The sequence below is a fragment of the Falco punctatus genome, assembly GCF_963210335.1.
Source record: "Falco punctatus genome assembly, contig: scaffold_23, whole genome shotgun sequence".
Lineage (NCBI taxonomy): Eukaryota > Metazoa > Chordata > Aves > Falconiformes > Falconidae > Falco > Falco punctatus.
This window is the reverse complement of record NW_027660078.1, coordinates 2,418,523-2,488,946: the sequence shown is the minus strand read 5'-3', so window position 1 is coordinate 2,488,946 and position 70,424 is coordinate 2,418,523. Positions and strand designations below refer to the sequence as shown.

Sequence of the window (70,424 nt, the reverse complement as noted above, 5' to 3'; positions counted from 1 at the left end):
AAGAGGTCAGGGATCCTGTTGAGGGTGGTGGTCAAGACAGGGACATCAGGGACACCACAGTCAGTGTTCTTGCTGTCCCCCAGCCCTGCCACCAGTGATTGCTCCTTGGAGCAGCCACCCTTTGCCACGTACTCTGAGAGCTCCGGGAGCTTGTTGAGGAGGGTGGTCAAGAAGGAGCCGCTGAAAACTTCAAGGAGCTCCAGGATGCTGTCGAGCCAGGTGAGCAGGTCACTGCTGTCCATGGTGGCCGAATGCTCATCCTGAAACTGCAGTTTGTCCTCTGCCAGCTCAGGAGAGGCCTCGTTGAAGGCATCTGGCCCCAGCTTGGGCAGGTCCAGGAGATTCTCTGGGCTTGGCGGGGTGGTCACCACTTCTGAAAAAGCAAACGAAGCCAAGCCACCCCCAGGGTGATGCAAGCCTTCCTTGGTGCAGGTCACCCCCTATGGGCTCTGCCACGCTGCAGACCTCACCTTGGTGCTTGGTCCTGCTTCTGCCAGAGAGCATATCCAGGGTGGGCTCGCAGGGGGTGGCAGCAGGGATGCCATCCTCATTGGCCACCACGTCGTTGTTAAAGGCCTCCAACAGCTTCTGGGCGCTGCCAGGATGGGTGCAGAGCACAGGGGGGACCTGCACGCAGTGCTGAGCCGCAGGGTGTTGGGGTGGCAGGGGCCCAGCATGGGCAGGGACGTTCAGCACAGTGCAGCCCGTAGGGTAGAGGGGCTGCCCCTGGCCCACGTCCCATGGGCCCAGCCCCACTGGCTGGTGGGGCACAAGTGTCCCATCACCACTTGCTGTCCCTGGCCATAGGCAGAGGGACAAGGAGCAGGCAGAGGGGGCAGCCGCACAGCGCTGGGGAGCTGCAGCACGTGTGGCAGCTGCACAACCTGCCCCGAGTCCCCCAGGGGCCCCTGCACCCCCTGCCAGGTTGCCTGGGTGGGCTGGTGGGTGATGGTGTGGAGCTGGGAAGGCCAAACGGTGATCAGCAGCCCTGGGACAGAGGGCAGCACACCAGCAGTGACCGATGGCGGCATGGTCAGAGTGGTGAAGCTTGTGCCGGGCACCTCTGATGCCGTCGGCAGCTGGAGGGGGAACCTCTCTGTTGGCAGAAGCGAAGGGGGGTGATGGGGTGAGATGCTGGCCGGCACAGCTGGTTGGGGGTTACCCGGAGGGCAGGAGCACCACGAGGAGCGTGCTGCTCTATGCCGTGGCAGTTGGCCAGCGTGGCGTTTGTTGGGGCAAACAGTGTTCTGGGGTTCCGTCTCCATGGCGATCATTCCGCCAGCACCTGGGTCAGCCAGCGTTGTGACAGTTTCACTTTTAATGACAGAACGACTTCCCATCTCAATGGTTTCCCATCCTGCTGATGCTTTCCTGCCCTCAGCGCTGATTTCCCACCCCCACCATAGTTTCCCATCACAACTGTTTTTTGGTTTGGGAGTCGAGTTTCATGTGAAAGGGGAGTTTTCACCTAAATTTCTGTTGATGTCAGTGGATCCCAAGACCTGGTCAGCTTGTATTCTCTTGCAGCCAGAACTTCCCTCATCTGAAGGCTTCCTTCTGCCTTCTTTCAGCCAGGGCAGGGCTGGGAGGGAGTTTGAGAGAGCCACTCCTCCACTGCCTTGCTTAGGGACCCTGTGGGGAAATTGCTTTGGGGTGGGGGCAATTTGAGAAAACTGGGACCTCAGAGAAGCATAGTATTACAGGAAGCTTTTTAGGGTAAGAGACAGCTGTCGCTTTCAGGATGGCTGGCATTCACCATCCTAAATGTGTGTTGCCACGGCTCCCTAAGCAACGCAGCCTGCAACCTCAGCACGTGCTGACAGGAGTAACGGGGGCTGGAGCGGAGTGGAGACCCCGCGGCCAGGCTCTGTTATGCTCCTGCAGGAAGGGGAACTTGACGGTACCACAGAGCTGATGAGATGTCCACTGCCATGATTTTCCCTTTTATAACAAATTCTACCAGGGACGAGCAATGACAGAAAAGGCAGGAATATGGTTACACCAGTACTTCACAGTCCCTTGAACTTGTTGTAGTTCCAGCGTACTGGATGGATTGTGCCCAGATTCTTTCTTTTCCAGTGAGTCTGGTGGAAGAGAGGCAGCTCCTGCAACCCACCAGACTCCTTGGAATTTAACTTCTCGTGCTGGCCCTTGGCACTTTGACTCTGGGACTTCCAGTCCCAACTTGATTAGTGTTGCCCAAATGTTTTTCATTGCATCTGTAACGCTTTCTGGCCCTTCTGCCCTGCTGAGGATGCCATCAATGTATCGATACACTGTGGGGCCAGGTGGAATGGTGATCTGTGCTAGGACTGTGGCCGGAGCATTGTGAGCGATAGTGGGGCAGTGTTTGTATCCTTGCAGAAAACTGTTTGAAAACATACTGAGTCCCGCTCCAGGCAAAGGCAAACTGGGCTTTTTCTTGTGCGTGGAGCAGAATCACGAGGAATGCATCCCTAACATGTAAAGCATCTAAAGCTAACCTAACATCTATGTTAACCCTAACGTCCCCCCAAAATCACTGGGTAGCTAGGTTACTGAAAACGAAAGGAGAGGAAACAGCACTGTGAGAATGAAAATACCCCACTAAATCTTTTTGTCTTTTTGTCCCAAATTTTTTTGTCTACCTATAAAACAGAAGTGTTCTTTCGTGTTAGTCAGAGTATGTTCTGATTTGCACTGCCCCACTAAATGGTTTTATGCTGTAAAGGTTTACTAAGAAATAATTGTTAGTGTTCTTCTTGGTTATGCACCCACATCTTATAATGAAAAAATTAGATGATAACGTCTTTGCTGTGCTACACTGGTCTATAACTGAGAGTTAGGTTGTGTTTTCATTTTAAGCATTCTCAAAAAAGTATGGATAATTACAGCTTTTACTAACAGCACTGCGGCAAATGTGAATTCACTGGTGGGCTTTTAAGCCTCACCTCGGCATGTTTGATGTAGGAACAAACATTACAAGTACTCTAGTATTTTTGCCAATGCTTTCCTGCACAAATTGTATTAAAAGCATAGATTCTTCCGGTCTTCCATGCAGAAAGTATGGTGAGAATAAATCTGATATTAAAATGACTTCTTCAGATGTCAGAGGTTTATTTAGAAATGTCCACTACCTGTATTTTTTCTTATTTACTTGCAGTGGGTCTTAACAACCTGCAGAGAAGATATGCAAAGTATGTCATCCCTATTATTTCCATTCCTGGGTTATGATAGCATTTGGCACAGAATTTTAAATCAGTTGCAAAAAGTAATGCTGGGCCACACATATACAGATTGATCCATGATCCCAGGTAGCTGTATGGGATTTGGTAATTTTCTTTAACGAGTAAAGGAAAACTGCATGTATTATGGAAATGAGAATTTAGTGAGACAAAGGGCAGGTCCAGTTCCTTTTTCACTAATACACAGAGATGTTCTAACATATCAAACGAAAAGAATTTCTAAAGAAGTAGACCTTTCTGAGCTGGAGAAGAGGTAGATGAAATAGAAAAGATAGATCTAAAATCTGCAGCAATATATTGCCTCTAAAGGAAGATGTGTTGGGGTTTTTTTCTTTCATGGAAACAAATGAACAATTACTGTGCGATTCTCCAAACTGGAAATTTGCAAAAAGCTGTGTAGCGTGGTTTTCAGTAGTATAAAAAGCAAAAGCTCTTTAGGGTTTCAAGTACCTCTTTGCAACAGCTGTTAAAAATATGCAAACATGCAGATTGTTCCATTGTATGAAAACACCTTCATTTACTACTTATTTGTTATACAGGGAGTAAACTAGCAGTGACAACCGTTGAAAAGTTTTAGATGAATAAAAAAATCCTCCAAACCAGGAAAAATACTGTGCTATCAGGTAGCTGCAGCTTTGCTGTGTGAGCTTATTATTCACGTAGAGACTTTTTCTAAATGTGTCACTTAAGGCAGGGATGGCTTCTAATTCTAAAAAGCCATTTGCCTAGAGCAGTCGCTCATGTGCCACATACAGGATTTTTATGCTAACACTATTAAAAAATTTCCCTAGAAAATTTTCCACCTCCTTCAAGTAAATACAACCGATGTCCCTAACTGTCTCAGTTTCCTATTCCACCATAGGTTGCTGTATTTCAAAGACAAAGTTAACCAACGGCTGGTTACTAACCAAGGGCTCAAACCAATTTTTGCAGCAGTCAGGTAGAGAGTTGCCATTTAGTCTGGACCCACTGAAGTGCCAATGTAAATATAAACAAAATAAGGTATATCAAACTTTAGGTTCTCTAGCAAAACAACGGAAAGGATATGAAGAGCTACGTCTTGTCTACTGTCTGTTCCCCATTTGTGTGGTGATCGGCTCCCTGGAAAACAAGAGGCTGGGCTGGTCCTGGCTGTGCCCATGAATATGCCAGCTGAGTGCTGGGTGGTAGCAAGGAGAGCACTAGAGAAAAGCACAGACCCATTGACCCAGCACCGCTGTTCTCATGTTCTTCATGCCTTTGAGGCCTGTTACCCTAAGGCTTAACCCTTAGACTTAATCCTATCTTAAGACTTAACCTTAAGACCCCTGAGACTTAAACTTAAGAAGTAAAGCTGAAACTTAAAGTTTTTAACACTAAGAATTGACCCTAGGTCTTAAATTTAAGACTTAACGTTAAGACGTAACCCTAAGACTTAACCTTAAAACTTAACCCTGAGACCTAACCCTAAGACTTAACATTAAGACTTAACCTTAAAACTTAACCCTAAGACTGAACCATAAGACTTAACCTTAAGACATAACCCTGAGACTTAACCCTAAGACTTAACCCTAAGACTTCACCTTAAGACTTAACTGTAAGTTTTAACCTTAAAAATCAACCCTAAGACTCAACATTAAGACTTAACCCTAAGACTTAACCCTAGGACTTAACACTAAGACTTAACCCTGAGACTTAGCCTTAAGAAGTAACCCTGAAACTTAACTTTAAAACTTTAACACTAAAACTTAAATTTAAGACTTAACCCTGAGATTTAACCTTATAAGACTTATCCCTAAGACTTTAACCCTAGGACTTAAATTTAAGACTTCACCCTAAGACTTAATCCTAAAAGTTAACCTTAAGACTTAACCCAAAGACATAACCCTGATACTTAACGTTTAGACTTCACCTTAAAACTTAACCCTAAGACTTAACCCTGAGACTTAATCTTAAAGATTTTAACCCTAAGAATTAACCCTAGGTCTTAAATTTAAGACTTAACCCTAAGACTTAAACTTAAAACTTAACCCTATGATTTAACCATAAGACTTAAAAATAAGACTTAACCCTAAGACTTAAACATAAGACTTAACCCTAAGACATAACCCTGAGACTTAACCCTAAGACTGAACCCTAAGACTAAACCCTAAGACTTAACCTTAAGACTTAGCCCTGAGATTAACCTTGAGACTTAACCCTAAGACTTATCCCCAAGACTTAAAATTAAGACTTAAACTTATTACTTAACCATAAGACTTAACCCTGAGATTAAATCTTAAGACTTTAACCCTAAGACTTAATATTAATACTTAACCTTAAGACAACACCCTAAGACATAAACCTAAGATGTAACCTTAAAGACTTAACTATAAGTCTTATCCTTAAGACTTAACCCTAAGACATAACTCTAAGACTTAATCTTGAGTCTTAACCGTAAGACTTAACCCTAAGACTTAAACTTAAGACTTAACCCTAAGAATTAACCCTAAGACTTAAATTTAATACTTAACCCTAAGACTTAACCTTAAAACTTAACCCTAAGACTGAACCCTAAGACTAAACCCTAAGACTTAACCTTAATACTTATCCCTAAGACTTAACCTTAAGACTTAACTCTAAGACTGAACCTTAAGACATATCCCTGAGGCTTAACATTGAGCCTTATACTTGAGACTTTACCCTAAGACTTAACCCTGAGATTTAATCTTAAGACTTTAACCTTAAGACATAACCCTAAGACTTAACCCTGTCTTAACCTTAAAACTTAACCCTAGGACTTCACCCTAAAACTTAACCCTAAGACTTATCCCTAAGACTTAAACCTTAAGATTTAAGTTAAATCTTAACCCTAAGACATATGCCCTATAGAATAGGTTTTGTATTTGATGTTTTTTATATAAGTATTGCACCAATGACATGAATGAGAGTGGTATAAAAGCAGGAACCGTCCAATACACGAGGGCTGAGAAATGAAGATGCAGACAAGTGAAGTGGTTGGGGTTGGATTTATATGAAGCTTCTACAGAGGGGAAAAAATAGTTTTCTTGTTGGAAGAAGGGTTCGCTGGGGTCAAGAAGACGCTCAATATGAGTTACGCATCTTGCTCAACTTTATTTCTTAGTAAACCTTTACAGCATAAAACTTTATTAGTTTCTAACACTACTTATACAGAACCGATACACATGCATATTCGTAAAGCAGAAATAGAATTGGTTAGTAGTCTCTAAACGCGCGTGGTTCTCACACCCCTAATTATCATGACTAAAATAAGCATTCTATCCATGTAGCTAATTGTGTTGCTGTGCTTCAGCCTTGTCGTTTGTTACTCCCTATTTTCCCATCCCGCTCCCTCTCTTTCTTGGCCCTGCACCTGCTTTCCCAGCAGCTGTAGCTTGTTACAGCCACGGCCTGTTGGCACAACATAATTACTTGGTCTCAGGATTCAAGAATAGCTCAAGGCTACCTTTCTTGTTAACTTCAGCACAGCAACTTCAGCACAATTCTGATTACAGGCCTATTCTAATACCAGGCCTGGATTGTGCAGATCTTCAGAGATTCTAAGGCCACGCTTCTGCAGCCATTCTTCTACAGTTTCTCTTTTAGTTGCTATCTAGATTGAAGAGTATTAGTAATGTCCAGCTGTTGATTTCTGTCTGTGTTTTGAGGATTCTGAGGGGCCTGCCTGTTCCTCAAAGTTCATGTCAGACGGTGACCTTAAGCTTTCCCTTCTCTTTTATGATATGTAGCCACACTCCAGCAGTACCGTCAATCATTTTAATCTGTGACTTGCTTTGTATTCTTACTACCAAAATAACAGGCTCCTTTTGAAGACTGTGTGTGTGTATATATATATATATATGAGCTATCCAGAATTTTGTAAACCTAATCTATCAGTATAAAGGCAGTTGTTATTCTAAAACGAGCTCAGTAAGAAGACTACAAGAGGATGTGATTCAACATACTCTTAAAGTGTATCTCAAAAGAGCTTTCAGATATTTGTATTCATTTAATTGTACTTGTATAGTGAAGAAACAGAAGAAAGAACAATCTAACACAAAGTCCTGCCTTCAGTCACCAGAGTAATATTTGCAGTCAAACTATGGCTCTTAGATCACAACAGATTCCTTTGGGTTTTGTTAGAAAAAAATACCCGATTGCAGTGTGTGCTTGTGTATTGTTCAAGGAAGAACAATACCTGAGCCTTTTTTATGTGTTAGGAAACAGAAATCCTCATGAACAGCTGCTGATAGTCGAAGGTGCTCAGCTGAGAAAGATGATGAGAGGTTCATCATCTGCGCAGATGCCTGCTGGTGGCAGGCAAAATTTCATACCTTTGGGTTCAATCTTAAGACAGGTCTAATTGTATAATAAAATAAGTTAAAGGTGTATTTCATGTTCTTAGAAATTTCTTCATGCTCATTTAACTGTTTTGTTAGGGCATGGTTGGACAACTGCAGCAGGAGCTTGCTGATGCACTTAAAAAGCAATCTATGCCAGAAGCTTCACTTGAAGTTACTACACACTACCACAGTGACCTGGAGAGAGACAAGCTGCACTTGCAAAAGGAGTTGGAAAGAAAGTTGAAAACTAATGTCCTTAATGTCTGTAACTATATGAAGAAATCTGACTGTAGCTGTTGAAAGTAGGAGCGAATGTTGTACTTTTGCACCACGTTTTGCAGTGTTCTTATGAAAACTGAAGTATAGAGGGAACCAGAGGAGCTTTGCAGGAAAGCTGTAGGGTGATTTTGTGTGTGCGTGGACACGTCATCTTGTTCCCCAAAGTTGCAACCTCATCCTGTCACTTCTAGAGTATTCCTTCTTCCCATCAGCTCCAGCTTCTGTTCTTGGTTATGGTTCCTAAGGTGTGTTTTACGCTCCACATCAACCTTGGCCATAGGTCTTGGATGGGTGGAGGAGAGCTTAGGCCTGTTTCTGTGTGAGTTACTGCATTCTCCTGCGCTCTTGTCTTTTCCGGCCACCTTACTTTTTCTTCTGCCACTGTTGCTTTCACAGATGCAGAAGCAGAACATGCTGGCTCTGACATCCAAGGACTTGCACAGCACGTGGGAGGAGCACTTGAAGTCACGATCCCACCTTGGAAGAGCGCGTTGCTCATCTTGACGAGGAAAAGGCTGAACTGTTGGAACAGGTGAGCCCAGAAAATTCTCCGGGCACCGAGGCAATACCCAGGAGAACCACATGCACCTTCTGGTCAGGTTCTTACATATCATTGCTTTCTGTTATCCCTGCCATTCAGGCTGCGAGTACCTTATCGTCTGGGGGTCACGGAGGAAGCAAATAAAAGCTAGATGGGTATCTTTGTGTAAGTTCTGGAGTGGCTCTGTTGGGAAGAGTTCCCAGTTACTCCCTCTCGGAAGAGAGGGGAGTAACGCCACCGTCACTCGGAACAACTCTGTGCAGTTGGCCTTGCCCAAGGTCACCCCCTGAAGCCTGTCTCGGGCACGAGTTGAGCAGGAGGCAGGTGGGGGTTTGCTTTTCGGAATGGTGTCTTTGCTTCCCAGGGCACAATGCAGTGTGAGGTGATGCAGAAAAAATGAATGCAGTAACTTATTGCTTACTAGTAGCTGACTCAGTCCATCTTTCCCTTGTCATGGAGACCCAGAAGCAGAGTTCCCAGAAGTGCTTTTGAGGTTGCTCTGGGTGATAGATTCTAGTTTTTAGTTTTGCATCCTTTCTGGCTAATAATAAACAAATAGTGGCCGTTGTGCCCATAACACTATATCCACAGGACCCATCAGCACCCTCTTACCTTCAAAGCCTGAAACTGAATTTCAGCCCAGCCAGCTACCAAGTCCCTGCCAACTAAAACTGGGTAATCACGGGGGGGTTTAATACCATTCTGAAACATTTAATATTGCACAGGAACTGTAGAGTCTCCTGGTCTTGGCTGGGGAGTGACCTGAAAAAAACCCAAGTTTTTGTGGCTGAGCATGCGTGCACTTGAAAAAACACTGGAGAGGAAATACTTCCTCCTGGAAAGAGCAGAGATTGATTGTGTTTACTGTGTATTGCCATCTTGTAAATAAAATCCTGCCTTTCTTCTAATGTCTGGAAAAAAACAAATACACTCAATTAAAAAATGCATTTTGCTCTCCATTCCCCCATTAAATGGTCCGACTGATTACAGAGCTACTCTTGAAATGGCTGCTGCTCATAGCCATTTCCCAAAACTCATAGAATTCGGGTTTTGCAACCTGAATGTACTTGGCTGTGTTTTCAGCAAAAGTCTTTTTTCTGTCTTTTTAAAATTATTATTATTATTATTATAGCTCTTCCTTCTAGAGATCATGTCTGCAATAACGGAATGCTGCTAATACACTGAGGATCAGCTAAGGAAAGTGACTGTACATCAGCCACTTTGGTCGGCGAGAACACTGCCAGAGCGAAGAGGCTTCATAAAGCTGTGAAGGCTCATTCCAGAAAGGAAAAGGAAGGTTCTAGGAGCTGTACCATTATTAGCGATGAAGAAAAAGAAGGTATTTCAAAGGGCTGAATCTCCTTCCTAAAAAGTGGTACCAGATTCCTGTCCTGTTGTAATCAGTATTTTCAGCGCTAATCACAGTGAAGTGTGTCCCTCTCTCTGATGGAGGTTTTCTTTGCCATCTCTCCCATGTTTCACAAATTCATTGGCAAGAGACAGTTTCTAATAGGAAGTAGTGTGCTGGCAAGGTGTTCCATGAGTCAAACCATCTAGGGTATACTGGACTGTGACATCACCCCACAACCATATGGTACTTATAGCAAGGTTTCACCACGCTGAACTACTTAGTGCCATCACCGCAGCAGTAGAATAGGAGGATGGTTCCCAACTTATCTATACCAAAGGCATGACCTGTCTTTTGATTTCTGGACGTTTCCATACCCTCAGTGCGCGTTTCTGTTCTTTTGTGGCAGTGCCAGCTCGGCCACGTTTACTGGAAAGTAACTTTCTGACCCTGTCCTGGCAAGGCAGGTAACTAGATGATGCCTACAGCCCTCCCCAGCCCCCCTCCCGCTATATTAACCCTTGCTGTTCGTTCCTTTGGCATCCATTTGCCCAGGGCTAACGATGGCACACAAGCAGGACTGCTCAACAAACTAGGAGGCGAATTGCTCGCAGAGCTGTTTTGGCCATAACTCCCTGACGAGATGCCCTTGCCCTGAACGACAAGCGCTTTCCCAGTTTGAGCCATTTTCTTTTAAAACCAACTCGCCCGAGCCGCCCCGCGAGCTCGCAGCGCGGGCCCCGCCGGGGCCAGCGGGGAGCTGCTGCTGCCCGGTACGCCGGCACCCCCCGGGCTTCCCGACAGCGGCCCGAGTGCTCTGCGGGGGGCGCAGCGCCGCCGCCACCCGCCGGGCCTCTCGCTGCCCCCGGCCCCGCTCGGCAGCGCCGCGGCCGGGCACCGCGCGGGAGCCGCCGGGCACCGCGGGGCAGGAAGTGACGTCACTCGCGCTGGACACGCGCCGGAGCAGACCCCGCCCCCGCCAGCAGAGCCCGCCGGCCGTTTAACCGCCGCGCTCGCCGCTGAGGGAGGCGCTGTCCGCCGCTGCCGCGCTGAGGAGCAGCCTGTGCGCTCGGCTTCCCGCCCTCTGGTGGTTCGCTCTGTAGACAGCCGTACCGGGCCGCTGCCCGGGGCCCCGATCCCCCGATCCCCCTGCCCCGGGGCCCCCCGATCCCCCGATCCCCCTGCCCGGGGGCCCCCCGATCCCCCGATCCCCCTGCCCCGGGGGCCCCCCGATCCCATTGCCCCGGGGGCTCCCCGATCCCCCGATCCCCCTGCCCCGGGGGGACCCCCGATCCCCCGGCCCTGCCCGGGGCCTGCCGCAGCCCGCCGCGTGCCTCCCGCCGTCTCTTCCCTGAGGCGGGACCGTGCCGCGGGATGAAGAGGTTTTTCGGGTTCGGGAGGAAGAAGAAGGGGCGGCCGGCAGCGTCCGGCAGCTCCGCCAAGCCCTTCCCCACCGGTGCCTACGAGCTCCGGCTGAAGGACCTGGGCAAGCTGCACCGTGCGGCCGCCCGTGGCGACCTGGGTCAGGTGCGGCAGAGACTGAAGAAATGCGGCATCGACGAGCGGGACGCGGCGGAGCGGTAAGCGGCGGGGGGCAGCAGCGCCGGGCGGTGCTGGGGCGGGGTGTGGGGGGGTTGCGGGCAGCGCCGGCACCCGCAGGTGCAGCTCAAGGGCGCTGGGAGCGAACGGCAGCATCGCTGCGGGGAGCCTCAGCCTGGGCGGGGAGCCAGGGCTGTGCTGCCAGGAGCCCTTGGAGTCGGCCGAGCATCCCCCGTCTTGCCCCGGCCCCCTCCGTGCCCTCGTTCCCGGGGGTGTTGCCTTGCCTGGGGGCGCAGGAGCGGCAGGGGGCCGGCAGCAGCCTGGCCAGGGCGGGTTGCAGAAGGAGCCTCAGGGCCATTCTCCAGGCAGGCTTGGAAGGCAGAGTGCATGCACCTCGGAGGCCTCAGCGTGCGGGGTTAGTAGTTGAGCTGAGCAAGCTGCACTGCCTCAGCTGGGAGTAAAAGAGGGGTAAGCACTGCGTTTAGGAAAGGGTGAATGTGCTGTGTATTGGTGCTGTGTGGACGGTTGCCCGATGTGCCTTTTGTGACTGTGATGTTGCAGCCAAAGCAACATCAGTCTGATTTTAGGTGGCAGTTACTTTGCTGTTTGCTCTGTGGCCTTGGTACAGCTAATTAGTGCCTTGGTTTGGAAGATCTGGGCAGTGCCATGCAGAGGAAGCTGCTGCTTCTGGCAGGTGTTAGGATGTGTGCTTTTGAGTCAAGCACAGCAAGTACTTGGCAGTTATATCTTAGGGAGAAGCCCTGGGCTGCAGCACAGCTCCTCATGGTCCGCTGTAAGCATAAGGGAATCAGCTGAAGGTTTTGGGTCTTGGATGTGTCGAGCTGTTAATGCCTTTTCTGAAAAGACTGAGTCAAAACATCCATGACATTCAGAGGAGATGCTGGTTTAATCAGAGTACTTCAGCATCCTGGGCTGTCTTTTCTGAAGACTGGACTTTTGCCAGCCAGCTAGCTTATTGCCCTGAAAACACCTGAAACTGTCTAGATTTGTAGGAAGGCAATGAAGAGTGCAGTCAGTCAGCATGTGGGCTGTGTGCCTGAGTGTTGCCAGCCAGTGTTTGTTTATGCAGCTGGAGGTGGGTGATGCCATTTAAGGTGGCTTGAGTGCACTTTTGTGCATAATTGAGCTGCCAGAGTCAAGGTGCCCGATGGCATTTATGGAAATAGTTCGGAACGTTTCTCTCTTTTTCTTCTTACTGCTTACTGATTCAGTCAGCAGTGAGTCACCAGCTCTTAGCAGACCCTGGTATGAAATTTCGCTAGTTTTTGCGTTTCAAGTTCATCTTGTCTAGAAAGCTTTTTTTCCTCTGAAGGGTTTCCTTCTGTGTGCCAGGCAATTATCAGTGTTATAACAGGACAAATACAGTCACAAACTGTAAAAAACAAGCCGGGGGCGGGGGGGGAGACGGAGGGAAGAAAGAAAAGGCAGCATACTATGATGAGCACTGTGGTGGTTTTGCCATGATAATGCCCAGTGCTGAACAGCGAGGCTGAGAGCAATTCGGTGGACAGAGCCTGCCTACTTGCTGCAGCCACTGCCCTCTGTACCAGCCATGGGGGTTGCAAGGCCACCTGTGCCCTCTTAGTGCTTGTGGGGGTGATGTGTGTTGTGAGTGACCACCAGATGCAGTTGTGTTTCAGGGCTTCGTGTTGGAAGACTTGGTATCATTGGAAACAGAGGTGAAGAATAGGAAATAATGCAAAGTAACGGCAAAAATGTGTGCATTGGTTGTATGAATATCTCAGTTTTGCTGCTCAGGATTTCCAAAAGCAAAATCCTGCACCAGGAACATGGCAAGGATCACACCAACAGGTTCCTTCCATAAAGTGGGTCCTGTAGCCCATACGACCTCCCGAAAGTGTGCTTGATACAGCATCAGTTAGGAGCAGGCAGCTTTCAGAGGTGGTCTAGCAAAACCTTCAGCCTCACTGACAGAGATGGGCAAAAGTCAGCACAGAGTTGGAAGCACTGTAGGCACAATGCCAGCTAGTCATCATCCTGGGTCAGAGCTCATCGCTAAGGGAGATTTACCCTGTCAGCTGCCTGTCAGACTGAACTCCAGCACTTTCATTGCTTGGCTTGTAGCTGCTGGGTTGTCGGCTCAAGGGCCATTCAAAGTGCGTACTGCCAACCTGCTGTTTCCCAGTGGGGTTGTTTCATGGCTGCTCAGCATCAGCAGTTCTCCTCTACTCTATAGGTGATCAGCGTAGCAGCAACAGGAGCAGGAACAGAATCTGGGCAGTGTCCCCAGGGCTGGGTGGCAGAAGAACTTCGGTGTTACTGGAGGCCTCTTGCAGGGACAGGCAACCCTGAACACTGATGTTCTCTGCCAGCCTGTTCCCCGAAGTGGATCTTCTGTGGAGCACAGCAGGCCTTGCTCCAAGCAGAGCCGTCTCCTGTTGACAGACTGAGAGGCTTGGTTGAGGAGGACAGCAACAAGTCCACAAGTTTTCTGAAGGCTTTTCTGTTTGCAGAGCTGATAGTGACTACTTCACGTCTGTCATGCTTCCTAGTGGTTGGTAGTAGCAGCTTTCAGAGGATTGTGGACTCCTTCATAACCAGTCCTGGTTAGCTTTCAGATAATCTCAGCCAGTCATTTCTTCAGAGATGAAGAATCCTGCATGTTTCCATGGAAATTTCTCAAAAAGTGGTGGTAGTTGCTCTTGAGCTACTCCTCTGTCAGTGCTCCAGTCTGTTCCCTGTCTGTAGCAAGACATTACAAATTCTTTGAAGTTTTCTGTATTTCTCTCATCCTCATCTTTGTTGCAGTGGAGGAGGATGTCAGCTGCCCTGTAACAAGTATCTGCATTACAGATTACTGTGTTTCTGCATCACCTGCCACTGCATTTGTGTACCTCTCCCTTTCCATTCCCACTTAGCCAGGGAGCTGTTGTGCTCCGGTCTCAGCAAGGTACCAAAACAATTGCAAGGCTAGTTGAGCTTTCCTAAATACAGAGAAGGACCTACCTGCAGCGATGTGGTTCAGAGCCAGTGCTGGTGTTCCCCTCAGTTCTTGAGGAACTGTGGGATTGTTACTGCATCACCTTCAAGGGAGGAAGGTCCCAGCTGTTTTCTAGCTTGTCTTCTGCTCTGTTGGGACAGGTGTCCTGCAGAGCAGCAGGTGCTTTGCCTTTGCACAGCGTGAAGCTTGTGCTGATTTGTGCCTCTGATTTAGGGGGAAACACATGCAAGGACTTTCTGGGCAATTTCTTTCAATATAAGTAGGCTGGTTAATTGACATCAGACCTAAGATGTTCTGTGGTTTGAAGGAGGGGTTTTTTTGGGTGGTTTTTTGTGGGTTTTTTTTTTCCTCTGGCAAGGCTTTAACTTGAAGAAAAGAGTTTCATTTTCTTATGCTGGTCATGTATTATGGAAACACAGTATTCCCTCCCTGGAGAGGACTTCCTCTGTAGTAGGCTTATTATGACTATTGTAGTTATACATATCTGAAGGATCAGGTATTACTTCCCTGTACTCAGGATTACAGTGTTCTGCTGTCTGGTTTGCTGCATGTGATGGGGGGCACTTTGGTGCAAGTGAGTACTTGGTTTTGTTGCAGTAGTAAGCAACCTAGAGAAAAAGCAGAAATCCTCAAAGTGCAGGGAAATGCTAATACTCTTTATATAAAGCCCATCTACATCTCTGATACTTCTGGCACATGAATAATTATAGAACTTAGAGGGTTGCTTGCCATGGTTCTCAGATTCCCAAGCTTTTTTGCTGTGCCACGGGTGTAGTCCTGCTGGAGGCAGTGACCAATGCTTGGGCACAGGAATCTGTGCAGATTAAGTTCTAGAGTGAAGGAAATGGCAGCTTACTAAGCAGATGCTGTGGAGGGGTTTTGCTGGCCAGTCTCGGGTGTTTGGTGCGCAACTGCTGTTACTGGTAACAGAATGAGAAATCATTTCTTAAGCTTGCTTTGTGCAAAGTGAAACTTGTGGTTGTATCAATTTATCAGAGCCTGAAATTATTTCTCTAGTTGTCTGTTTGTGCTAATTTAATATGTTTAATTTTTAGGACACCTCTGCATCTTGCTTCTGCGAATGGCCATGTGAGTGTTGTTACATATCTCGTAGAAAACAAGTGTAAACTAAATCTTACTGACAGTGATAACAGATCGCCGCTGATGAAGGTATGTGGAATATGTTATGCTCTTTCAAGTGGGGCTTGTCAACTGTGCATTAAATGAGAGGTGGCTGGTAGGATTCTTTACACAGCTCTGCGTAGAAGCATGCATCTGGTAATCAGCGTGGAATAGGCATATGTTAGCTCAGCTTTGAAGGTGCTCTTATTTTCCAGCATTGGGAAGCTGGGGCAATTGTAACAGAGCGCTGGAAGTTCTTCCTTTTTTGCGTGTTGTTCCCAGGCAGTACAGTGCCAGCAAGAAGAATGTGTAGCTATTCTGCTAGAGCACGGTGCCAACCCACATCTGGCAGATGCTGACGGCAACACTGCCCTTCACCTTGCTGTCCGATCTCCTAATACAACCGTAGCGGGGCTGTTACTTGAGCATAATGCCAATATTGATGCTCGGAATAAGGTAAATTTTTGTATTTGTTGAAGAAGTTCTTTCAAAAAGTTGTATTAGTATTTCTCTGGTAGGGTTGGTTTTTTTTTTTTACTTTTATTTTTAACTTTATCTGCCCTTTCAGGAGGGAAACACTCCGCTTATTCTTGCTATCTCTGAACATCATGAAGATATAGCAGAGTTTCTTCTGCAGAGAGGAGCTGATGTGCATGCTCGAGATCACTGTGAAAGGTGAGTGGTTTGTCAAAACTCTGCATGGGTCTCTTTAGTATTCTTTAGGTTGGATTAATCAGAGGCATGAGAGTGAGCTCTGAAAAAAAAACCCCGGGGACCCACATAGCAGCTATTTCTGTGTGACTTGTGAAAGCACATCTGCGCTTGGCTGTTGTCATACCTCGGTGGGTGCTTTCCTCGTTGAGGACTACAAGAAGGCATTGTCTGTGTTGGCCCTTCTGGCAGGAAACATGCTGTTAGCTCAGCAGCACTGCCTCAGTTTGTAAAAAACATCTCCTGCATAGTGGCATAGTTTGTATGTGAGTGTTGTCTATGTGGAAGCTTTGTCTGAAGATTAAAGGTTTGGTTGTTTTGACTCCCTCTTGCATTTTATGGTTGCTCTTAATATTTAATGAAAACCGCGTTTTCTTTTGCTCATTCAGTAATGAGGAAAGTAGTTTTTGAGAGCAAATAGGAATAAAAATAATTACAGTGTCTGTGTCAAATGATCTACTTCATAACATATTTTTGGTGTTTCAGAACCCCACTTATGACTGCAGCATCTGGTGGACAGCTTAATTTAATAAAAGTTCTTTTTCGATATGGTGCTGATCTTTTCCATAAAGACACTAACGGATGGACAGCTGAGGATTATGCTGTTACTCATGGATATTCTAGGTAAATTTTTGACTTTATTGTTAGAATAGGTTGTCAGTTGTCAGTGTGGCTTTTGAATGTTTTTGGTAATAGCAGCACGGTTTAATGGTGTGTTGAAAGCTGTCCTGAAGCTGTGCTCAGTGACGTCTTCTGATACGTATCGTTCCCTGTGTCTAGTATTAATCTGGATGTTGAAGAAAATTTCCACCCCAAATTGTCTGTAGATGTCAAGTTTTGACGCTAAGCTTGCACCTGCCCAATACAAACTCTAAAACATGTCTGTATCCTACAGTTACCCAGAGGTAGAACGTGGCAAACTGAAATGCATGTCAGTCCTCTCCTCAGACCAGCACCATTGTCCTTACTGACTTCCACTACAATCACCAGGAACTACCAGTCTTTTGTTTCAGAGATCTAACAAATCCCTTTTGTTAAAGTCTTAAGCAGTTTCACCCCTCTTACGGATAGCTTTGTACCTGTGCGTATCCCTTCTCTGAGGTGGTTATGTGTGCTTAACAGCTAGGCTGAAAATACTGTGCCGAGCTGGAGCTAATAGCTTCGTAGGTGTGGATATGCACCTCTAGAGTGAACATGACTGTAGTGAACATTGAAGTAGGTAGTAGTTGTGCAGTAAGTTCTGTCTGTATTACTCTCAGTGAATGCATACAAGTATACGAATTCATACGGCTATGAATACATGTAGGGTGGGTAAGTGGCTGTTAACTGTTCTATTAAACTGTATAAGCAAGTATGTGGTTGTTTTTACCAAATATGTTTCTTCTCTTTCCCTATATAGTCTTTGTAAACAACTGGTGGCATACGCATTCCGGGGAGACAGAGACGAAGGTGGTGCACAAGGCGACACAGTACCTGGCATTCCTCACCGGGCCAGAGCTGCTGGCTTGACGTTGGGTGCACCTGCTGTGGACAGAGGAGGTAGGATCTTTAATCACGCAGGAGCTCACGAGGAAAATCACTGTGGCCTTTTCTTTAGGGGGTTTGTGTTGTCAGCGCTCACTGTGTTCGCCGTTGACTTTAGTGGAGGCATCAGGTGGGGTAGCGCAAGAAGCTTTGTGAATATGCTGATTTGTTGCTGGTTGGAGGTGCTTCTTGTCAGGGGTGAAGGCAGCTGCGGTTTGTGTGCTACGGGCCCACTTACCGGGCTGTTGCGTTCTGCCTGCCAGATTGCCCATCTGTATAGGTTTTCATACAGAGAGAGAAGGGGGACAGGGAAGGAACTAGGTGAGAGTGGTTTTGGTTTTGGGGTGTGTACTTGTACCTGTAGATGGCCATTCAGATTGTGAAAATGAATTGCAAAAGCAGTAGGTTCGTCCTGAGTAGTTGTTCATCTTCCTGTAGCTGGGAAGCAACAGATGAGTTAGCAGGGCCGTACATGTCTTGTTGATTTCCACTGAGTTTGTGCGGTGGTGTTTTAATATTAATGGTTTCACCTGCACTAAGCTGCCTTTAGTGAGTCGTCTTATTTCTCAGCATCAGTTACGATTGTTTCTGTGTAGGTGCTGTAGAGACATACTTAGGAAAAATCGTCTTGGAAAAGTCACTTTGTTAGAAACAATAATGCAACTTCTGTGTGTACTGTATCTTCATGGACATAGTTTGATTCCAGTAAAAATAAAAACCACTTCTACTTCCAGTAATTTTATGAAATAAACATTAAAAAGTCCATATTAACTTGTGATCCAGGAAAACAATTGAATTGCCTTGTTATCAAAAAATTAGCTCCTTCAGTGAGTTCATTTTAAATTAAAAAAACCCAAAACAAACAACTCCTTAATTTTTAAGATCCAGTCTATGCTTATGAGCTCATATAGCTCTAGAGGAATCTTAGAAAACTAATCTTTTAATATAGATCGAACTTCTTGTACTTTACATCTCAGGCCCTACAGTGGGAAGTTCTATCCTTTCTGTTTTTTTTAAGGGTGTTACATCAGAACTTTGTGGCAAATGGACAGCAGACAGTGTTCAAACACAGTTTATTACTCCTTTTTTAAATATGTCGTGAAATATGAGCAAAACATGGGATATTTTTCCGAGTTCACTTTTCCCAGATAGGGGAATTTAATTTAGAGCCAAACTTTGTTCCTTTGACTTAGGAATAGTTATTTTGATCTAGTCAGCGATGTGTGAAGTTTCTTGATAGACTGAAGGAAGATGCAGAGGTTTTTATATTTTATTTTATTTTTGGAAAGGGCTTGGTACAGGTAGTTTAATCAACAAAATGTTGCTGTTACCCAAACAGCACTCTGTGGCTGCCTCCTGTGCACGTAGATAATTGCTGTGGTACCACATTGTGATGACTGACAGGCCTGGGTTATTTTAAAATATGTGGCTTGAAGAATAATACTGTTGTGTGATTCCAAAATTAATATGCCCTCAGGGAAACATGGGTTCTTGAACCAAGTAATTTGCGCAGTTCCTTGAAGACAGTAATACTACTAGCATAAGTCCACAATGTTATGGGAAATCCTCACTTGAAGAGGCCTAGTAAGTGTGAAGAGCATATTTATGTGGGTTAAGGACTTGGGAGGAGAAAGAGTGCGCTGTGGTCTCAAACTGTTTATAGTAGGGCTTGTTTTCCTTGAGTAGTACGAATCTTTTTCTCCTTGTGCTCAGTCTCCTGGAAAATGACCCCGGCCTGTTGAGTGAGAGGGATTAGTAGCATGCAGGGAGCACTTGGTGGCATTGATTCTGCAGTCTCTTGCTTGCACACACAAAGGGCAGGTCCTGCATCCTGAGTCCCTTTGACAGGCTGCAGTAAAAGCTTTGAAGCCCCTGTTAGAGGAGAAGCTCAACTGATCGTGAGACAAAGGAGGAATACCCACTTTGAATTCTTTGTTTTAATCTTGCTCTTCATTCCTGTTTTTCTGGGATTTACAATGTAGTCCTTCCTCCTTTTGCTGCTACTTTTGCACTTGTTGAACATTGTTCAAAATATTCGCCTCTAGTGAGCAAGTTGGTATATTTAAGAAGTTTGCTCATGCTTATTTGAGTGTTTACTTTTTGTCAGAACATGAACCTTTTTGTTGATTACAGACAGACTTGCAAAAACCTCCAAATGAATGGCTTCCACCTCTAGCATATCGAATGACAGACTTTTCAGATTTGAAGTTGGAATTTCTTTGGCAAAAAGTAATTATGTATTTTTTCTAAAAGCGAGGGTTCAGATTTCTAGTATGTCTTCAGTGGCAGCTTTTTTTAGCTGCTGCACTGCATATTGGTGTACTGTTCCTACAGAAACCATTGGTTTTTCATCATAGAGCTCTTGGAAAAGAAACGAGTGCTTCAGTGTGCTTTATATCTGCTGTATCGCCTTTTAAGAAAACAGAAATGGAGAAGGAATGAGAAACAATCTTGAGGTCCTTTTTTTAACTCTTACATGTGTATTTTTGATAGGAGTCCTCTTGCCACATCCATTCCATGTATTTGTGGTAACATCAATATAAGCAGGACTCCCTGTTGCTCTGAGGCAAATGTTATGGCCTTGTCACACAGACGTTTGGTGTTGGGTAGCTGCAATAACAGAACCACACCATTCATTGATATAAAAAATAAAATTTTACTAAGTAGGATGAGTAGAGCAGGCGGATGGTGATTTATATTCTAAAGCTTCTGTTCCACAACACATAGACACGCGTACACACACAAGCACACACGCATGACACTCACACCAGCCAGTGCACCCGTTCTGGTCCAGTTGTGGCCTGCCCTATAGCCCTGGGGGAACAGGGTATTCACTCTGACTGCTTGTCATGCCTGCGTTCTGGCTGGTGGCGTAGCTTCTCTATGTGAACAGTTCAGCATGGTCAAATCAATATATGCAGGGCTTTTACCTTCAGACTGAGGTAGGAGGGGGCTGTGTTTGCATCCGGCACCATCTGACACAACTGGCTAGTGTATCTCCAAAGTTTGTTGGCACCTACAGATTTTTGGGATGCTTAAACGGAGGGATTTTAAGTGTGCCGTATGTATAAAACACTCTACAAATATGGAGGAATTGCATTGGCAGTCAGTGCTGGGCAAGGACTAGTCAAGCTGAGAGAAATTCAAAGTTGGCAGTACAGTAAACTGCCAAGAATCTGTTTCAGTGTTTCAAAATATTGGAATATAGGTATTTTACAATGGAGCAAGTAAATTAAGTTACACTGTTTGACACTGTCCCTTAAGAGTAGAGTTCTGTAGGTTGTGATAGGTTTGGCTTCTACTTCTTGTAACTGTAGAGTAGGCTGATGGTCACAGTACATTCTCCCATTGCTACAGCTTTGTTAATGTACTGGTTAGGTTTTCCAAATTTCTGGGAATTCACATTTACTCTGGTGTCCTTGTTTGGTCTGTCCTTGACATGCCTTTCCCTAAACGGATATAGGAATGCCACAATCTCCTAGCCAGACATCAAGAACAGGAAAACGAAAGAAAGGTATTCTATACAGTAGCATTTCAACTGTGAAACATGTTGTGTGATGTACAAATACTAACACACCTGTGATGTTTATTATCTTGGAGGTCTCTATTCTGATGGTTTTGGTTTTATAAATCAGGTTTGAGAGCAGGCTTTGGGCGCTTTTTGTTTGCGTGTTTTGCACGGGTCCTTTATTACTGGATTGAGTGATTGCTTTGTGTCATTAGTGATAGTAAATAATATTTAAAAAAAAATTATGCTCTTCTGTTACTCCACAATGAAAATGGACTTCAATTAAAGTAGAAACAAGTGATCCCTAGATACTACTTTTCTAGATCCCATTTCTACAGTAGGGCATCAAGATCTGTCTGAAAACTATCTCATAAACTTTCTCTCTTGCTTTTTAAAGGAGAATGGGAACTGGTTTTGATCATTGCTTAAAGTTACTATCCATGGAAAGCAAAAGTTCAGATAACTTACTCAACACGATATGCCCTTTGTTTTCTTTTCCTTTTAATGATTTTGTCTAAGACCTCGGTTTGGCTGTCATCATACAACTTTATGGAAGGCCACCAATCTCCTATTTATAAGCAAGTTCATTTTGTGATGATAGTTAACGAGAACTAATTATCGAGGACTTGAGGAATGCTGAAATAGATACGATGTGGAGGCTCTATTTGTTTTTTTCCTTTCTGTCCTGGGAATTGAAGAGGCCTTTTATTTCCTCTTAGTTGTTGGTAATTGAGAGGTTTTCACACTCTTCAGGCTGGATTCCTAGAGTTCAGATTTCTTTAGTACATCAGTGGTGTGCTAGAGTGCGCTGTCGTTGAGTTTGCAACATGTGCATCTGGGCCACGCTGCCATTCGGAGGGATCTTGACAAGCTGGGTAAATGGACTGTCAGGCCTGTCTTAACAGAATTCAGCAAGGGCAGATGCCAAGTCCTGCACATGGAAAGGAACAACCGTTTGCTACAGCACGTGCTGGAGCTGCCTGGCTGGAGAGCTGCTTTGCTGGGAATAGCCAGAGGGTCTTGGCAGAAAGTGAGCTGAGAATGAGCCAGCAGGGTGCCCTGCCGGCTGAGAAGGTTAACGGTGTCCTGGGCTGTATGAAGAGCAGCATAGCCAGGGGACTGAGGAAGGGGATTGTACGCTGCTACCTGGCAGTCCCTGGGTTGTGTCCAGCTCCCTGGGTATAATTTTGAGCCCCCAGTGCAAGAGAGAGTGGTCTTTCATCCGTGAGCGAGTTCGGTGGAGGGCCATCAAACTTTGCCAGGAGCAGGGCTACTTGCCTTTTGGGGAGAGACTGGGGGAACTGGGCTTGTTCAGTGTAGAGAAGAGATGACTTTGAAGGGGACCCAGCGGCAGCTTCCAGTACGTGTAAGGAGAAGACAGAGACAGGTGCCTCCCAGTGGTGTGTCACATGAAGCAAAGGTACAAGAGGCATAAATGGAAACAAGAGAATTTCTAATGGAATGTGGGCAGCTTCACCATGGTGAGAACAGTAAAACAGAGAGGTTGTGCAGTCTCCCTCCTTGAATGGTTCAAGATCAGAGTGGAAAAAGCCCTGTGCAGCCTCATCTGACCTCAGAGCTGAGTCCGCTTTGAGGAGGCGGTTGGCTGAGAGACTTGCCGAGGTCCCTTGTGACCTGATTTATCCTGTGATCCTGTGTGCAAGTTGCTGTCTTAACATGGATGAAAGCTTGGAGCGTAGTATAGAATGCCCTGGTTACGCCTGTCTTGCCTCTTGAATACCCTTTTTGGTGCAGCGTAGAGAACTGCTGGGGATTTTTCTGCCTGAGGATAGGCATTAGATCTTGGTTATGCTTTTTGACGGTTTTTACCTTTTCAGGATAACCTGTAAGTGGGTAGAGCACCAGCTAGTATAGTATATAAACCAGTAATATCTCTGTCAACAGTGTGTGCTTGTGTGTGCAGTATGAATACTTCAGAAGTTCATTTATTTACTGTCTTGCTAAAGCACCAGTATTTTGTTAACTGTTTATTAACGTAGCATATTCATGCTATGCTGGGTTTTTTTAGTTTAGAGGTAGTTCTTAAACTTTTAGGTATAAAAGTTCAAAGGAGATAAAACTCTAGTCTTTTTTGTTTTGTCAATTCAGTGTGACTTGAGAAAGCAGTTGTTTGGAAATGCATGCATTCATTCATGCTGTCTTACATAAAGTTGACTCCCCAAAGTTTCATTCTGTTATGACATGTAGAGTTGTCCAGGTTAAATGTTTGTATGTGCTGGTTGATTTTTGGCATGCCAAATCTAATTTCAACATGTCAATTAATGTTTGAAGAGCAATAGACGACTTGTCGCAAGGAGACTCAATCAGGTAAGACTTTAAACATACCCAGCACATACCTGAGGAATGATTGGAGAGACACAGTACTCATTTTGCTTTACTTTTTAAGAAGCTTGGAGAAGGAGGGGAGCGATGTCAGTTGGCATACTTCTGAGGAAGAACTCGATTTTTCTCCCAAGGTATGGTGTATTTACAGTAAATGTCCTATAAAAATAAGTGATCTGAAGGCAAGTTTTCTGGGGGATTGAAAGAAACTACAGTTCTAGCCAATATTGTTTTCTCCTTAGAAGCAGTCTCTGACCTGCCAGCCTTTCTTTTGCTGTGAGTTTTTCCTAAAAGACCTGTAGCTGTGGCAGAGCACGCAGTAGATTTGTGGTTTGAGGCAAAAGAGCCATAGGCGACGAGATAAACCACCACAGTTTTGTTTGTTCTTGGTCATTTGAGTCAGATTTTCAGTTTATAAGTTACTAATATAACCTGTTCTGTTCTTCCCCAAACACTGTTAATGTTTCCTGTAGATTTCGTGATAGAATCCTAACTGATAAAGGGCACTTTTTAATGAAGAGGTACTGAAATCCTTCATCACCTAGTTCTCCTTTCCTCCTCATCAGGTTACTCAAGAGTGCTCAGCGGATGAGTTACTCAAATGGGTCATCTTTTTTTCTTCTATTGAGATGGCATTCTGTGCTTGCACGTAATCTCACATTGCATGTTTTCCCTCCTTTTTTTGAATGCTTAGGCAGTATTCTTTTTGTCAGCTACAAGCTCTCAGGCCTGCTTTTTTTGCTAGTGTTCTGAAGAATTATTAACTTCTGCAGGGATGTCTGGAGCATCTGTTCTGTTGCTCTGGGATTCTGCAGCGATGAGGAACCGGTGTTCTAGTTCAACCTACTCTGTAATACTGGAGGTGCAAGCATGTTTAGTTTTAACATGATTTCATTTTCTTGCACTGATTTAAATATAAATTATGCATTTTTTGGGCATGTTTTTGAAATGTAAGGATATTCTGGTAAGTGTACTTGCAGGGACTAATCAATGCATTAAACCTAGGGTTCTTAACAGTTACTTCCCTTGTGCACACTTGCAAGTAAGCATCCAGAAGCTGCGATCTTAAATATAACTGAATTTTACTGAAGTACTACAAATATTAAACCCAGATTTTTAAAACTGCTATGCATGTAACCATAGTTGTGGAAACAATTTTCAGAAGGGTGCCTGCATGGTATTTTGGGGGTGAAATACTCACTGAATTGCGTATGTGAGGAGTGTTTTTGTAGATAGTGGTCAGGTGTTGGCTCCATCCTATACTTCTATCAAAAGGACAGCCTGATTACATTTAGTGTTCAAGGTTTGATGTGACCAAAGGATTTGTTGTTGTCGTTAGTGTTCTAAAAGAAAATAATCATTTATTTACAGAAGCTGCAGAAGCCAAATTTGACATTGTTAATGAATGTTTCCCAGCAGTTCAGGAAAAACAGTAAGCTATTTGGAACAGATTGCATAGTATACTAATGTTTAAAAAACTACTTAGCCAATCTACTTTTATATAATTCTTTTCCTATAGTAAATGAGAAAAGTAGCATTTTGAAAACACAGCACTTGGTCACTTCAGAAAACATAAGTCATGTTGTTAAAATGAAGGTATTATCCCCTCCTAAGCCTTTGTCCCTGGCCAAGTCCTTTCTCCATCCTGCCCATCCTTGACTTGGTTCCTTTTCCAGACGTTCCCAGATTACTCCATTAATCTGGTAACATGCCTGTTGCCATTTCCATAACTCCTTTTGTTGTTTTGACATAACTGCCATGTCTCCAAAGACGGTGAATAATGAAGTATCTTGCAAGTCAGTACCAAAGCAAACTGTCTTTCAAAATCTAAATAATTTGCAAGATAAACAAGAAAGTTGGAACAAGAAAAGCATGATTGGGGTGAAGTTTCGCAGAAATGATGACTCCCTTTTTGCAGAATCTAAGATGACAGACTGGAAAAAAGAGACACCTCAGCTTCTCTCAGATAGTTGTGGTCTTAAGGAGAAAAAGTCAAGCTTCAGTAATGGCTTTGAAAATGATAATAGTTCTTTGTCAGCAGGAAAAAACCCAAGGCTTGAAAGTCAAAGACCAAACTCTGTCTTTCTTGAACATGTGGATGATGAAGATACAGAAGAAGAGCAATGTGAAGTAGATAATAATAAAGTCTGTGAAGCACTGAAACAAGAAAGTGAACACTTGTGCTTGAATAGGTATGAAGAAAATGTAAGAGCAGCATTTCACTCAGGCACCAAAGTAAGTTATATAAGGATGATTCAATCACAAAGGTATTTTCTAAGGGTGATAAAGGTAAGAACCAAAAGGTAAACTGGATTTCTGTTAATATTTCATGTATATCCATCTTTTGATCATCCTTTTTTTATATTAGAAAATGCCTTTACTCCTAACCAAAGCAGTTTCTTAGGTATAAGAATAGTGTTGGGCAGTATTTTCAATATTTTTTTATTGGTTGCAGTGGTTTTGCAGGAAAACAAATAGGCAGTATAATTTTTCTGAAATAAATTCATTTTTTCTCAGTTGTATGTACAGTTTTTATCTGTCAAGATTTATTGCCATTTAGTAAAATACCTGGTGTGATGGCTGAAATAGAGGAAGCAAAAAGTTTGAATAAGATTGAGAGCAGGAAGTTAGTGATTTTCCTGGAGCAAAGTAGAGGAAAAGGAGCGTGTTCCAAAACAATGTAACTGAAATGAAAGCTAGAGTTAGGCTGACATGAAGAATTGCTTCTCCGGAGCTTTGCAGAGCCAGGGCTAATGACTTAGGGCTAATGTCATTGCTGTCTCCTCATAGAGTCCCATGGAAAAACTGAAGGCCTTGTAAAACAAAGCTCAACAAAGTTTCCCTGTTGTCTTACACAGGAAAAGCATTTTTAAAGTTGTCGATGGGTGGCTAAGAAGGTGCTTGCTTCTGCTATTTCCAGCTGTTTGGTCAATCTCTTTTAGGAAAAATCACCTGAACAGGAAGAAGAGGAGAAGGAGCAGGAAAAGGAAGACACAGGTGAAGAGCTACAAACTGCAGTTGTTGAGGGTGTGAAAAACTCTATTTGTAATGATAGCCATCAAGTCCACAGTGCTTCCAAAGACAACACTGGTGAGAGAAGTGAGTTAGTGAATACTGATCCCAGTTCTTCCTCTATAAATATTAATGCACAGTAAATGAACTGAAATGGTGATTGACTTCTGAAACAGTAAGGTTTTCCCTTGCCTGTGAACCCTAGTGGGCATTGGCAAGGAGGAAAGTAGCTTTTGTTCCTTTTCATTCATTCCTGAAGAACAAATTGTGGCCTTGGATTCCAAACGATGCTACATGGAGCAGGTGTCATTCTTTGTTTTTGTTGCTGTGTTCTCCCTGAAGCGATCAGAACAAAACGCACAGTTGAAAAAGAGGAGGATTAGAGAGTCTTGGTGTGACAGTAGTATTCCCCTTTCTGGCCCGTACTGTCAGACTGAAAAGTTGTGGTTGCTCTTGGCTGAAGCTTGGGAAAGATTTGAGTCGATCTGAGAGAAAGCTGTTCTGTTCCAGTGCCTCACCTTGTCCAGTTTTAAAACGTAGAAAGTCTCTCCAGTGCCACGCTTGAGTGTGCTCGAAAGCATTGCCCCGTCAGTCAGGGCTGAGCACTCTGGTACTCACCTCAGGTCTTGGAGCAGGAGGAGAAGGCACACTTTCCACTGTGTGTCTCCAGAGAGTAGAGTGGTGTGGTAGATGTTACCAGAGCGTGTGTAGCTGCTGATCAAATGCTACAGAGCGGGCCTGGCAGAACCTGCTGTATTCCAGGTGTTGTGCCTATACATGCTCTTCTGTCTGTGCATTTTACCATAAGCCTGCATTTGGCACAGTGTGAGTAGTCCTAGCTGAGGCTGGAACCAGCAGTTCCCCTCTGCTAGGACGGGTGCCCTCACTGGTCTCTAGCTCCTTTCCCGTTTTTTGTGTGCATGTCTCCACAAGAGCGAATCCTGAATCAGTTTTACCTAACAGACTAGCTTAAAACAGAGAGATGAAGATAGTTTAATCTGGCCAGGAACCTACTGAGACTGAGCCTTGCGTGTGTCTGGTAGAGAAGAGATTCGGATGTTAGCCCCCTGAGATAGAGACAAGTTGTGTGTTTGGGGTGAGATTTTGGGCGGTGAGCCTCTCCTCTTTTTCAATGGCAATGCTTAGGTGTCTACCTTCTGGGAAGGTGCAGGGTAAAAACTGCTAGTCAAGGAAGGTCTTTTCTGGCAGTGCTACAAAAGGAGCATTGTTTCTTGGTGATTTTAGCGTGAAGATGTGTCGGGTGGTGTTTCTATGGTACTTCTTGTACAGTGGATGGTGGTAGTCAGTGGCAATTTCTGGAGCTGTGGACTGGAGAGCAGGTGACCTAAACTCTGTATGCCACAGGGCTGCAGCGTGCTGGAGCCTTTTCCTGAGTGTGACCCAAACACGTCTTCAGTGCTGCTTGTAGCTGTGTCAGCTGTTGTGCATAGCCATCTTCTGCTGGAGAGGTGGCGATCCAAAGGAAGTACCATGATGTTGTGTGCTGGGTGTGAAGAAACCCTTGAATTCAACACTCACTCCTTAGTTTGTCCTCAGCAACAGAGCCGCTGTGCATCTTTTGGGTGCAGGGGTGCTGGGGAAAAGCAGAGTGAAATAGAAGGGCTCAGTGTCTCACCTCTTACTGCCTTTGTAGGTGCCCTGACTGCGGTGGGAGCAGAGGAAGAGGAAGATGCTGAATCTCCCTGGGATTCTGAGGTATTTCCCGTGAAGGACACCGGGGTTCCCAGTGGGGCGGGGGTGGGGAGCGAGATCCAGAAGCACTCGGAGCTTGGGCCCTGCCGCGGCTGAGGCTTATTTCCCCTTCTCCTGGTTCTGCTGTATGTTTGTAACTGGGGGCCCTTGAAATACTTGTGCTGTGTGCTAGCTGTTCAGCGAGGCTTGGGGTGAAGGTAGGTCGAGCTAATGCTTTGGGTCTCATGGCAACTGGCCCTTGGAGTTGGGTTTCTGGTACAGTATTGCGGCAGTGAAGTTTCTTGCTGCTTAAAATAGTCTGAGCTCCTCACGGGGGCTGGCGGGATTGTTGCTTTTTCACCACACAACTCTATTCCGCTGACGTGTTCAGTGGTTGCCCTTAGGGTCTGCAGCCTAGATGATGAGCTGCTTCGGAAAAAAGCCTTTCTACCTTTTTGACCCTTTTTGAGAGTAGCGTTCAACAGAAATACCACACGTGCTGGCTGTGTTTGCCCTTTTAGTTCTTCCTGTCTGTGGGAATGGGTTAGAAGAAAACGAGCAGAGTCTGTAGCTTACGCCCTCTGACTTTTCTTGTGAGGAAGAAGGAACTCTTCCCCGTCTCCTTCTTACAAATACAAGGCTAAAATATTATTGGGGGGGTTTAGGTAGCTTTGGTTTCTGTAAGCTTTGTCTTGCTCGTCTTTGTTCAACCCTTGCAACTGGGAGTAGCAATGTGTTCGCTCCCCACTGCAGGACGTGTGCCTGGGGAACGTCAGCACAAATTTGAGTATCGGGTACCAGTTCAGTCTGAAAGTTGGGTCCCCCCCAGACCTGCAGTTACGGGTTCGCAACCCACAGCTCGAGTTACCGTGTTAATTCTCCCTTGCGGCTGTGCAGTTTGCCAGCGTGACAGGCTAGTTTAGATGAGTTGTGAGGTTTTTGCCTAAGATCTGAAAACACACAAGTCTGCTGTGATTTTCCCATATACTGTGTCTTGACGTGCCCTTTCCAAGGGGCTGATCAAAGGCTTTTGTGATTCCATGCTGTGCAAGTTGGCTTAGCAGGAACATTTTGCGTAGAAATGAGTTGAGAATTTGTACCGATGCTCACGCCCATGTTTTATGCTCTACAGACGGATTCTGAAAGTCCGGAAGAAGGATCACCTGGTGTGTTGCTTCCAGCTGCAGACAGACACGGAGCACGCTCACGGATAGTTTCAGGGGAGCGCCACACCGGTAACTTCCTGGTGGACTAAATGTTTGTCTGTAAACACGTACAGGCTGAAGTGAGCTTTTATCGATGTCTGCCTTAGGAATGCACTTACGGTGTGGGTGCGCGCTATAGCAATGAAGGGCTTAGTATTTGTTAATTAACACCAGCTGTCACGGCGCTTGCCGGCAAGTTGTAAAGGAAGTTACCTTGTTTGCGTTACGTGTGCCCTTTGGATGTGTTTGTATCTCTTTGGGTTCGAGTTCTTGTGGCATAGTGCTGAAAGTGTATGTGGTTTAGGGCTGACCTGTCTGAACACCTGGACATTCTTGGATGATAACGTAGCAGAAGAAAGCTATGATCTGGCCAAGCACTTTTCCCCCCCGTCTTAATTTTTGATACCTTACTGTTACGCTTTGCCTAGGAGCTAAAACGTGACTGAAAGTTCAGGGTTTGTTGTGAAGGGCTTCTGCCTGGAGTTTGTGACGCTGTCTCTTGAGCATCTGGAGTGTAGAATGGCACGGAAGTTTTTGCTGTTGGCGTAGAACTCTCATCTGAAGGATTTCTCCTTTACTAAATGGCCAGTCCTGCATGTAGTATTTTTTTTATTTTATGTTAAGATTTTTGTCACAAGTAGGGTGATTCAAGATGCACTCTAGGTGTAAATAAGTAGTATTAAGTCATACTGTTTATAAAAATGTGTGGTTTTTCACTGCAGGTGAGAACTCGGGATCTACCTTTCATATGTCATAATGAGCTGAAAAAGAAGACATGAATGGTGGCATTGAATATTATGGGGTGCAGGTATGTAAACCCAAGTATTTTGGATTGCAGTCTGATTCAGTAGGCTGTGTTATACACTAAGGTAAAGAAAACGTACCAGTTGGGGAATAATGCAGAAGGGACGTCCTGTAGGTGAAGGCTGTGTTTACAGTCTGAAGTAAAGTTGGATACAGTCTTCTTATGGTGGGGTTAAATCCTTGTCACTATGTCGGATGCTTGCTGTTACACTGATTTGTTTTCAGTTGGTTTGCTTACATTTTGAGGGGTGTTTTTCCTCTTGTGCACTTCTGAGAAACAGTGCAGCCAAATGTGGGTTTTATTGCCTGTGCAAAATGCACGTTCAAGTGAAGAGGGAGATTTGTCTATAATATGCTGATCTGTTTGATGAAACACGCCGGTATTCCTCTTTTGTAAGACAAAGATCAAAGAGAACACCTTGAAATGTGGTGACCTTTCTGAGGCTTCCCCAGCCTCTGCAAAATACGCTCTTGTTTGGCCACGTGAAGTGTTTGAAAAGGGTTTTCTCGGAGGGTATCCTAGAGGGGAATAAGGCAGGCGTCCTGCTTGTGGCGGGCGTGCGGGGCAGGGCTGCACAGCGGGGTCTGGCGTCCTCTGGAACACCCGAAGGGACAGCGTAGCAAATGATTTCCACCCCACAGCCGGGCATCACGAGAGAGGGACGTGCCTAATTCTAGCAGGCAAAGCGCAGGACTTAAGCCTGTTGCAAGGTGGTAGTAGTTGGCCAGTGAGCTTGGGAAGGGGGAGGGTGAGACAGGTGGTGTCTGGCTGAGGTGCTCCTTCCCTCTTGTGAGCGGAGGGGTCTTTGCCGCGGGAGAACAGGGCCTGGCTGACGAGAGGAGCGCGAGGAGCGTGACGGTCTCAGCCCGCTGGGACACCAAGGCTGCAGGCCCTCTTCAGGAGGCACCACGAGGGGAAGGGGCGTGTGGGCAGGACTGTGACACGGGGCAGAAGCAGTGGGAGCTGTTGAGAAACAGAGCGTGGGGACAGGGACTTGAGGGGGCTGGGTAGGGTTAAGGCATGGTGCGGTTTTCCTGCGAGCTTGGGTTCCTGATTCCTGGGATGAGGGCAGGAGCAGGCAGGTTCCCCTAATAAATCCTTTCCTTTGCACCTTGGAGTGGAATTTATTATTTCTGAAGCTTGGGTGAAGAAATAATCCTCCCTTAGCCAGTTCTCTGTGTGGTGAACGGTAAGAAGCTTGTCATGTTCATTCCCGTTGGGTTAGCTTAGGTGGCCGGGGACTGTACAATGCCAGACGGTAGAGCGCGATGGAGGGAGGAGGGTGGGTGAGAAAAATGTTGGCAGTTTTAATGAAAAACGGTATTAAAGCAATAAAACATGAAAAATAAACATGCTCTGTGACAAATGCCGGCAGTTACAGCAAGCAAGCAGGCGAAAAGGTAAAAGCAACCCTAATGCCTAGGCAAACCTAACCCAAGAAACCGCTGTCTCTGAGTCCTTCTCTTGTTAAGAAGATGGTGATGCAGTGAACCTTTCATTTAGTGTCCCTTGATTTTTGTAGTGAAAATGGCTTTCAAAATGCTTTATTTCTATTATAGGATGAGTTTGCAACAGAAATTGCATAGATTAACTGTAGTAATTTTTCTTGATAATCTTTCTGTCTGTACCTGTTTACTTAAGGATAAATATATTTGAGAAACTATCAACTTGATAGAAAAAACAGCACATGAAAATCACACTGATAAGGCAGAAATTTTCACATCAGAAATTTCACAGCAGAAAATGAGGAATTGCACGGTGCTGACAAGCAGTTCTAAGTCCAAAACCTTGGAAAGAAAGAGATGCAAGAATGTGGGTTGAAAATGAGAAGAGGGAATTGAAAACAAGTTTTAAAAACGTTACAGCAGAACTAAAGCAGCTGCTTGGTGAAATTAATGAAAGTGGGAAAACTCCTTCCCTTGTGGAAGAAATGTCAGAAGATGGCTTCAGTGCTGAGCTGAAGAGTTCTCATGCTGTTTCATCTCATGCAACAGAATCAAGTAACAGCTTAGAAAGTAAAGGTGAATTTGGAGACATTAAACTTACGCTAGGTGGAAAAGTACCCAAAATGGAAACTGTAATCCGAGTCTTGGTGTCCTTCCTGATCAAGATAACTGAAATGCAAACATGGAAGATACCTGGAGTACAGATGAAGAAGATTGCACAAATAATATGGATGATACAAAGGTGCCTCTAGCAAATGGAAGTAGTAGAAACGTAGTGGGAGGTCCTGAATACTCCCCGAGATACAGCTTAAAACCCAGTCTTTTGGATGACATTTCTGATATTATTCCTACAATAAGACAGTTTCTCCACGTGGTGAAAATGCACTTTTTGTAACAGAGAGGGAACTTGGAAAAGACTCTGGATTTAGTGATGACTTTCCCAGGGACTGCTTTATCGACAAAATAGGAGAAGCAGAAATGGAAAGTCTTTTTGCAAATGCTCAGCAATCATACGTCATGCTGAAAAGGAATCTTGATGAAGAACTAAACCAAGATACGGGAAGATTTAAGGGTAAGGTAGGAATGCTGCAAATAGTATTCCTGGCTTTGGAGAAAGAGAAGGTACAGCTGCCAGAAGAGGTAGTTCACCTGCTACTCTTTATTCTTTAATCTCGCTCTGGATCAACGGTCCTGTTCACTTTAGCTGTTCATCATTAAAGGAGGATGCTTCCTACAAATTGGGGTTTGTTCTAATGGAAATGTTACTTGTGAACAAAGAGAGCAGTGGAGAGTTGTCTTTTTCCCCATTTTTGGAAAACGGAATGCATTATTGCTCCAGTTTAACAGCAGGTGGCACTGGGTTCCAGTGCAAGTAGTTATCACTACATTGCCTTAAGAAGAAATCCATAGAACTCTATCGGTTCTGATTCTGAATCAAAGAATGAAAATAGCTTCTGAACAGGGTCTTGACTAATAATTCATGTGCTGTGATATCTGCATGGTGTGTCCTCATTGCCTTTCACTAAAATTCCTCTTTCCTGTGAAACCATTTGTGTTTGTGGGTTTGGGATCTTTTTTTTTCTTTTCTCCCCTTGTTCAGGGAGCAGGAGCCCAGCGCAGTTCCACTTGATATTCTTTTCTGGCGGTGTTACAACTGACATTGTGCAGTCCTCCTAACTCTTTGTCCATCAGTAATGCTTTCACTTCATTGTTGTTCTCATGTTTTAAGAGACACTATTGTTTTCTTTCTAAGGGCTGTATTCTTGTTATCTTTAATCATGAGTGAATTCAAAGCACTTTCAATGACATGATACGCTTTGTAGTGTAATTTTGTGAAAAGGCTTCTCTAATGTTATATTATTTCAGGGGTAAACCCTGAATTAATCAATCTTGGATGTGGTGTTTCTGTCTTTTAGAACTACTAAGAAATACATGAAGCTTAACTTTCTTTTTATAGGTTGAGAAGGAAAAAAGCAAACGAAGAATTTCAAAAGTGCAGGCGGTGGCGAAACAGGAATGTCTTGGTAAATTAAATATACCATCAGACAACATCACTAATCGGCAAATGAAACAAAAGATTACTGTAAGGAAGAATGACTGTTTGAAAATGGAGAATGAAAACACTATAGAAGAAAAAGACAAAAAGAATTTTTCATCTGGGGAGAGCTCAAAATTGATTGAAATGCCAATGAAATGGTAAGCTAAGGAAATGATCTCTAGTTCTTATTTGTAGTACTATGTAAGTGTCTTAGGTTTTCTAATACTGTGGTAGGTGAAGTAGTTTCCTCAGTGGTGAAAGCCATAGTGAGTAGTCCACTGCTTCTCCAAAAGTGAAGAAAATGTCTTTTTAGAAAACACAACGCTCACGATATTCAAATCTATTGCCTGCTCTAAAAAAAGAAAAGGAAATAAAAAATAAACCCCCCACCCAAATTCCTGTGATTTCCTTGTCAATACTGAGGCAAAATGCATCTTCAAAACCAGAACTGAAGACTGGAAAAAGCAGTTATTTTTGTAGGAAATGGCCACCTAGAAAAGAAAAGTAGGAACCTGGGGTTTGCTACTACTCCCTTTTCTAGGTGATTTTAGTGATCTCCGTGCAGTTGGTGTTTTCCTTTTCATTAAGTTAATATGCCCTTTGTCGGGAGAGGGGAAAAGATGACATTACCAAACGAATCTCAAAAGTCTAAAGAAGGCACACGTATTTTTATGTAAACCTAAAGCAGGAGTTTTTTCCTGTCTGTCCTTCAAAGGAATCTCTGCTCTAGATGCTTTCTGTAACATGGATATTATAGGTATTCCAGCTTAACCTGGCTCTAGCTCAGATTCCACGTGTCCCCCTCACTCCTAGGGGCAGGTTTTTTAAGTACTTGGGTATCTTCCACGATCTTTGCAGTCAAGTCTGTGTTTTTATAGTAGATATTTTTTGTCTCAGTCGTTTCTGGACATCATCTTATGTCTGTTTCACAGAAATATTTTTTGTAAGCCTACTCACTTGGTGATTTACTTTTTTTTCCCCTTTCTGTTTAATGCAGTAAAATTGCCCTGAATGCCAAAGTTGCAAAGAAAAGTAGAAGGCAGCCTTCAAAGCAGAAGGCTCATCAGCAGATGAGCTCTTCCAGTGGCAATCATGGTCAAGTACAGGATGATAGCACTTCCAGTGAAACATCTGAGGATGAAGGAAGGTATGCATAAAAGGAACGTTGAAAACAAAACTTACTTAATGATGTAAATTGGCCTAAGAGCTAGAGGCAAGTTTGGGGTTTTGTTGTGTGTTGAGGCTTTTTGTAAACCTGATGCATATGAAGATTCTTGTTCTTTCTTGTGACCACACTACCTGGTGCACTTTGTGTTGACAAACACTTTGCTGTTGTTTAGAGTGCTTTGAGTATGCTGGCCAAGTTAATGATAAGGTCACTGTGCACAAATTCTGATTAATTACATGAGTGTGTGCACAGGCCTAGAAGTATTTTATGTGTTTAAAAAGGGCGAGGAGAGACTTACAGAAAAGCAACATCACTCTTTCACTGCAGGTATCTCAGGATTTTTTGCCCTGCTCCCCGCTCCACCTTTTCTCTTGCAGCTGTGTACCCTCCTGACTTCTTGCCCACCCTGAACTTACTTGTGCGGGTTGTGGCAAAGTGAGAAAAAGAAGTTGTTGACACTGTTCAGCCCTAGCTAAAAATCTGGTGTGTTATCAACACTGTTTTGGTCAGAAATCTAACACACAGCCCTGTGTGGGCTGCTGTGAAGAAAATAAACTGCATCCCAGCCAGACCCAGGACACCAGAGAATCCAAAATTACAGTTCTTTGACCTGTAGGAGAAGGATTCTCGGTACTGAAGGGAGCTAAACCCCTGGTATTAAACAGGGAATGCACGTAAGCGTATAGCTACATGTCTGTAGCTGTAAGATTTCTGTCACTTTGCGTGAAGTTTAGGGAACAGTTATTTCAACTATTTGCTTAATATTTTGCGGAAAAATTAGCCTTTCGGTAGACATTAATAGCACACAATAATTGTTTCAGTCTTGAACTATATCTAGCGAAGTTACTATACCAGATTTTAGTTTAATTCACTTCTGAAATGAGGTTTTCAAACGAACTTCAGGTATTATTCATACTGCAATGTAAGCATTCCAGTACTGAAATATATTTCTGTTTTCTAGACCTGCAGCAACAACTGGGAGTGAAAAGAACAAGGTACTGTAAAACGAAGTTCTTGATAAACAGTTTCTATCAACTTTTAATCACTTAGATGGGAGCAGTGTTTATGTAGTGATCAACCAGATGTACAAATTGCTGCTGGTATGCAGCTTTATTGTATTTGAGACAAATCTGTGGGCTGTGAAGGAGAGAATGAATCATTCATGCATTTGTAATGGTCTGTAATACTAGAAAGTGGAATTACAGAAAGTACTGTATTTTTTGTAGGTCAGCATCCCAGTGGAAGTAACTGATGACCCTGGTTTAACTCGCTCATCTGACCCAACTTCAGAGGATGTGGAATTACGAACTTCAACCTACAAGGAGGCTATGCTGCTGTTAGAACAGCTTCGTGTGGATCATACCGGTATGTTTTCAAGTCACCGTCTTCAGCTGTTACAAGTTCCCCTTAAAACATGGTTTCTTTGTATGCACTCCTAAGTATTGTTTTTTTGATATAGTATCTCTTTATGATTAGAGATCCCCCTCAAAAGCTGTGAAACTGTCACCTGACCTGAGATGTTGCCTGTATTATCAGCCAAGTGCCTTACATTATCATTGGTTCTCTGTCTAGTCAGAGCTGGAGAAGCAGTTTCTTGCAAAGTACAGTTCAGCTCCTTCTAATGCGGTCATCAAAAGTCAGCAAGAGCTTTTTCTTCTTTATATCCCCCTGATGTGGTTTAAGCCCAGCCACACCTAAACACCTAAGCACCACACAGCCACTCACTTGTTCCACCCCAGTGGGGTGGGGGAGAGCATCGGAAAGGGAAAAGTGAGAAAACTCATGGGTCGGCATGAAAACAGTTCAATAGCAAAAGCCACGCACGCAAGCAAAGCAAAGCAAGGAATTCATCCAGCACGTCCCATGGGCAGGCGGGTGTTCAGCCATCTCCAGGACAGCAGGGCTCCGTCACGCATAACAAATACTTGGGAAGACAAAGTGCCATCACTCTGGATGTCCCTCCCTTCCTTCGTCCTCCCCCAGCTTTATATGCTGAGCATGATGCCGCGTGGCATGGCTCGTCCCTTGGGTCAGCTGCGGTCAGCTGTCCCAGCTGTGTCCCGGCCCGGCTCCTTGCGTACCCCCAGCCTGCTGGCTGGTGGGGTGGGGTGAGGAGCAGAAAAGGCCTTGGCTCTGTGTGAGCGCTGCTGGGCCATAAGGAACACATCCCCGTGCTACCAGCCCTGTTTGCGGCACAGCTGTAAAACTTGGCCCCGTACCAGCGACTGTGAAGAAAATTAACACTATCCCAGCCACAACCAGCACACCCCTCAACAGCTAATGACAAGGAGTACAGCAAAATAATGGCTTTGCTTAAAAATAATAAGTACATATATATAACAAATTTCAACTGTCATAAGATGCTTGCATATATGCACAAGGCATTATATAAACATAAGCATCACTTACTAGGGCTCTTAAACTATGCTAAAATTTCATCAGGCAAGTGTTAACCTTGGCCGAAGGCCAAACTCCCCGCCCAGTGCTGCCACTGCCCCTCCTTGACAAAACGGGGTGAAAAAGCTTGTGGGTCAGTGTGAAGGCAGGGCTGTCACTTCCCAGTGACTGTCACTGGCAAAACAGACTCCACCGATTAAAATACATTTGGATAGTGAGAAACAAAGACCCAAAACCTGAGAAGGACACGTCGGCACCCCCCCTGCTCAAGCTCTGCTGCGCTCCTTCCCTGCCACCTCCCCAGGCAGCACGGGGAGGCTGCGGTCTGCAGTCGGGACGTAGCAGTTTCTCTCTGCTGCTCCTTCCTTGTCCCTTTTCCCTGCTCCAGTGTGAGTCCTCCCCCAGGCTGCAGTCCTTTGGGGAAAATCTCCTCCAGCCTGGGCCCTCCATGGGTCGCAGGTCCTTCGGGAAGGATCCGCCTGCTCTGGCACGGGGTCCTGCGCAGCACTGCGCTGTGGGTATCTGCTCCAGCATGGTTCTCTCAGGGGCTGCAGGGGAATCTCTGCTCTGGCACCTGGAGCAGCACCTCTCCCTCCTCCTTCGCTGACCTGGGTGTTCGTTTGCGGGGCTGGTTTTCACATGCTTTTCCCCTTCTCTGCCCGTGTGGTGGTTTCGCCCTTTCCTACGTTTGTTTTTCCTGAGGAGCTGCCAGCACGGCTGAGAGGCTCAGCTGTGCCCTGCGGTGGGTCCATCGAAACCGTCCATGTCCAGCACGGGACGACCCCTGGCTCCTTCTCACAGGGACCTTCCCGCTACCGAGACCTGCCACCTGCACCTAATGCAGCAAAGCATTGAACAGCATTGGGCAGTATTTGTGCAGCTTTGTGTCTTTTCTGTCTCAAAACAGGTTCTGCTACTTTGTTGAAACTGCGAAACATACTTCTTGTATATGAACAGAGAATAGAACGTGGGACAAATCGGTATACAGCTCTCTCACTCGAAGTAAGGGAATTGGGAGATGAAAAGAGGGAGTCACGGTTCAGAGCGGAGAAGACTCAAGATTTGAAATCTGTATTGGCTCACCAAGAAGCAGAATGGAAAAGGGATATCCAAAGCCTTAAGTATGTAAACTTGTGGTCTGATAATGTATTATCTTGTCAGTGGTTTTGTTCCGAAAGACACTGATGGTGCAGGCAACAGGATGAGAAGTTTCCAGTCTTTTGGGTTTGGGTTTTTTGAATCCCGTGGGCCAGTTATGCTATGAGGTACATAATGTGAGAGGAGAAAAACGTCCGGATATCAGCTCCATGTACAATGTTCTGGATGTTGTTCTAACTTTGTTTGCTAGCAAGAGAAGAGAACAAGAGAGTGTGTATGGGGAAATCAGACTTATAAGAGAGATCTGAGAGATGGTTGGATTTATTTTTTTTTCATCTTGTCCTTGCGGCTTCAGTTGGTCTATAATACTAGGGTTTCTGGTAACTCCACCCAGTGCAAGTCAAACCAGAGCTTAGAGCATTTGTTTGCTTACTTGTTTGTTTGTTGGAAAGGTCAAGTTTGGGATTGCCCCTTTCCCCACACTCCTGAGCTAGACCCGGAGGTGTGAGGTTTCTCATCGCTGTTGACATCACGTCAGACAGGGGTGGCCAGCAGGCACCGTAGGCAGTTCAGCAAGGACAACTGCAGAGCCCTGGCCTGGGAGGGGAGATCTCCTTGTGGTGATCCCCGGTGGGACGGCGTGGCTGGGGAGCGGCCCAGGCAGAGAGCGAGCTCAGCAGGAGCCACCGTGAGCTGGCAGCTGGGGCGGCCCGCAGCGGCCTGGGCTGTATGGAGGGCAGCAGTGCCAGGGCACTGGGGGCAGTGAGTGCCCACCCCTCCGCAGGGCTTGCTGAGCTGTGTCTCGAGCCCGGGGCCCGGTGTTTGGCCGCCCAGCCCAGGAGATCTTGCCCAGTCCGTGTGAGGTCGGCAGGGAGATGCCGGGCTGGCCCGGGGGCAGGAGCACCAGCCCTGTGAGGGGAGGCTGCGGGAGCTGGGCCTGGGGGAGTTGGGCCTCCCAGCGCGGGGGAGGGGGGTACGAGGAAGACGAGGCCGGTCCCAGCTTGGCCTGGGTTTGACTTCAGCAGGTGTTCAAAATCCTCAAACATCTGTCAAGTATAAAGAAGTAGTATTTTCATTCTAAGTGAATTCTCCAAGCAGCGTTAAATTTATACTTTCAAAAGTTACACTTTTTGCGAAACTACACTAGAAACTACATGTAAAGCTTTCTCCTTGCAATATACGCCATTCAAATACAAATGTTTCTGTCAGTCTTTCAAGTAATTTTAGTGGTGGTTGATTCTTGTCTTGCAGAATTTCTAAAGCAGGCTTTCAATTGGCAGTTCTTCCCTTACGTTGACACTTGATTTTTTTTTTCTTGTTCACTGTTGTGAATATATGGGAAAAAATAGTCAAAATAATGATCAAACACAAAGCAGCTTTCTTGTTTGGGTACCATGGGCACACCATGGACCGTTTTTTACCATGTCAGTGCTCATTGCTGATTGTTTCAGTTGGTAAAGAAGCTGACCTTCCATAAGGCTTTCCTTGTAAGTCAGCTTCAAAATGAAATTGCTGTAGTTTCTCCCAGAGGTAGATCCACTGAGGTTTTAAACCTGGTTTTAATCGTATTCAGCTTAAACCCCATGCATTTCTGAATCTGGTTTTGAACACTGACATCCTTCTCGAGTAAACAGAAACTGCTTGTTCTGTCTGTGGGCAGCCTTACAGAAGGCTTGCTGAAAAATTGTTGCCATAGATAAGTGGCGTGCTGATTCATCAGTATTACTTCTGGTCACTGAATCCGTAATATGTAGGCTCAGTATACTAAGAAAATGTATATTAACCATAGTAAAAGTTTATGATGCTTTGATCCGATGAGACTACAAACTCCTTTTTCAACATAATGGCTTTAATATGAAGAGGATTTATTTTTTTATGACAGAAGTGTACACACTAGTGTGCATTTCCCTGTGTAACCTTACAAAAAACTGGTAAATCAATCAATGGTTTATTTCCGTATTTTGTACAACTGATACCGTGGACAATGGAATGAAGTTAGAATTCTTTAAAAAGTTGAGAAGTACAGTAAAAATATGGAATCTGGAAACATTTAAGTTTTTTTATGGTTTGAGTTGTCTCTGCAAGTTCATCATGTGGAACATCTACTTTTGTATCAGTGCTTTTGTTTCTCAAATACTCTGTTACATCCCAGGTGTTCTTTGAAACAAGAAGAAGCAAAGAGACTCAGAGTAGAAGTGCTCTGTGAGAAAATGAGAGAAAAACTGCAAATGAAAGAAGATCAATATTGTAAAGAAAGGGAGGAGAAACAGAAACTTGAGTTACACTCAAGGAATTTAGAAATGGAGATAAGAACACTGAGAAAGCTCTTGAAACAGGTATATTAAATAATGAATTAAACACTTTCTTTTCTGCTTCTTTTCACTTGTATTCCAGTATGCCTAGAGAAGGAGGTGCTTTGTTCATGGAAGAGGCATTGGATAACTATTGCCAAATTTTGAGGGCAGTAGAGAACAGTTGGTTCACAATTGGTCTGTTGTTGTTTTGTTTTGTTGGGCTTTTTTGGCTTTGCAGTTTATTAATCCTTTTTTTCTTTTTCAGAATTTAGGTTTCATTTGTATTTCAGGCAAAGCCTGACTTTTTTCGAAATTACTACAAAACATCCTGTATTTCTTCTTCTTAAATTTTCAGAAGAAAATTAAAATTTATTCTTTATAGGTGGATTATCATAGCTGTGGGGAATCAAAAATCTTTTCAGGTATTCTGGGGAGAGTGGGAAGATGTATTGCTAGCTCTGATTTTTCTCGAGATGCAAGCAGTTGTATTACTGTAGGTTGAAGAGGAACGTGATGAAACACAGACACAGCGCTCTCAGGAAAAGAGGGCCAGAGCCCTTCAAGAAGGAATTTTGAACAACCACCTTGGGAGACAAATGGAACTAGAAGAAGAGACAAGAAGATCTATAGGAAAAAATTCAGAGGTAAGCAGATATTTTTTTTCGAATAATTCAGATTTCACCATATTTGTTTTAAAGTCATAACAAATCTTATATAACTTCCCGTGTTTCTTGATGGTTTATTTACTGTTTACCGGTGTAACTTAACTGTGTAAATACCTTTCCTGTTTTCTCTTACGTCTTTAAAAGTTCTGGAAAGCAGCATCACTCCTGTATGTACCTGAATTACTTGTGCAAGTCGGAAACTAATAGAACACACTATTTACCCCGTTTCTTAACCTATCTGTTATTTGTCATTTCACAGACATTTTATTATCACTTTTTAGGGTTTCTAGCAATGAGACACCTAGCTACCTATGTCAAGGTTGACCAGGAAGAAAGTTGTTTGACAGTGTTTGTGTTTCCATTACTTCTTTTTTTTTTTTTTTTTTTTTTTAGTTATTCCCTTATTGAACTTACTTACTTCAAGTATGCCTTTCTTTTCCACCTCCACATACTGAAATTTTATGATCGAATATCAACAATGAATTCAACTCTCTGTAGGAGTTAGAGTAACTGGAGGAGAAAAAGCAACCATAAACACTGTATTCAAAGAGATCTTGAAAAGAGTTTACTGAATTTCCTGAGAATGTGCAGTGCTTTGAAGCCTTGTTTGTTCTTGGCTGTGCTGCCCAATAAATGTAGGGTGAATGTGTTTAAGTCGAAAAAAGTTAAACATATAATAAAGAGGGAATATACAGGACTATTGCATTCCGGGGGTGATTGAGTTTCATAGCTAACTTCCAGTAACACAAAAGGATAAGTGTTCAGAAGACATTTGAGAAGGAAAATACCCTTTCTAGCCTTGTTTTTACCAGATCTGTAGCACAACTAATTCAACCTTAAAGGCAATATTATAAAGGCATGCACATACAAGAAAGCACTGTCATTTTAAAAGCTTTACACTTGAGATGTTTTAAATAATTTTATTATTTGGTTGTAGGTTTAAGGGGGTATTGTGTATTTGGGATGTTCATTTAGGTTTTAAGGATATGTTGCACTTCCGTTGTGTACGTACATTGTACATGTGCGTGGGTTCACAGAGTAGCTTATTGCCTGAAACTTCATCCTTGAAGTCATGCTTCAGTATTAGAAATGTTAAAATGCAGTTTATTGCTGAAGTTTTTTTTGTAGATTCATTTCCCAATTGGCTCTTTATTCATGTTCCCTGTCATTCAGGAATCCAACACTGAGAGAGAAAAGGATCTGTTGTACAAGAATCAGTTACTACAAGATGAGATTGCTGTGCTAAGGCTAGAAATCAATCAAGTAAGACTTAGGCACCAGGAGGAAGAAGGAAAATCTTTAGAGGAAAATAAGACCTTGAAAGAAAAAAATGAAGCTCTCAAAAAGGAACTTAAACTGAACAAGGAAGCATTAACACAAACGGTTCTTCAGTACAATGCACAGCTGGACTTACTAAAGACAGAATCTGCAGTGCTGACTTCCAGACTTGAGCAGACAAACGAAAGCAAAGACAGACTAGAGACAGAAATCAAATCATTTCATTCCCGCCTGAATGCTGCTGTTCAAGAACTTGAACGTCATCGGTCATCAGAAAAGGATGCTGAACAAAGATTTCACAGAGAACGTGATGAATGGCATCGCTTGCAAGACAAGCTCCATCATGACCTCTCCGACACACAAGAAGCCAACAAGAGCTTGTCTCAGCAGCTGTGTAAAGCTGAAAGCAAAGCTAATAGGCTAGAAAATGAGCTTCACCAGTTGGAGCAAACCCTCAGAGAAAAAACTTTGCTTGTAGAAATGACACAAAAAGAATTAAGTCAAGCCCAGCGTCAGGCAAAGGAATGTGATCGTGCTCAACAACTTGAGAAAGATCCAGTAAGCGAACTTGTAATAAAACAGGAGTCCTTGCAGGAGCGATTGGCCCAGCTCCAGAGTGAAAACCCTTTACTGCGTCAGCAGCTGGAAGATACACAGAGCAAGAGGATCATGAAAGAAGAAGTAGTGAATGATGTGCAGGACCGGTTTAATGATACTCTGAACAAACTCAGAGCTGATAGGGAAAAGCAAATTTATCTCATAGAAGAGCAAAACAAGGATTTAAATGCCAAGTGTACTGATTTAAGGGAACAAGTCTTCGAATACGAGACTGACAAAGTAGAAAGAGAGGTAAAGGATATGCTTAGAAAGAACAATTTAAAGTTTGTCCATTCTTGAAATTATTTTGTTTCTACAGTGTACCTGGTATGTTATGTGCATGGGACCAAAGAATACTGATTTGTTCTGGTTTGTTATGTTTCTCTCGGAATTGCGGAAGGTTTTGGCAAACGGGATGTTAGTCCTCAGATCTAAGCAGAGAGCCGAAAAAAGGTATCCAAGTCTAAGCTTTGATCAAGAAAGGTGATTCTTCTTACTTAGTTCATAAAATGTTGAAGAACTCCAAAAGATCAGATTCCTCCACAAGCCCCTGCCTGCTGGTTGGTGGAAGATCCCATGAAAGCTTTAGATGGGTCAGTGTTGGCCCATGAAGTGCATTCCTACGTAATCCCTACTGTGAGCAGAGGCACTGCCAAAAGTGTTCTCCAGCATCTTTTCCACCTTTTTGTCTAGAAGAGGATGGCCTTTGCTTCAGCGAGGGCATCTGTTTCTGTAGTTACGTATTGGTCTGTTTGATGTGAAACCTGAAGGGATGGAATATCCTCAGGAATTCCGTCCCGTGGCATTCTGTGGAACGTGGCTACCGGATAGAGACGTCCGGCAGCTTCTCTGTGGAGAGCGCCAGATGCACAGACGGTACGTAGGTATTTTTCCTGTGCTCTGTGTGTGTGATACATCTTTCTTTTCTCTTTTGAAAGTGCGAGAGTGAAAGAAAGGAGGTGAAGAAGCTGGTAGAGTTGAAACACGCAGTTGAACTACGTCTGGACCAAGAAATGAAAAGAAACCTCGATCTGCAGAAAGACTGTAAGAGGTACGGCTTTTTAGCGTGGTGAAGAGGTATCCCTGCGTAGAAGTCATGTTTTATTGAACTGTAATGTAAAAAATAGGTGTACCTAACTGTGAGCAGATGCCAGCCTCGTGTTAGTTCTTGCAAGGTACTTCTGTACACCAGCCCCTAGTTTTCAATAGCTGCCAAAACAACTGCAGATGCAGGTTGCCCTGCAGTTCTCCGGGCAAAAAGGGAGTCTTTCATTCCTCTTTTCAGGTGAAATCTGGACTCTCCAAGCGTATGTGGCACAGGAATACTGGTTTTTCCTGGTAATTCCTGGTGTGTCAAGCATGTTAAAGATGAAGCAAGCCGTGTCTGTGCTGTTTACATGAGAGTATGTGAAAAAGTCCAGTTTTGTTTCTTTGCTTCATTGTTTTTGTGCCTAATTTGCTGTGCAGGTTGAAGAGGCTGCTGAGCAGAGCTACGAAGGAACTAAGGGTGTATGAGGCGAGAGGGGGACTGTCCCAGCTGAATTTGCAGGGAGAAGTGAAGAACGGGTATTCTGAAATGGTCAATGAAGCTGACAGATTAAGAGCAAAGGTGAGCTTTGCTTTGTTTGGGTTATTTTGGTGGTGGTGGTTTTTCTTTTGGAACCTCTGTTCTTTCTTCGTACTTCTTTTCATGTTGTTGACTTTGACTTTTGTTTTCTTGGCTGTATTTCTGAAATTATTTGGCTGGTTTTTGATGTTCCTTCTATGGTCACAGTAGTAGGCGACTGTAATACTGATGTAGCTCTTAGGGGTAAAGATGGAAGTGTTACGTACACAGCAGTATCTGCGAGGGCGCATCAGGGGTAGGCTGTCCTGCAGAGGAAGGGCAAAGCAAGAGCCACAGCAAGGCTGGCAGGGTCTGTGACCACACAGGCCAGGGATCAGCCCCACAGGCCCTCACCAAGAAGAGCAGAAGAGTTCTGGGGACAGTTCTGGGGACAGTAAGCAGAGTCCTCCAAGAGTGCAGATCACCAGGCCGGTCCATAGGGATGGGCAGGTCTGCAGTCCTACTGGGACGTCACGTCCATGGGTGAGGGCCAGGGCTGAGAGCAGTGAAGGCCCAGCACAGGCCTGGCTGCAGCTTGAGGCCGTGGCAGCATCGTCGGGCTCCGACGGATGCATTCCCTCTCGGAAGAGAGGGGAGTAACGCCACCGTCACTCGGAACAACTCTGTGCAGTTGGCCTTGCCCAAGGTCACCCCCTGAAGCCTGTCTCAGGCACGAGTTGAGCAGGAGGCAGGTGGGGGTTTGCTTTTCGGAATGGTGTCTTTGCTTCGCAGGGCACGATGCAGTGTGAGGTGATGCAGAAAAAATGAATGCAGTAACTTATTGCTTACTAGTAGCTGACTCAGTCCGTCTTTCCTGGTCTTGGAGACCCAGAAACGCTTTTGAGGTTGCTCTGGCTGTTTGGTAGCATGGAACCTTTTATCTGCTTCTCCGCTCATTTGTTGCTAAAGTAGCTGTGTTTCAAAGTTATGCTCCTTTTTAGAAGATACTATTGTAGAATGAGTCAACTGCCTTGAGAGTGGCTCATTTTTAGTTCACAGGTTAGCAGCATATTTGTGTTCCTGTTGGAAGAGTTATTTTGAATGACAGGGAATGGAATTACGTTTCAGCAATTTTAAATAAGTGTAAAGTTTCTACGTATTTTAGAGACTTTCAAGTGTTGACTCTGCTGGTTTCCCCCACTTTTTTAAAACCAAAAGATGATGGGATATCATGTTTTATGGTTAATAGGTATAGACGATGGATGTTTCTGGAGGGGGAAAGAAGGGGATAGAAGCTGTAGTTGACCATTGGGACCTATGGGAAGTCTGATATTTCCTGGAAATCTTTTGAAAACAAACCGTAGCTTTGACCTAAAGAGACTGTCTTCTGCCACCACTGCTGCAAAAGCGGTGTTCTGAACCACTATTTCCAGATCTATTAGCGTAATGGAAGGAAAGGGTATCCGTTTCTTGTCTTGTCAGTTCTGTGACGAAGCTTTGACCGTGTGACAGCATGTGACAGTTCCTCTGAAGCATGATACATGGGGCTTTTTTCTGATGAAACCAGAATGTGGCTGTGATGTAACTGGGTATGGGTGTGTTTGATTTCCTATGATCGTATGAACATCTCGCAGAAGAATAGCCCTAGTGCTTTTCAGCCTAGCCCTGCGGGTGTAATGCCGCTGGTTTGGTACCTCTTGGTCTGTGACCCACTGCAGAACTGAGGAAGGATGGGAACCTGAGGAGTGCTGTCAGAAATGATGTGAAAGCTGTTCTTGTTTTAAAAGAAGAGCCTGGTTTCGCTTTTGTTTTAACACTGAATCAGCAGATGATAAATACAGTGTTGATGGCCAACTCCTTTACCAATTTTCACAGATTTGACTAATTTTAGATCCCTCTGAGTTCCCTGTTTTTTTCCCCTTTCCTGTCTACAGGTTGATGAACTTTCCCAGCAGCTGGAGATAGAGTCTAAAAAAGGCATGCAGCTAGAAGCAGAAAATCATGATTTGCGAGAGGAGTTGTCCACCATGCGTGGGAGCCATGAAAAACTGGAAAAGAGCAAAAGCCAGCTGAAAGAAGAGGTGGCTAATCTCAAACACCATATGGAGACTAACACGGTGGATCGCAGCCAAATAGAACAATACAAAAGAGAGGTGGAAGAACGAGCTGCACAAGAAATAAGGCAAAAACTGCAAGAAGTCAATCTGTTTTTGCAGGTAAGTTAATTTCTTATGTGTGTCTGTTATAGACTTCTGTTTTGGTTGTCATTTTTAGGGGTGGTGGTGGTGCCTGATTCCATGTGTTACGCTGTACTTCTGTTTTTCCTGAAGGGCAGTGGGAGAAGGGAATATGGTTGGGCAAGATGCTTTCATGTGCGTGCAGTGTGCCTGCAGGCCCTGAATCAAAAACTTGCCCGAGGTAGGTTTTCATTTTGCAGTTCTTGGAGGGGTATCACTGCCCACTGGTCTTGTTCTCATTGTTTAGGTCTTGTTGTCATTGTTTATCCTTGAATGGGTATTGCAACTTAAGAGTTGTCACAGCCAGCCATACACATCTTCCGTAGTCATTGCACAAGGGGCAACGCTCAGAAAAGAAGTCACCAAAGCTGCAGGGTGGGGGCTGGGGGTGCGGCATCTCCATGATTTCTTTGAGGAATGCTATGCCCTGTCCTACAGAGATAGTGTTCTTCCATCAGTAGCTTTGATGAGTAATAGTGCTAAGATGGGGGTTCTTTCTGAATGAAAAGAATCATTTGGTGTGGTAGTTCCAGGGTTGTGCCCTGGTCGCTGATGGCAGTGAGGAGGCACAGTTGCCTCGCTGAATAGAGCTGGGCCCTTGAAACTGGGCACACGCAATTGACTGGCGAGGAGAGTTCTCTTTTTCTTTGCGGTGGTTGAAAGTGTGTATCTACTTCAGATGCAGGCAGCCTCCCAGGACAGATTAGAACAAATCAGAGCCAGTCGTCATGCTTTGCTGACAAACCAGCTAGAACACAGAATTGGAGACCTCGAACGTGAATTGGACAGGATAAAAAATACCCAACGAGACAGTATTTTTCAAAAAGAATCCGCACAGGCAGAAGCGGAAAAGTACAAAGACCTGTACCTGGAGGAAGTTAAAAATGGAAGATGCCTAGCAAAAAAACTGGAAAGGTAAGTCCCTGCTCTTTTGGGGTGATAATAAGATACTACTTTTTCCTCAAGCAGTTTTCTTCATTAAATACCTTTTCTACATCTGGTCAGCATTATGCATAAGATAGCATATTTGTGATGAAAGTACCTTAAGGGTCCCCCCTGTTCTTTGGAACTATCTTCATTTCTCTTCAGTGTTCCAGCAGTAACAGCACCGATCATGGGCGTTAATAGGATATTTTTGAAGTTGAGTTTGTTTTACCAGGCAGCCTTTTTGCCAGTCTCTAATCTCCTCTTCTTACTCTAAGTATGGCAGAAAAGATAATGTCATGTCCTTTACTGCTTGAATAAGGATAGGCCCTTCAGAGAACGGCATTTGATGCTATGAAGAAGAACAACAAAAATCTTTTGGCTTCCATTTTAGTCGCATGTCATAGGTTTCAGCTTTCTTTGGGAAAGGAAGGGTAGCCCAGAGTTCTTATGCAGGTGATGTACCTTTCAGGAAGAGCTATGTAAACACACGGTGTGCACAGACTGCTTTGAGGCCTTAATGCTGAGAAGCCCAAAGTATTGGTTAACTCTTGCTGCTTCTTGCAGGTAGAGTGACTACTTAGAAATAGGCTCTCCAAAAAAAACCCAGATCCAGTTATGGAGATTTTTTTGGACTCTCTTAATCCCTTCCACTTTCAGAAGTCAGATAATAATCAAAGACCTGGAGGGTAACTTTGCGGAAGTCTTATTACCAAAGATAATTCTTTGTATGCTTCTGAATGTTTCAGAGCTAATGAGAGACTAGCAGAAGCCAACAATAAGCTCCTTCAGGAGTGCCATAGAAGCAAACCTTTAACTGCAAGCAGCGCTGTCAGTGGTCCAGTTCTGTATTCAACTGAACTGGGACATATTAGCAACAGTCCGGCACTGAATAGAAGTCTAAATCTAGCAGGAAGCTTCCTAACCCCGACCGTGAATACGTTACCATCAAGAAACAGAGTTGAAGCCTATGTGGCTAAGGTAAGCGTTTTTAAATACTGTTCTCAACTAGTGTTGAAGAGTATCTGTAAGCAAGGTTGTGCTTTTCAGTCTAAAGTTAGAATCCATTTCTAGTTCCAAACCATATGCTCTGATATGCTAAACCAAATTGCTCATCAAAACAGTACACAACTAGGTGGTAGAAACGAAGACTTTTGGTCATCAGGGTTATACAAATTTCCAGAAGTGCTCAAAGACCAAAAAATACTGAGATCTAAATGACAGACTGCGTAACAACATTCTTTTGCAAGAGAAACTGTGATGAAGAATACTGTGGCATAGGAAGCTGCCAGAGAAGCTCTTCAGTAAAATTTAGTGCTGATGCCCCATCCCTGGCAGTGCTCAAGGCCAGGCTGGGTGGCGCTTGGAGCAACCCGGTCTAGTGGAAGGTGTCCCTGCCCATGGGAGGGGGGTTGGAACTGGATGATCTTTAAGGTCCCTTCCAACCCAAGCCATTCTGTGGATGACCTTTTTTAAAACAGTGAACTTTATGATGAGTGCAAAATCCCATCAGACATCTTTCTTTGAGACACCTTTTCCTCCTTCACTGATGTTCATGCTAGCAGTTTCTTCACCGGAACTTGTTTTAGTACAATACCAACAAAGGGATGCTTCAAAACTAGGATGGTATGAACAGGACACGTAACTTCTCACTTGAGTGTGGGACGTATGCTGTGCATAGGAGGCATTTGATTTTGTGGGTCCTGCTATGTGGTGTTATATGTAACTGCTCCTCAGGAAGTCTACAGAGCTTTCTAATTTGGTAAAAAGCTGCAACCTCTGCATACCTCTGGTCAAAGTATGCCCTGTAATTAGCAGTCAGCATGATAGCACATCCCTCACAGACGTAATATCACGTAAATGTGATATCATGAGAGTTGGAAACCAGATGTCAGTCGTTGTAATCCGTTTCCCACCTAGCATAGGACTGAGGCATGGGCAAGCTTGCCTGTTCAGTCGGTGTCTGTCCCTCGCATATTCTGTTGTTGAATGAATGTGAGAAGCATTCGCTCACTTTTAAGTCTATCTCGGTTCGGTGGTCCCACCTACACTGGAAAGAATCCATTTAAATAACGTGTCTGCATACTGTGCCTGGCTTAAGAAAAAGAAAAAAACAAACCAAACAACAAAACAAAAATGGACAAAGCGGTGTGTAGGTAGTGCGTAGCAGCGGCAGTTAAGAGATGAACTTTTCTGTATCGTTGCGAATGTGTTTTTTGTGTCAGAGGGGTGGACGTAACGCTGCATAAAGAACGTGGGAGGCAATTAGTACTGTACCACCTGCAGGGAATATTCTGCACGCAAGCAGCAGAAAGGAGGCGAAATTCAGGGATCCACTACAAAACTGAAGTAAGGAGAAAGCCAGGACAAGGGAACAAGAGGGACAGGGAGCAGGGAGCACGTGAGGGCAGGGGAAAAAGAGAGAGAGATGGGAGCGAGATGTTACAAGAAGAAAAAGGCAAAGGAGGAAACCATCCCCCTTCTAGGAAAAAAGCTGTCCTAGTTTAAAAGAAAAGGGTTTAACAGTTGTGGTTTCTTTTTTTGAAGAAGAAACAGGAAAAAAAGAATAACCTCCCTGTTACTAAATCCAGCTGCACATCTCTTTATGATGTTTCTTCCTGTAATCACCAGTTAGGGAACAACTGAGACTAATTGTAGTGGCACTGCCTGTAGCCTCAAGTCACCTGACGTTCAGTGTATTCAGGGAAGTCTTAAAACCTGATCTTCTCTGGAGTCCTTCAGAAGAAGGAACTGAGTTCTCAGAGGTGCAGTAGTTGCTGGAGGACTAGGTGAGTATTTCACTTAGAACTGCGGGCTTAATTGTTCTCAGTCGGGTGCAGTATGTCATGTGCATAACATGCATCTGAGAAAAGAGGATTGAATTGGAACGTAAGACTTTGAAGTCAGGAAGTAACAAAAGGGAAAAACTGCATGTATCCCTCTGCATACAATAACGGGTGGCAAATCTCAATCAGTTTCCAAATGCAAAATCACCAGATGCACAGTCTGTGCTGTCATTTCCGCAGGAGTCCCGTGCCATTCAGGAGGCAAGTTGGAGCATGAGGGAAGAAACCAGAGATTATAGTTTTAGTCTGTTTTGAAATGCTTTGCTGGTTGTGCTGCCTGGTATTCTGTCTGTTCAGCAGACTGTTTCAAAACAGAAGAATTTCTCTGACACAGCCCTTTCTTCACTTCACTGTTTACTTCAGTTATGCCTCAGTTTTGTTTTCCCACTAACCTGGTTCCCTTCTACAGAATTTGCCTTGCCTTTAAATTCAGGATGCGCAGTGCTGCCTTGGCTGGAGATGACACATGTTTCTGCCACTGAAGCTCTAAATGACAGGGAGTTAAGAAGCTGAAATTGCAGTGTGCCTCAGGCAGTCCTTTGAGGCTTCTTTTTTTAGTCAAAGCTCTCTGCAGATTTGGTGTTCCTTGTGGTAGCTTCCTCAAGGTGAGAAGGGCTATTGGAAGTAGGGAACATGCCAGCCATTCTGAAGAGGGAGATGTTTGTGTGAATTTCGTTTGTGCAGAAGCTTTGAAATAGCTTCAGGGGCAAAGAGGTGAAAATAGTTCACACTGCTGTTATTCAAAATGATGGTATTCATTGGTCCTGCAGCTGTTGGAAAAAACCCTGGTAAATGATGCTGACAAGAGGAAGGAGTGCTTCACTAGCAAGTGGACACAGTTTCTCCTTTAGACTTAACTAAGGAATTTGGTGTTTAAAGGCTTGAAAGATTGCACCGTTTTCCTAAACATTAAGCATGACTATCAGTGATTACACATAGAGCCGTACATGTTGAAGATGGTCATATCACAAGTTCAGCAAAAAATGAGCGTGTTATTCTTAAAAAAGCATAAAGAAATGTGTTCCATTACAGTATAGCCCCTTCCCCTTTATCAAATATATACGCTACAGAAATGAATAACCTTGAAGTGCAAAAGGATCTTTAAAAATACAAAAAAAGTTCATATTGGCACAAGCTTATTAACCAGTAGAATCCCAATCACATGCAATGTCTTTGGGGTTTTTTTGGTGTTTTTTATTTGTATTAGAGCTTCAGTAATGTGGAATAAATTACAAGTACTTGACAAATTCTGTGCATGTAATTAGACAGTGACCGTAGCAACTAGCAATTCAGTATTTCAGACCTGCTCCCTTAGTCCATAGACTAAGGCAAGGAATGTCTCCTGCAAGTGCTGCAAGGAGGTTTTGGGACTGGAGTCCTGTTGTTAGGTTTAACAAATGTCAAGCTTAAATCCTAACAGCTGTGCCAAAGGCTGGTGAAAATGAACATGGGTGTCTTGACAGACAAGAACAGTGAACTCTGCAACCAGGGTGAATCAGTGGATAAATGAAACCAGTTTAATGTGGGAAGGGAAATGTCTGCTTCCTACTTCATCTTCCAATTTCTGTTCCATTTCTGATTTGGCTTTCTGCACTCTTGTAGCAGTCTTTGTTGTTAGCTTTTTTACTTGCTTCATTTACATGTAGGCCACGTTCTTGTTTCTCACTGAAGACCTGTGAACTTCAGGCTGTTTTTCTTTCTTTTTCAGCTCCTTCATCAAAAATCTGTCCGTCTCTCTTCTCTGCAGCCAGATACATGGCAAGGTTTGCAGCCAGCATTGTTTAATGTTGGGATGGTATTTTATACTGGAAATGTTGTCTGTTTATGCTGTTAGGTTTTGATTAAAACTTACTGATTGTATTCACATTTTCCTAACACTGCGCATATTTTGAACTTTAGTTTGTCCAAGTGAAAGAATGACTGCTGCAGGGGACTTCTCTGCTTTATGTATTTGTAATGCAATGGCTTCTGTGGTAGTTAACCATCTGTGAGATGTAATGCAATGGCTTCTGTGGTAGTTAACCATCTGTGAGATGTAATGCAATGGCTTCTGTGGTAGTTAACCATCTGTGAGATGATAGTCTATGGATTTAATCTGTTATGATGGAACTTTGAGCTTTAGGAGTAGGCTGGTTTACCCTCCTTGCCACTTCTGATATACAAAAAGTTCTTGGTGGTCGCAGCAGTTGTGTCTAGGATCTCAACTTCAGAACAGTACTGGTACTCCAGACTCGGAGCATCATCTCACGGAGTCTTACAGGATCCAGCTTACTCTGTGCTAAAGCAGCCTGTGTGGATAAGTAGTAAGTCAACACCACTTTCTGAAAAAAGAACTGTTGAGAAGGTGCCTGCTGCAAGTGAACACCTGGTGTGTTACCACCTGAAGAGATGTGCAGTGAGGTGAGAAGTGCCTGCTCAGGAGGTTTGGGACACTCAGCTGTGATGCCTTTCCCAGGGGTTTGGGGGGAAGGAGAAAAGTGGAGGCAAGTTAAGGTCCTCGGAGGTGTATTTTGCCTGGCTCTTCATTATTCCTTTTTCAGAAATCAGTGTGTTGGCTTTACTTCCACCTATTTCTCTTCCCTCAGACATGGATGAGAATCACAAAGACATTGATGGAATGAAGAAGAGGAAAACAAGACCTTTTTCTTCTCTTGATTGATTTGTACATGTTGCAGAGGGTCCTGTGGACCTTCTAGTCATTGTGAAGACTCAGGAAACCAGGGAAAGTGGTTTCTTCTAACACCACTAACTACTACGTCTTTGCTTGGGATTGGTCCTGGGTTTGGGCCGTATTTTGGTCTAGGCATTAGTTTTCCTGCTTTTTTCTGTTACCTGTGTCTCGTCTCAGGAGTTAGGGGGTCCTTTCTCCCCAGAATTTTGCTTCTGCTTGTACCTGCTTGAAAACAATTAGAGATTTGGGGGGTCCTTTTCCATTGTTCATGCAGCTCTGTTGGCACAGAGTATTTCAATGAAGTATCACAGAGTGGTGCTTCTCCTGCAGGATCTAGTGAATGTGGTCCCAGCTATCCCTGTGTTCCTGGAGAGAGAGCCCTTCCCTCCGCTTCGCTGGTTTACAGCCCCGCTCCTTTGACCCTTGCAGTTACTGCCTGTTACTGCTCCTCTTGTGAGGGTAAGCAGAGTGGTTTCCTTCCTGAGGCTCTTGCTCTCTCTGTGCTGTTGAGTACCCTGTGCAGTGTTTCCGTTCTTCTTGTTGTTGTTATGCTGCTAGGTGGGTCTGCTCATTTCATAAAATAAATGCTCCTTCCCCCAGGAATTCAGTACTAAAATCAAGAGAGTCGCAGAATGAGTGAGGGGAAGGGGCCTCTAGAGATGATCTAGTCCAACGTCACCCCTGCTCAAAGCAGGGTCAGCCACAGCAGGTTTTGTCACTGTTCTGTCAGCCAGGTGTTATACATCTCCAAGGATGGACACTCCACAACCTTTTCTGGCAACCTGTTCCAGTGTCTGTCCATGCTTACAATTTTTTTAAAAATAATAATTGTAAAAATCCTTGTGTTAAAATTTCCTCTATCTGGATTTGTGCCTATTCCTCTTGTTCTTTTGCTTGGCACTGCTGAGAAGAGTCTGGCTCCATCTTCTGTACTCCCCCCACCAGGTATTTATACACATACATAAGGTCCCGCTGAGCTTTCCTGTTCTCCAGTAAAGAAACAGTTGCAGCTCTCAGCCTCTCCATATAGCTCATGAGGTCCAAGCCCTGCAGCATCTTCATGGCCATCGTAGCCCTGGAAGCTGTATGATACGTGTTTTGAAATTCACTTCTGTGTGTCACAAATTTGATGGAAAAAATGTAGGAGTAGCAGGTATCATCAAATGTAAACAGCAGCATATAGCGCTTGGACTGTGACTCTTAAATTAAGAGATGTGATTCCTTCTTGTGAAGGCTTCTGAAGGCAGAATCATAAGTGAGAATAACTTAATTGGTAACAATACCCACTTTCTAGGGGAGAAGAGGCATAAGTGCTTCTTTGTAGTGATCCAGGCTGATTCCAGCTACATAATAAACCCCACAGCACTCGCTGCGTAGAAGCTGTAGCTGTGGTTATCTTTTCTTAGTACACAGTTTGCAAGAAAAAATTGTGTGTGCTTTTATGTTTTTATAAATGCGTGTCGTGGTATTTGCAATAACAATAAAGAAGTTTTGGCATCATCTGTAGGAGCTCTTTCAATTTCCCATCTTAAGGTGGAGAAAAGAAGAATATTGGCACACGCTTTTTTCTATACAAATGGTGTATGTCAATCCTGCAGCAGCTGCTGGTGCAGCTCTTCTCTCTGTGAAGTTGCAGAAGCCAGCCTCAACTGGCTGATTTGTCCCTGTGGGTGGCATTTGTACCTATCTCGGCATGTAGCTGACATTCTGTTTGTGTGTTTGATGATAAACTTCAGCCATACCTTCACTGCAATAACTGCGCTAGGCTTTCTTGCTTTCTTCCTGTGTATTTTGTTAAATGCCCAGTAATAATCCAGCTGGTGAGTTACAAATTGTTTTGTTAACGTTGCTGAGCAATGAGGCAGCTGCAGCCCGACTGACCAAAAGTTTCTCTTCAGTAGAAATCAAACCCCAAACCAAGATGTGTCTATTTGGAATTATATTTTTAGGTTTTCTCTCATTATGTGTGGTTTTTAAGAATGTTTTAGAAGTTTAATATTAGAAAAATGTAACTGTTAAAATATTAACTGTATTTTCTGTATAATTCTAGGTACGGCAGGAACTAGATGAAAAAATCGCTAAAGAACTTAAACAAGGTAATGTGTCACTATGTTAGGGGCATTTTTAAGGAAAAAGAGGAGTGTTCCTGACTCTTGAACATAATGGCTTGAAAGCTGTGAAGTTCCTGTGCTAAGCACAGGGAGGTTTTTCTGCTAGCTTTCCAGTTTAGACTTGAATGTGAAAATTTCCTGCTTACCAAAAGATTGTGTAGAATGTTATGCAGTTGCCTGAAAAAGACAAGTGCAGAGAAAACTAACCCACTTCCTCTACACGGGTGCACTTGGCGTAAGCTGAAGTCACGTTTTTCTAGAGTGAATCCTTGAGCACAAACGTCAAACGTAAAAGAAGCCCCGAGAGAAGACGTTTATAGACTTCAGCCATCACTGCTTCTTCCATGTGCATCAGTTGCATTCCGCACTAAATCATACCGTGCACTTCTCTGCTGTTGGACCTTGGTTTTTTGCCATTTCTTATTCATTGCTTGTATTTGTAGCTTATATGTTGCAGTCTTTTTTGAATAAGCAAGAAAAATGTAATCAGTGATATGAAAGATACCCTTTCTTTGGGAAAAGATCATTTCATAGCACTTAGGCAAACATAAGATGAGTTGAATGCTTTTAACACATAGCATGAAACATGCTCTATAATATGAGGCCAGGTGTCGAAAGAGGAATTCCACCTGTTTCAGGGTAGTCGTTCCTCCAGAGTCACTGCTTTGCTTTGCAGTGACTGGTGCTATTTCAAAGCAGGTAGCCCCTGCGAGAATTTCCTTCTGTTCCTGCATGCTTTTAGTAATACAGAGAGTGTTCAGCTGTAGCTTCACAGCTCGTTCCATGTGTCCGAATGGACACAAAGCCGTTGCATTTCATCCGTGTGCATTTTGAACCTGACTGTGCATCTGCTAGGTGTCATAGAGTGCGTTTGGTTTCAGGACCTTGTCTGAAAAACGTGGCTGGAGAAGAACAGGAAAGGTGGGCTTGCTGTCATTGAGTATGTGTTTTTGTGGAGGAAAGAGGGTTTTGCCAGGGTGAGTTACAAAGACGCCCCTCAAAGAAAGTGCCAGGCTAGGAGACTTGTCCTGGCCTGACTGCACTGCAAAGGTGTTTGCGTTTTCACCGGCGGATTCTTTTTAAGTTTGTCACAGAGAAGGCAGAAGCTGGTTTTTAGGAGTAGAGTTCCAATAAATCACTGCTTTGAACATTCAAGGAAAACAGATACTGGAGGTTTGAGAGATCTGCAGGGGGGCTTAGTTTAGCACTGGTGTAAGCCGGAGTCATTTGTGGATTCCCTGAAGACGTTCGCTGTGTAGCCTATAGAATTTCTTTCACTGGCTTTAGAAATACTGTTGACTGGTAAGCAAATGTGGAAAAAGATTGTTTCTTCCTTTGTGCGTAGCCCTTTGATTGTTACGATCCCTTGGAAGTTTTTAAATCTCTTTCTGGATTATAGTCTCTCCAGTTATCCATGATGTTTTCATAGTGACTGATTTGGCCCTGTCTAGTGTAAAAGCAACACCGGAATCTTGTTTCTCTTCTCCCTAGCCACTGCTGAACTTGAAGCTGGATCTGCTGGAGCTTCTCCCATGGTATTTTCCGATGGATCTTCAAAAAGTATCCACGTTGACCAGGATCCCCTTTGCAGGGCAGTACAGGAGTACCGCGATGTTTTAACCAAAAATTACCTGATTTGAACAAAATGCTGGGAAAAAAGCTCCGGAAAGGATTTTGTTTACATAGCGCGTCTATAGTTTCTCATCCCACAGTTCAGATGTGCAAATGTGTTTATTGCAGTCCGAATGTGAATTCTATTAAATGGATGTCAAGCACATTGCACTTGCCTGTTGGTTTATTGATGCATAGGTGTTTTATTTTGCACTCACCATAAGAAGCACACCTGTTTTTTTCTGACTAGCAGAATGACTCACCTTGATTCTTGAGCGTGACAGAATTGTCAGAATGTTTCTTATCAACGTAGAAGCTTTATTTTTTCTCCACTGATGTTCTGTGTTTTAACGAAAGCATTCCCTTTGTTCTGCTTAATCCTTTCACCCTATGTGTTGTTCATGTTTCCAGTGTTACTTTAATGCTTAGGACATCGTTTGATGTGATTTGAGCCTGCTGCTTTAGTCCAGATGCCGTGACTGTTTCTGCCGATAAAGTGAAATCTTTACCAGTGGTCATGCTGGAGGACAGGGCACTTTACGTTGCTGTCACCTTATGCGCCTTAGGTTTAACATTACTGTGAGTGTGTAGCAGTGCCAAGAGAGTTATGTGGTGGGTTTGGTATGTTTGTTTTGGATCACAGAACCACAGAGCGGGTGAGGTTGGAAGGGACCTCTGGAGGTCATCCGTTCTAGCTCCCCTGCTCAGGGAAGACCACCCAGAGCTGGTTGCCCAGGACCATGCTGGCTTTTGAGCATCTCCCAGGATGGAGCCTCCGTGGGCAGCCTGTGCCAGTGCCCAGTCACCCTGATCGGAAAGAAGCATTTCCTGATGTTCAGCCCCAACCCTCTGTGTTTCAGTTTGTGCCCATGGCCCCTCACGGTATTCATCTTGGGGTTCGTATTAAAGGTCGCTGCAGCTGTAGACATTCCCAGTTACTACATCAGCAGCTGTGCTGTACCTGAAACACTTCATGTGCGGGAAAAATGAATGTTAAAATATTAACTTCCAGTCTCCTCAGTACTTTCCAAACCTTGTATGATAGGACAGCCAATCTTTTTGTTGCTGCTAGCAGCTGATGATGTGGTGGCTGTAGCCCAGATGGTAGCCAGTGTTCTGGGACATTTGTGTCAATAAAAGAAGCAGGTTTACTTCTTTCAGGGAGTTACCTGTTACTGAAGATCTACATTGTCATTTCCTGTCCACAGAAGTCAGTAGTGATCAGAAGATGATAGAACAAAGTCCCAGTTCTGGGAAAGGAAGAATGGTTGTCCCAAGATCAATTAAGACTGGAAAAATTTGGGGGTTTTACCCACTAATTCAAGGACTTGAGTTAACAGGCAGTGAGGAAAGCAATGAATGTTGCTGTGACGCTGTTCCTTTTTATATGAATACATATTTGTGAAGTTAATATACTGTATTTAATTCCAGATATTCTGTTTGAAATTTAATAAACCTTGTCATCTAATATATGTCTTTGTTTTATCGTTTCCCTTCTTGACATCGCTTTCTACCCCTTTCCCTAACCGTACAGCTCTCCAGAGCGCTCTGCTCCTTTCAGCTCTGTTCACCGCTGCGCCTTCAGCCTGTCCTGGAGGCCAGGCAAAAGGCCAGCATGTGTGTATGTCCTTCTCCACAATTGTGTTAAGATCAGTTCCCAGACTTTCCCTGTATTTTAGAGCAATCCTCCTTGTGGTTTGGGCAGAAGGTAGCAGGTGAGCTTCTGGTGGCCGTGAAACGCTGGGAAATCCCACAGGTTTTGATCCCCTGCAGAGGAAAAAGGTGTAACGAAATTTCTCCAGCCTGCACCGGAGTGGTCAAAGAGAAGTTCAGCTTTTGCTACTTTCTAGTGTCTCTCCACAGAGGAAGCAGGGACAGAACATCTTGACATTCACGTTGTGTTGTCAGTCACTGTGATAAACTCAGACGTGACCTGTGCTCAAGTTTCCTCACCGCTCTCTGCTGCCAGCTCTTAGTGAGAGGGGAGAGCTCTTGGCTGGTGGAGCAGCAGAACAGAAATTCGGTGTTGGCATCTGCCATAACCGGCATTGATAGCAGTTATGATGAGGCGTGAGGGGGTACAGAGAAGTCCAGGCAATTCCTGCGCTCGAAAGTCCATCCCCAGTGTCACTGTGGGGACACTCCTGATGAAGCAGGAGAGGGCATGGCACTTGGGGGAGGCTCTGAGGCCTGGAAGACAGGGAATGTCTGTCCCATCTTCAAGAAGGGCAAGACCGAGGAGCTGGGAACTGCAGCCTCACTGTGCTGCCTGGGAAGGTGGCGGAGCACGTACTCTGGGAGCCGTTTCCAAAGATGCTGGGGACAAGAAGTTGGTAGGGAGGAGTCAGCATGGGTTTGCAAAGGGTGAAATCATGCCGCACTGACCTGGTACCTCTCTAGCGATGTGTGAGTAACTGAGTGGACAGAGGAAGAGCAGTGCGTGTTGCTTACCTTGACTTTAGCAAGGCTTTCTCTGGCTTGTGCCCGAACAGTCAAGTTCAGGTTCAGGAACTTCCTGATCTCTTTCCAAAGAAGAAAGCAAGCGTGTTTCTTGATTTCTTTGCTCAGGTACCTTAGAAACCCTTTGGGGTCAGTAGCTACAAGCAGGTTGCAGATCTTTGCAATCAGTTGTATGGAATAAACAACTCTGTTTCAGAAAATCTTATTATGCCAGTTGCTTTTTCCTCATGAGCAAAAGTGTCAGGAGTTTCCCAGGTTTTGCTGTCTTCAAAATACCATGTTGAATTGTTGCTACAAAACATTAGTTTTTCAGTTACTCATTGGCAGAGTAGTGGTTGAGTAGTCCTGCTGCAGCACTAGTATGTCTTCCCAGTGAGTCCTGACCTCTGAAACATCCAGGCTTTTGCTTATAATTCATTGCTGATCGCTGCCACTCCGCTCCACTGATGCTCTGCAGAGGGAACATAACTCTGGTACCCTGTAAGCATGCTGACCGCCTGTGTCCTGTTTTCATCCTGCCTTTACCTCAGAGGTACCCCTCGCCACACTTCCCTGGGTATAGAGATAAAGCACTTGTGACTAAAAACAAAGCAGCTGCACGTTCTGTGTGCCTAGAAAAGCCAGTGGTAAATGCTGCTTTACTGCTGGCTCCCAGCGAGAAGCGGAGGTTACTGGCTGCTGGGCAAACCAGCGTTAACATCGAGCACAGCAGCGAGGGAAAGCCCGGTCCAGTCATTCACTGCAGCGATGACGTGTCTGTTTTCTGGTTGCCAGTGAGAAACCTGCTCTCAAATGTGGGTGGCTGCTCCTTGCTGCTTGTTGGAAACAGCCCCCGCTACCCTGCAAGTGGTGCGGTGTCGTGGTTTAACCCCGGCTGGTAACCCAGTGCCACGCAGCCGCTCGCTCGCTCCCCCCTCAGCCAGAGGGATGGGGAGAGCTGGAAAGGAACGCAAAACTCAAAGGCTGAGGTAAGAACGATTTAATAATTGAAACAGAATAAAAATGGAAGAATAGCCACAACAGTGACAATAATAGTTATAATGAAAAGGGAGAGGGAAAGGAAGAAAGGAGCAGGTGGTGCACAACGCAGCTGCTGGCCGCCCACCGGCTGATGCCCAGCCAGTCCCCAGGCAACAAGCCCCCTGCCCAGCCAGCCCCCAGGTACACAGAGAGCAGGCGTGCCGTCCCATGGCATGGAACACCTCTGCGGTTGGTTCGGGTCAGCGGACCTGGCAGTCTCCCCTCCCCAGCCCTTGCGCCCCTCCAGCCTTTTTGCTAGCGAGGCCTGAGGAACTGCAGTGCCTCACACCAAAGCCAAAAGACAGCACTGCGCTAGCCCCTAAGAAGGTAAATAACGCCATCCCAGCTGAAACCAGGACGTGCTGCTAACACATCTGGCAATACCCGAGCTCACTATGCTGAAGCTGAGCTGTATCCTGTTCCATAAAACAGGGAACTGATCTTCTGTGCAGGTGTCTATCTTCCATAATTTCTGTCTAAGCGTCTGGACCAGTTACCTAGCGTCGTAGTACCTGACCACGCGCTATTCGCACACAGCGAGGGCATGCTGAGGGCTGGTTGTTTTGGGTTTTTTTCATTTTGTCTGTACAATGCAAACAGTGCAGGCAAATCGCATGTGACCAAGGGAATTTCAGCTTCTTCCTGCACCCCACTGCCAGTGTTCCTTGCACTCCAGAGCAAGGGGTTCAGACAAAGGATGCCTTTCTTAAGCAAGGCAGAAATGTATGAGACTTTGAACAACCAGCATGCCAAGAGATGTTTCCCACTACCAAACCACATCTCTTCAACTATGCCTATTAGTGGAGCTTTTTCTCTAACGTGAGCTTTGGTTTCTTTCCTATCCATCACACTGGTTACATATTGCCAGTAGCAGATGGTGTTGGCTCTTTGCACCTGCAAATGAAGTTGATTTTATAATTGTCTTTCTTGACACAGTCAACCTTGAATTTGCAAATTGCTTTTCATTGGTAGTACCGCCTCTCCCTAAGCATAAGCGCTACTTTAACTGAGGTTACTGTGATAGCTGATCATTGTGCTACCTATTAACTATGATGAATTATTAATGATTAGTTATTACTATTAATCACTGCTATAAGCACAGCAAGGACAGTGACTGTTAGGAAGACAAGCAGCACAGTCCATGTTTTATTCAGGATAATCTGGACCACACACTAGTTGGGCCTTTTGAGCACAGCTGTGTATCACAAACAACAAGGACAATATTCACTTTTTATCTTCCTTGCAAATTCTGTTCTATTTGTAGAAACTGAGTACAAGTTCTGCTCCCACCTCACAGGCCCACCCCCAGATGTCTACAGCAATACCTTCATGTAGAATGGAGCTCCAGGCACCTTTACAAACAAACAAACAAGCAAGCTTCCTTCACATCTATAAACACGCGTGGCATCTACACGAATACTACTGCCAGTCACCTTCTTGCTGGTGAAGTGCCAATTGGCCATAGCCTTAGAGAAAGTTCCCTTTTAACCTCCGGCTGTATTATCAAAATCCTGTGCATAAAACTGCGTTCCCTGTTGCAGGAATGAATAGACAGTTATTACCCAGCTCAAATGCTCCTCTTTAATGGCTCTTCATGAAACAGCATCATGCTTACCTATTTCTGGAGCATCCAGGCAAAAATAACCCTGTACAAAGCTAACAGTCCTTTCACAGCAACTAGGTAGCCACAGTAGAAATTATTTACCAAGGAATGCTAAATCGCACAGGCCCATTCCAGCTCCCTTTTCCACATAATTCTTCAGACCAATCTCATCAACAATGTGTCTTTGTATTTACTGTTCATAAACTCTGTTTTGTGCTGCCCTCTAATTTTCAGGAGTTGCAGGGCTACTTCCCAGAAATACATCAATATCTCAGAGAAGCTGGGATTTAAAACCTGGTTTGTTTCTTGGCATCCACAATGGCGCTGAGCTTTCTCCCATCAAGAAAAGGACATACGTGGGGGATTTTTTGGCTCATCTATTTGGGGGCAAGGAAAAAATTGCTTTGAACATGGGCTGAACTTAATCTTTGCCTTATAAATGACTGGCTGTTTTACATTCCAGCTTCATCCCTGCAACAAAATCCTGCACCTGTATTTTGCCACCTGTCCTATGAGGGGCCCGAGCCACTGTGAGAAAGACCAGCTTTCATTTTGGACATGGAAGACAAGATGTGTCGATGTTACGGGCATACAGACAGGAGCAAACAAGAGAAAAGTATGTACCAGAAGTGCAGGGGGAAAACGATGGATCACTGGCCTTTGCAATTTACCTAAACGTCCTTATGTCTAGATTATCTTCACTGATTAAGCCTTTCGTGGTGCTGTAGTAGAACCTTTGTCATTCCAGAATTTTTTCACTTTAATAAGTTACTATGGCTCAGATGGTACATGGAAGAGTGCAGGGAAACTTCAGTGCTTTCATAAATAACGCTCAGCTGCTTAAAGGCCCAGGGTGATGAAGGGCATTGCCCTGGGTACATCTGTGTGTTGAAGCATGGCATTAGCAGTAGGGTAGCCTGGCAATTCCCTTTCAGCTATGAGCAATTCTGCTGGCACGTGCACTTTGCAGAAAAGCAAAACTGCTGACATACACAATGTGATTGTAGAGCATCATACACATCTTACCAAAAAAAAAAAAAAAAAAAAAGTAAGGGCTCCCAGGTTGAAGTTTGTCTTTCTTACTGCTTTCTACACTGACCAGACTTCTAAAAAATGGTGGAATCAGAAGTTAGATAACACTCAAAATTACTGAATGGATACTACAAACTACGCCAGATGTTAACCTCTAGATAAAAAGGAAGCTGTCCCCTTCACCCATATAACAACCATCACTTACATTATAACAATAGCTAACTCTACCAAATATTTGAATTCTGTTCCATTTCTCATCAGAGACACTTTCCACTCAGATCCTGGCAATTTTAATTGAATGCGAGCTGATGACTTTTCGGGGAAGCGACCTTGAAAATCAGAAGCACAATTCTTCACAATGCTTCCCCAGTATAGTTACACAGAAGAATCTTAAGCCTTTTCAAAGGCCTCTTTGCACTTGCTAGACATAAGCTGCCCTTACGCCTGACTCTTGTATCCAGGATGAATTAGAACAAGCAGGAGAAGAAACATGGCAAAAAGCAAGGCCGTTTCCGCTCAGCGTTGATGAGCACGCACTTCCATGCATTTTGCACTTGCAGTTTAATCATGGAAATCATTCTGCACACTCCTACTGCTAATGACCTGATTGTTAGGAGAAAGGTGGGCCCCGGTCCTATTGACTGTTTACATCTTAATGTGCCCTGGTTTTGAAATCTATGTCCAGACTAGCTGAGGTTCTAGGGTGTTACATTTCCTCTGCAGCATCACACACTTTCAATCAGCATCGGCTCTTTAGCCATAATCGCTTCCTGCCCTGGCTTCTGCTCGGCACTGCAACTTGCTGCAGAACAGAACCCCCCCAAACCTGGTCTGTGTGCATGAAATGGTATAGATGAAGTGGTATTTAAGTGGCACTTGGCGAGAACCGGTTATATTCATTGGAAATGCTGTGAATGGGTTTGAAATGGTTGTAAATAGGTTTTCACTGTTGCATGTTTTTTACTGGTCTTCTGCATGCATGTTGTTTTAAATGCAATTTTGACAATCTGTCCCCTGTATCTGAGGGCACTACGTCACCTGCATGTTCCATCAGTGCAAATACTGCAGGTTCTTGCCATACGCCACCTGCAAGTCTGGCCGCTTCACAGAAACGTCACAGCATTCATCTGCACACAGGTAGGTTTCTGTCGCGACGGAGGGAAGACACAGTCACTCAATATGAGTGATCAGCAGACTTCGTTTATTGTCCCTTACAGTCACCTTTTATGCCTTCCTATAATTAGCTCATACATATTACAAAAGTTAAGCTCATTATTGGTTAGTTGCCTAAATACCAAGTCCGCCCCTAGTTTCTCTTCTGTAGTTATCTGTTCCCACCTGCAACATTCTTTTCCCACCATGATCTTCCTGATATTGTGTAACAAGAACAGCCAAGGATAGTGTATTTTTGCTTTACTTCAGAGAAGCTGAGAGCGATGTGCATTTTTGTCCAGCCAGCTGGACTATGTCTATGTGACCCTTTTCAGCTAGCCAGTTATCCACAGGTTTCCATCTGCATCATAAGCAGAGCTGAAGTCTGAAATTATACAAGTGAGAGTTCTGAAAGACTTAAGCGCAAAAATCCAAAGCAAGAACCAACATTTTAAAATAACATTTTATGATAGAAAGCTTCCATATGAAATTCTAGTGCCCTAAAATATTTCTTGGTAGGGAATGTTTTCTCACAATTACTCAGTATTTCTTGTAATATGAATGACATGCACAATAATTGTATCTGTGTTAGAGAAAACTTCCCTATAATGGGCACTGCTCTAAAACCTGACTTTGTCCACATTCAACAGGTTTGTGTTCTGCTTTTTGTGGATTTCACTACTTCAAATCCAGCTTCTTTCATTTCTCCGCCTGTATAATCTCCGCTTGTTTCTATGCAGAGCACTGTAATCACTGCTGAGAAAATTGGCACTAAAGATAAAACTCAAGTACAAAACAAAAAGATGATGGTGGGACAACCAGTAAAGCTGTTTTGGTGGACAAAACCAGCGTATGCACATGCCCTTGTGCTCCCTTGAGTAATGAACACCTTTTATCAAAAAGTGCAAGTAGCAGACAAGGAGTTCAGCACTGAGTGAAATTTCTCGGCGTTCAGCAGCACCGTGCCTGATGTAAAGCTGAACGGCAGCAGCACGTTGTTCCGCTCAAGTTCCAGAGTTTCTGGAACGTTCTGCAAGGCTCCAGGAAGGAAGGTATTACCGCCTGGGTGAGGTCAGGCCCTTAGTGCTAGCAAGTAATTCTTGGCAAAAGTCTGAATGCTATTGTGTTTTCAGCTTTGATTTCCACCTTTGCCAATGAAGCTTTTATTTTCTTCAGGGACAACATTGCTACCGGAAGAAATGTCAGCATTTCTGCCATAACTAAACACTACTATAAAAAAAAAGGCCCCAGAAAAGGTCCCCAAGACAGAATATAGCACACTGGAAGAGGCTGTCAGAACAGGACTTCCAGGACAAATGCCCGGCTCTTTGCTCTCTTCTGTCATATGTTTTTAACCTAAGCCTGGTACAAGTTTTCCCTCCCTCCCTCAAGGCTTGGCCCACACAGATAGCACCTTCTGGCACATCTAGGTTTTGCGGTTTGTCTGTGCACACCCGATATATGAAGTATGTCTTATTATTTAAGCAACAGGGAAGCTAAGACTGATTTACGTGACACAGCTTTACTGGATCTTTACCGTGACTGAAGAACTCTCTTCCACTTAAAATAAGAACAATCCACAGATTTACTTTTGCGATTCTAATCAAGGAACTGCCGTTTCCCCAGAAAGCAGAAATAAGGACACAATTAGTAAAAATTAGTGGAGTTGCATGCACAGGTGCCAAAATGCACCACAGACCAAATATAACTGGCAAGCACAAACCGATGAACATCACCCCAAATAGAAGTAGGGTGAGAGAACCCCCAGGAGCACTCATGTCCAGTACTTTGTCCCTTGTCTTGCGCTTGAACTGGTGAGTGTGTGGCATTAGGGAGCTGTGCCAGCAAGGTCCTCTGCACAGCTTCAGCGACACCACGGCGGTTTCTGCCGAACTGGGTTTTGTGCTCCTTGCAGGGCATTGGGGGAGGGATGTGGGCCGCTTGGTGAGGAGCACATGGGGATTATACAGCAGAACCAGAATGTTGTACAAATCAGACTTTTTGTGTCGTACTTGATGGAGTGTGAGTCAGCAAAGTCCCGCAGTGCTGTCGCTCAGCTAGAAATGCATCAGTAGCATGGTCAGGATGTGCAGAGCACCTTGCAAAGCCCTTGGCCAAGAGGCAGGCTTTGGGAAATGGTTCTGTAAAGCCACCTGCGCTGGGCTTGCAGTTGCTTGCCTGCAGAGTATCTGTGTTAGTTGTGGAAGGCTCAGGAGTGCTGCCTTTGAACAACCTCTACATCCCTGATGCTGCACGATCCACAGGGACTGTGGGTAACCCAGTGAACTGGGATGCGGGTCTTCCTGATGGGGAGTTGGTTTGTATAATTCTCTTGCTTTGAATCTATTCTTCCCTGCGGTAAGTCTGACTTCAGTGAAGTCACTCCTGATTGAAAGGAGTAAAATTGTGGCTAAGCCCTAAGTAATCGGGCCATGTGAGTTGTTAGTGGCTGAAATGCCACGTAGCCCTTTCTTGGAAAATGAGCAGTTTCCTACTGTCTCGCAGTCATTTGGGAACGTGCCACGTGATTGGACTGTCAGAAAAGAAATAGCTGGTGTGCCTCTTGGTTTATGTGCACTTGTGTTATAAATGAACTGCTAATTTTTCTGCTGGGCAACATTTCCAATTTGTTACTCTTGCTGCTTCTGATTTGCACGTTTCTGTTTTATGGCTCCAGTTGTACAGCGTGGGTGTTCTCGTGCCAGCCCACGTTCCCGTGTGTTCTTGCGTTATGGTCTGACGGCCTCTGCTGAATTGGAAACCATTGTGGCACTGACCGGCAGATAAACAACAGACAGAAATACTTCCATTTGTGCGTCCTACAGGCTTATTAATAGTTTATTGTAAAGGAAGAAGGAAGTAAGAAGCACATAAAAACATAGCAGAGCTTATTCTGTGTTGTCCTCTTGCTCTTTTCACTGTAGCAATACACTGTTTTCCGGCAATGCAAGTTCAGTCTGTGAGGTTTGTGAAATTCATTACTGATGCTCCGTGGAGACTGAATTAATGCTCATTGATGACTATGGAATACGACAGGACAGCGAGTTATTGCATTACTGAAATGAAGTCCTTTAAAAGTCAGCCCAGCCCTGTTAGATGTTTTGTTGTGCACAGAAGCTATTCCAAGAATACTTTTAAGATGACTCTTGTGAGGAGGAAAGGAGCAGAAGACCAAGGCAAATGGCCCGGCGCCACATGAACGTGAAGCCAAGTGACTCATTTCAAAGACTCCTGCGAACCGGCAGGTGAGGGGGGCAGGCGCAGGGGCACCCCCTCTGCTGCAAACAGATCTTCATCCTCCGGTCTCTCCTGTCTTGTGATGGCCCTTATTTTCCAGCCTTTCTGATATCAGGGTTTCAGCGGGAGCTTTCCCTGCTTGGCTTGCCGTGTTACCTCATGCTACAAGGATCTTTTCTGTGCAGGTTGGCTGCTGCAAGGAGTTCAGTGAAGCGTTTGGGATAGGTTATGCAGGGAAACTGACATCTGAGTTTGGGGTTCTGGGCAGTTAGGGTTGATATTGCTGTGACAGTAATTGCTGTTAGCCTGAGTTTACAAAGAGCCTGAAACAACACCGAAGACGAGCAGCTGCTTCAGTCTCAGTGGGTGCCAGTTCAGATGCCAGTGGTGATACCTGGAAGGCCAGAGCTTGTAATTTACTGCTTGTCACAGGGGAGCACGAGAAGGGGAACCATCGTACAACTGTCTGTATCTTCCTTGAAATTGAGAGGGGAGTTGTATGAAGGATGAAGTCGTATTTGCATGAAAACCTATAGCCTGAAGCTGTGTCTAAACACAACAAACTTTAAAGCATAGATGGGATGCAACCCCTCTGTCATCCAGGCACGTTTATTTAGAAACCTGGTCTTAAACAGTCTGCTAAGGGTTTGCAGTTGCAAAGTAGAACAACATTTTGCACTGGTCTCAACTGTGCCCCTAGGCTGCAAGCAAGTGCGTAGCAGAGTTAGCGCCCTGGTAACACGAGGCAGTGCTGCAGTAGAGACTTTGCAACCTCTTACCCCCAAGGGAGGGCAATTCAGCTTTCAAAAGCTTAAGGGACCACAGCGACACAAGCAGCCAGCTTCTGCCTAGCACCCCTCTGCCTTGGCTTCCCCCTGTTTGGGCTGACGCTGCATTCAGCCTGGTGCAAGGTCCCACTTTGGTGGGGTGGTAGAGCGTGGCTGAAGGGTCAGCCCGCTCTGAAGGGCTGAGTCAAGCCTTGCACGGGATGCCATGTCCCACGGTGTCCCTGGAGAGGGGGCTTGGAGCATAATGTGCATCTGCAGGAATGGCGAGAGGCATCTCTCTCTCTCAAGGTCGTGGTTGTCTTTGTGAAACCAAATCCTTGCTGCTTTAGCCTTGCCCTCAGGTCCATGGAGAAATCCCGTGTGCATTGCTGTGCAGGTGGTCCCAGTGCCCCTCACCAGCAAGGGAGCTGGGAAGGCTGCCAGTGCTTGCTTTTGGGGGGAATTATTTCTTGGGCTCTTAATTGCATTGCTGTTGATCCATTTGCTCCTTAGCAATGACAACGACTTGACAATTACTTCCTTTTACTTCCTTCAAGTAGCTCCAGTTGTTGAAGTTCCTTTTTTCTTTATCCTCCTGCTGATCTGAACTTGCATCCTCCCCTGCCTACCTGGCACCTGAAAGAGGGAGCTAAGTAAATATGGCATGCCAAGACTTAATAAGGCAGGTAGCTTTCAATTGGCTTTGCAATGCCTTTGTTACAGTAGTGTGGCCAAAAGAACAACAACAACAACAAAAGCAAATAACATTCTTCGTTTGCTAATGAGTTTCTGAGGATCGAAACAGTGCAGGACGTGAAGTACCCAGATAACAGGTGCTTTAAATTCACATGGGCTGCCCATAGCTTTTACTTTAGAGGGCTTAGCTGCAAGATTGAGTACAAAATTGCCAATTCAGAATGACTTGCTGAAGGTGAAACACTTTCCTGAAATCTGGTATTAAATCATGCAGGTTGCTTGCTGCAGTTCCCTTCCTAGTATTTTACCTTCCAAATAGGAAAAGCAAAAGCCCTTGTGCAGTTTCTAGGGTGAATATTTGAGATGTCTAGAAAAAGAGATTATTCTTTTTGTCTTGGATGGGGCAGCATCTGTGTTGACAACCTTAAACCCCAGCTGAGCAGGTGGTAGGCGAGGTGCCGGGTGGCGGGTGAGGCGCTGGCTGTCAGCGCCTGTGTTAGAGCAATAGGTACGTGTCTGTGCCTGGGCTGGCTGCCTTAGGGCCCTTCCAGGAGGGGATGGGGATGGGAGCAGAAATCCCAGCCGTGGAGGAGTCTGGATCAGTTCTGCTGAAGGGAGTTTGCTGCTGTATGCAATTCCTAAATCAAAGTGCTTGCTGCTTCAACAATGACAAAAATATCAAATTAATTAAAAGCACTGAGGAAAACATCAGGGCAGCCGGTGAGTGATGAGAAGCAGAGCTTTTATCAGCTCATCAACAAGAGCGCTGCTGGGGATAATGGCTCCTGGCCCTATGGCAGCAGTTTTACCACTGATTTCAGTGGGGGCAAGGTGATAGTTCCAGCGCAGCGACGCCACGCCATACATCTGGAGACTGCTCTGCTCATCTCTACAGTAACATGATTTTGGTAATTTGATTTGCCTTCCTGCTGCTAAACACCAGACAGCCGGGATGGGGGGGATTGCCTGGCTCTGTTCTGCAGAAGGCAGTGGCTGGCAATGCACAGCCGGCTTTGCTCTGGTGGGGTGTCTGAGTGTCCCCCGTGTGCAGCTCCCGATGCCGCCTGCCTGGGGTGGGTGTGCTAACCAGGCACCCCGTCACTTACTCCTCTAGAACAGACCTTACAGAGGGGTGTGATTAAGGCATCAGCCAGAGATGTCTCTGTGTCCCCTGAGGCTGGGTGAGATGTAAAGGGAAACGGAGTTCAGACACAGGAAGAACTGACACCCTTTAACTCTAGCGCAGAGCTGGCGTAGGCTGCTGAGGGCAGGGGTGGAACTGTTAGTGCTTTTAAGTACTTGTGAAACCTCTTGCAAAAACAGTTTGGGTCTGGAGCTGAGCCAGCTCTGGTGTGGGGAGATGGACCAGGTGG

At 44.6% G+C, this 70,424-nt stretch overlaps 3 protein-coding genes and 1 long non-coding RNA gene across 4 annotated transcripts; all 4 read left to right on the top strand.

The window, feature by feature from the left end:
- The first annotated feature begins 13,457 nt into the window (after window positions 1-13,457).
- Window positions 13,458-24,647, top strand: LOC308058101. Its single transcript, XR_013925648.1, has 3 exons — window positions 13,458-16,693; window positions 17,469-17,608; window positions 23,396-24,647. It is a non-coding gene; the product is annotated as an uncharacterized lncRNA (long non-coding RNA).
- A 513-nt stretch (window positions 24,648-25,160) lies between these two features.
- On the top strand, window positions 25,161-26,770 carry LOC308058089 (uncharacterized protein; the record flags this gene model as incomplete). The annotated part of the gene is made up of 1 exon (XM_080412095.1): window positions 25,161-26,770. A coding segment is annotated over one exon (591 nt), but the record flags the coding sequence as incomplete, so codon positions are not given.
- A 3,157-nt stretch (window positions 26,771-29,927) lies between these two features.
- Window positions 29,928-57,473, top strand: LOC308058033 (ankyrin repeat domain-containing protein 26-like). The gene is made up of 16 exons (XM_080412044.1): window positions 29,928-30,161; window positions 33,561-33,799; window positions 34,639-34,788; window positions 35,771-35,804; window positions 36,036-36,174; window positions 38,114-38,327; window positions 40,457-40,640; window positions 41,096-41,242; window positions 42,437-43,390; window positions 44,077-44,189; window positions 44,606-44,747; window positions 46,619-46,900; window positions 47,601-47,836; window positions 48,595-48,826; window positions 55,413-55,458; window positions 56,965-57,473. Exons 1-16 carry the CDS (start codon window positions 30,129-30,131, stop codon window positions 57,111-57,113), a joined length of 3,294 nt encoding a protein of 1,097 aa, XP_080268170.1. The 5' UTR covers window positions 29,928-30,128; the 3' UTR covers window positions 57,114-57,473.
- On the top strand, window positions 31,510-33,565 carry LOC308058072 (uncharacterized protein; the record flags this gene model as incomplete). Its single annotated transcript, XM_080412081.1, is given in 6 exon segments — window positions 31,510-31,558; window positions 31,816-31,889; window positions 31,892-31,930; window positions 31,933-32,236; window positions 32,239-32,273; window positions 32,277-33,565. Coding segments are annotated over 6 exon segments (723 nt in total). The 3' UTR covers window positions 32,499-33,565.
- Window positions 57,474-70,424: the final 12,951 nt, after the last annotated feature.

Bases quoted from the DNA above. Each gene is read 5' to 3' on its own strand.
- LOC308058033 (XM_080412044.1), top strand. From the start codon at position 30,129: ATGAATGGTGGCATTGAATATTATGGGGTGCAG. The intron at 33,800-34,638 runs GTAAGCTAAGGA...TGTTTAATGCAG, and splicing joins ATTGAAATGCCAATGAAATG to TAAAATTGCCCTGAATGCCA. The intron at 40,641-41,095 runs GTATATTAAATA...GTATTACTGTAG, and splicing joins TGAGAAAGCTCTTGAAACAG to GTTGAAGAGGAACGTGATGA.